The 72,089-nt window shown below is 44.3% G+C and overlaps 1 protein-coding gene and 1 long non-coding RNA gene across 2 annotated transcripts in view; one reads left to right on the forward strand and one right to left on the reverse strand.

Moving 5' to 3' along the window:
• Window positions 1–10,065: 10,065 nt before the first annotated feature.
• LOC129677460 (uncharacterized) lies at window positions 10,066–41,396 on the forward strand. The gene is made up of 3 exons (XR_008720201.1): window positions 10,066–10,217; window positions 36,232–36,604; window positions 41,320–41,396. It is a non-coding gene; the product is annotated as an uncharacterized LOC129677460 (long non-coding RNA).
• Window positions 41,397–49,408: 8,012 nt separating this feature from the next.
• The window catches only part of Ust (uronyl 2-sulfotransferase), a 328,830-nt gene continuing 306,149 nt past the window's right edge, over window positions 49,409–72,089 (reverse strand). The window contains exon 8 of the mRNA XM_055608072.1: window positions 49,409–49,468. Coding sequence (XP_055464047.1) covers window positions 49,422–49,468 — 47 coding nt within the window. The 3' untranslated portion in view covers window positions 49,409–49,421. The remainder of the gene's footprint in view (window positions 49,469–72,089) is intronic.

The following is a 72,089-nucleotide window of genomic DNA, read 5'->3' on the forward strand; positions in this document are numbered from 1 at the left end:
AGCAACAGCAGCAAAATCCGTACAAATTGCCTGAGATGGGACCCACTAGCACTGAGAAAAAGTAGTAATAAAAGGAGTGGGTATTTGGTTTTTAGACCACCCAAGTTTAAAGTAGCCATGGAACCACAAAACTTTTCTAAAAGCTATCTTCTTATCGTGGGCAAAGGACCAGCTCTTTAGCCCCTACTTGGGTAATGTTGTGTGATAGGAAAACAAAACAAAAGCAGCCTTCTGATGTATGATCTTCTCTCCAAGTGACTTATCGCAAGGATTCAGAGAATATAACATCGTTATTTTGAATGGCGTTCTTAATGGGTGTGTGGTGTCAAGTACGTGGTTTTGAAGACCTAAAAGCAACAAAACAACCCAAAAAAACAAACGAACAAAACAAACAAACAAACAAAGAAGAGAGTCATCCAGATTCGTGCTTGTATCTGTTTTAAGTGGCTTTTCTTTCCTACCTCCACAGTAGTAAATGATTTCCTTGGAAGCCCATCTTACCAAAGTTCATGCTGGTGTCTTCCATACACACCTCCTTTGGTGGGAAAAGGAGAAAGCAGGGGATTGCTCCAAGTATTTCCTCAGCCTGGCTTTTTATACTGTGACCTGAGATGGTGCGGTTCACATTCGTCTATTTCCTGGCTGGCTTGTGCAGCCTGTATTGGGTTTGTGGGATAATCCTGCTCCTTTAAACTGCCAAAATTTGCTTGATTTTATTTGAAGTTGTAATCTTTACTTGCGTTGTTTCGCAGCAAAGGCAATAATTGCGTGGCTTCTGCAGTGCCTGCACCTTAAAGCTTGTAATACTTTGCAAATGAGAACTCTTAGCAAACTTGGCCTCAGGAAACCCTTAAACAGAGAACTGGTTCCATCTGCTGAGACCACTTCCGGGCTCCCAGGGTGAGCCGAAGCTCGGCTTCCTGTGTGTTCTTAGAGCTGCCTCCACTTCCACTTCCTGGTTCTAGCTGGAGTGTGGGGCGGCCTCTCAGCTTACTGGAGGGGCGCTGTCTCCTGGCAGCATCCCGAGTCCAGAGTACATGCTGTGCCAGTCATCTGTGCTGCCGTGTGAGGGGTGCTGGGACTCAGCTAGATTCCCTAACTGAACTTAGACTCAGTTTCCCTCCCATATCCCGCATAGCCTTCCTTGACAAGATGTTTGCGGCACCCCACTTAAAGCTTCCTTAATCATTCTCTCAAGAATAGCTTGGAGCCAAAAAAAAAAAAAAAAAAAAAAAAAAAAAAAAGACATAGTTCCTGTGGGAAAAGGCAGGACACTAGCACCCTGTCCCAAATCACATTTTGTTCTTGTCTTTCTCTACTAGACAAATATTTCTTTCCCAGGCCTCCTTTGCAGCTGAGCATGGCCATGGGACCCAGTTTAATGAGACAAAATGAAATCAGGGCTAAGAACTTTCCTAACCCTTATGGTGAGAACATTGTCTACCTCATTATTTTAATGTTTATATGATATTTCACGGTGTGTCCATGTTAGACTTAGCCAGCCATTCCCCCAAATGATGGATTGCTGTCATTTCCTCTCATAATTCAACAATGTCACAATGAACATCCTATTTCAATAAACATTCTCAGCCTTGTGTCCTGATGCTTTTCTTCCAGGCCTGAATTTCAAATGCTGCATAGCTAGTCAAAACATTCATGTGCTTACGTTTCCGAAGGTATTGAAAGATAATTTTTCAAAAAAGTGACTCCCTTTCTAGACAGCTATATGTAAGTGAACTTATCTTCCTGCTTTGCTGATGTGGGGTGCTGTGTCTCTTTTCAAGTTTCCCTAGTCTACTGAGTAAACCAGGTTATTAGGATGTTTGCATTTTCATTCCCTGAGTCTCTTTTTAAAAGCTTTGTTGACTATGAAGACATGTCTGCTTATAGTCATTGTCTCTGTTTCTAATCAATTCATAGGGACTTGTTGGATGTTCTAGATGTCACCTTAGGTATGTGTATACATATGTGCGTGAGCATGTATGTTACATTTTCTATGTATATTCCTCTGGTGTTGGATATATAGCCTGACTCTACACTTTGAAAGCTATTAGTAGCGGTGGTGCAGGATCTGTGCTTGGACACACACAGTCTTTGGCTTATATACTCAGGAGTGGTACGGTTCTGTTTTTAGTATTTTGAGGACGCTCCCTGCTGATTTCCATATCTGTGCCAGATGACATTCCCACGAGCGATGGATAAGAGTTGCTGTTTGCCCACATCCTCATCACGTTTGTTATCATGTGTTTCCTTGATGTTAGATATTTGACTGGGGCAAGGTAGAGTCTCGGAGTAATTTTAATTTTGTGTTCTCCTGATGACCAATGATGTTGAATGTTTTTTCCCAATATTTACTGTTGATTTGTATTTCCTTTTTAAAGCACTATCTATTCAGTTCATTACTCCATTGTTGACTAGGAGATTTTTGCGGGAGGGAATATTTGATTTTTGTTGTTTCTTACATATTCTAGATCTCTCTTCTCCTGACTGAAGTATAGTTAGCAAAGATTTTCTTTCATTCTGTAATAGGTCACTATTCACTTTGCTTTTTAGTCTCATGTTGATTTTTGGGGCTATTTTCTGTACTTCTGAAGTTCTTGAAGGATAACATGAAGTTATTTACTTTTTAACAATTTATATGATCAAATATATCTGTTTTTCCCTGACTTTTGGGATCATTGTGTTAATCCATTTAAGAAACTTATTTTCTGAATTCTATGTAACGGTTTAGAAGCGGATCTCTTTGGGAGGTTCCACCATCAGACATCCACTTTAAAGAAACTGAGCACAGTAAATATTTTTAAAAGGTATAAATGTCAGAAGTAGTGTAGAGAATTGTGTACTATCAAGAGCTCCAGAACTGCAATGCTTCAGATACCATATACTTGAGTCATAAAACACAGCGAATCAAGCTGGTATTGACCAAGCTTTACCCATACTTGCTAGCTACCATAATGCTTGAAGGTGCTGTGTATTAGAGGAGAAAAATAATCATCAGTATTACCCTGCTGGGGACCCTAAGAGCTATAGTAATGACCAGCTTCGTAAGCTATGCTCAGTGCTGCTGTAGTGGCATGGATGCCGTAGGGACAACCAGCCACTTTCTGAATGGCTGGAAGCCAACATCACAACATCAAATCCATACCTGTCACTGGTTGGGGAACAAAAACCTTATGCAGACAGGTCACAGGCCCTAGGAGAGAACCTATTGTTACTGTGTTAAATGACAGGATTAAGCCAACCTCTAATGACTTTTCATTCTATCCATGGATTAGCTTATCCTTCAGCCCTCATCAGAGGACTGTATGATTAACACAGAGCCCACACCTGGTCAAGATGTGGAGAATAAGAGGCCATGGAATGCTCATCCCTACAGGAGACATAGATCATATCCCCTTCCTTCCAGTGTGCAGGATAATTGCAGAAGAGGCAGCAGAAACAGCTAAGAGCTAGAAGCAGTAAGTGACTACAAAGAAACAGAATTTTCGGACACAACAGGGTAGTTGTATATATGAACTCACAGTGTTTGTGACAGTGTTACGAGACCTATGAAGCTCAAATCAGGCCAGATTTCAACGTGGAGAGGGGAGGTGGACACAAAATATTAGCCATAGCCGAGGAGCTATTGGCAACCGACAGCTGCTGGAGAGGAAGAAGCCCTTTTCTTTAATGGTGTGGCCGCTGACGGGGACACCACACTCGGCTGCTACTGACGGCAGCTGGGCAGCGGGGCAGCGGGGGTAGCAACTGAACTTGCTGGATTTTAGAAAATGAGGACACAGGTTGGGTGGATAGAGAGGTGGCATGGATATGGGAGGTGAGGGAGGGCAGGAGAATATGACCAAAAACTGCTCTATGAAATTCTCAAAAGTTAATTTAAAAAATTTAGAGTTGGGTAGTTTGGTGACTACCCATTTCTTAAGTGGGAGTTTTAGGTGAGCAACCAGAGCCTTAGGTAAGATTATGAACCAAATATTTGTGTCTCTGCCAAATTCATATGATGCCAAATGTGACTGTATTTGAACAAAGAGCCATAAGGATCAATCAGCCTGCTATCTTTGGAAACAAGCTAGGAGCTAAGCCACAACTCTGGAAGTATCAGCTCCAATGGCCAAGACTTGATTAATCAGAAACCAGTGGGCACCTGGACCAAAGGATCACTGCACTTCTAAGAAGACAACCACAGCCTCCACAAACAAGAGGCAAAGCTCATGAGCACACAGCAGGAGGGTATCTCACTACAAACTTACAGAAGAGGTTTCAGATTAAAATGGAATTGTCTAGCATTTTAACATCCGTCTTCCAAACTTCAAGGACATTGTTTAAGCCAATGAGCTGCGTTTTGTTATGGCCACTGGAGCACTCTGAGAACTGACATCCCAAATCAGACTCTCAAGTCATGTATGGGTCCGTGAAGGTATTTTGATCTAAATTAAGTTGTTTATTTCTCTATTCCATTCAAACCAACTTTGCTCTAAGACAGTACTTGGAGACTGGGGTGCCCAGGAGTAGGGAAGTGGGCTTAAGAAGACATCTTCTTTCCCTTTCAGAAGGATACTGGGTTCCTCCTGTACCAAGCATAAGAGAACATAGATCTAGAAGTCATGAGGCCAAGCAAACCACATCCTCATGACAGCAAAAAAAGCATAGGAAACCCATATTCGTGAAATCCTGATCATACCAATTTGCATGGAAATTTGCCTTCCTTCATATATGGCTTTTCTTACCTGCAGATCTCCTGTTCCCGGGCACTCAGTAGTGATACACAGCAGCAGGAATTCTGTCATATAGGAAAATAGAGCTCTGACCTACAGCCTGCCCTGGAAGCCAACCCCTTTATCTATAGCAAAACAGCCCAGGAAGCCAGCTCGCTATAGATCAGACTTGCAGGAAGCCAGCCTGCTATATTTCAGACTCACAGGAAAGCCAGCCTGCTATCTCTGGAAACAACCTAGGAACTAAGCCATAACCCTTTAATTATCAGCTCCAAATGGTCAAGGCTTGATTAATAAGAAGCAATTTCCCTGATCTTCATTTCTGCTCCAATTTAAATCCAATTAAAGAAACCAAATATGTACCCCTACCCAATTTCAGATGATATGGCTGTCTAGTTAGGCCAGCTTCAATGCCTGGAGTTAAACAGACCCCAATTAATCAGGCACATCAGAAAACTTCCTGTTTCCCCAGCAAAAATTGCCTATCCAGTTATTATCCTCGAGTCTGTCAAGCTGTAAATGATGGTGGTGGGTTCCCGTGCCCCAAGCTCTGAACACACAGCTTTGCATTTCTTATTTGGCTGGTCTCCATTTGTCTCCACCCTGTCTTCAGGTTGATTTGGGACAGCCTTTTTACCCTTAATTGTGCTCTGAAACATTTTCTGTTATGTTTATAATGAAGACAGTTTTCGTATATGTATAACGTATAAGGGCACCTCACACAGCCTGGAGGGAAATCCATGCTAAACTTGATAGAAATTAATCCTTGGCCTCAAGTACAGAAATGCCCAAGCCTCAGAAACAGAAAAGACTCCCTTCTTCTGACACATATGAACTCTTGAGTACAGCCCACGATCCCAGGTCCCTTGGAGTGATATTTGTATTATCTCTCACCCCATGTCACTTTGCCAGTTTGTGTTGTGACAGCCCTACATTCCCAAGTTCCTGGATATGACCCCCAGTGGCAGCAGCTCCCTGTCCTTAGAGTGCCGTTGAACACGGTGGCCTGGCCTCCAGGCTGCCCCTCTGAGGACTGGGTGCACAGCATAGGTGGTTGTTTTGCTCCAGCTGTAGGAGAAACACAGGGAACACTTCAAAGGAAGCTCTTTCAGGGCTGATCTTGGCAGTCCCGCTGTTTTGAAAGACAACAGAATAGTGGGAAGAAGGGGATTTCATTTCTTTGGAGCCTCTCTGCTCAGCTCTGGAAACAAGAGTATCAAGAGCATGGAAAGAATCATTTGAACCAGTTCTTTATCTGGTTGGGATTGGGAGCAAGGCCTTGTATAAAAACAAAAACATCAACCAAGAAACTTGTGGCTTCATGTTCTTCCCTGGTTTGTTTTTCAATAAGTATTTTTTTTTCTGAAAGCTAAGTGTTGCTGATAGATAAAAGTTCATTTAAATGAACTTAGAAATTGTGATGTTTGCAGTATAACCCTGAAGTCATCTTCATTGACAAAGTGGTTCGATGGAAAATAAAGATCCCAAGCTGCCATTTTTTTTTGTTCAGTAGCTTATTTCCATTCATAGTAGATGGTTTGCCAGGGCTTAACCCGTGTGGATAAAGGCACTCAATAAGACTCAAAAAGACTTGTTTTGATTGGCCAGTCTTGCAGGAGGGTTGGCCAGTGATGAAACGATCCAAAGTAACAGAGTTCAGGAAGAATGGAGTCAACACAGATGGAATCTACCAATCTACTTGTTTCTTGTCTGTAGATATGGATCAGGCAGTTACATGGACTGGAGACTTTGGGTTTAGTTTATCTAGTGTAGATTGGAAATTGCAGTCCCTCATTTTTTGTGTCTCTGACTCAGAAAACTGCTAAGATTGCATAGATATCTGTTATGGACAACTAGCAGACCTTTTAGGGGAAGTGTGTTGGAAGAAGTCAGTAAATGCAATTGATAGGAAAAATTGATGCCTACCAAGTGGACATCTTGTTAGTCAGGCACACACAAAGTAGAGGGAAAAATGGGCAAAGCAGTCCTTTGCTTTGAATTAGAATCACAATCCAATTCTCAGCTCTGGCTCCATCCCAAGCTAGGCACACTCCTAGGTTCTCATTGGTTTGGCCTGGTGATTGGCTTCTCTGGATGTCCATTTGGCTACTCTCATTAACCAGTCACTCTCTGTGAAATTTCCCTTCTATCTCTAACCTCTTTACTGTAATCCTTGTATCCTTAGAGTTTTTCTATGTCTGTCAAGGAACCTGCTTTCCTGGACCAAGAAAGCAGACTTTATTTTTCTAGACTAGGCCTGGACCTAAGTCTGACCTTGGTCAGCTAAGCCCAGTTGTAGTAGAGAATCATTGTTAGTCAGTTTGCAGAGAACCCCCTACGCCTCACTCTCCTCTTATCAAGCCTTGATACCTAACGAATTTCTTTTTGGTAATTTTCCATCCATTCATTCTTCCTGCTTGTTGGCTATAAATGCCTACTTCTCCCAGAGGTGTCTAGAGTGGAGATCAAACTTTCTCCCCCTTCTGCAGCAGTCTTGAATAAATCCTTCCTTGCCATTTGAACACAGGCTGGCATGATTTCTCATTAACACTTCCTAACCACATGGAATTCTTTTTGTCCTTCAGCACCCCCATTCTTTTGTTTGGAGAAATACCCATGTTGAATGCTGAAGACTGAGTTCTCAGGGATAAGAGACACAATTCCTTTTATCTTACATAGTTCTTATGTGGTCTCAGTACCTATTAGTACTTAAATTCTGCCTCAATAGTGTTTTGAATCGGGATCCCCCAAATACACTAGTTGATCTATTGCTCAAGTTTCTGTTAAGCTAGTCCCACTTCCTGAGGCCATTCATGACATTTACTGAAGAAACCAAGTCCTTTGTCCTATAGAATTTATCACTTTCTAGATTCGGCCAGTCCCATAATGGTGATATCATAATGTAGCATTCATTCCTCACATTTCCTAGACATTTGAATAAAGTGCAACCTTTTCAGTGGAAAACTTCATGGGAGGGGCTGCTGCTTAACTAAAGCCCAGATCCAGAAGTTTATAATACCTCTCTTCCTTATGAATTCCCCACAAGAAACCATGCTGATTTTAAATGCAGGTTAATGTAGCTTTCTGCATGTGACAGAAAAGATTTAATTTTGGGGCCTGACAGGCTTATGATTGGTTGGACTGCGGGACCCTATGGGCCAGCATTGCTGTCATAATGTTATTATTTTTGTTTCTTCCTCCTCCTCTTCTTCCACCTCATCCTCTTCCTTGTCCTCATCCTCGTCCTCCTCTTCTGTATGAGATAGGGTCTCCTACATCCCAGGATGGCCTCAAACACACTGTGGGATTGAGAATTACCTTGAACTTCCGGTCCTTCCTCGTGGCCGATCCATCCAACCCTGGGTGCCAGGACTGCAGACGTACATCCCTGGTTTCAGTGCTGTTGTGGACTTAACTCGGGGCTCTGTGCACACTCAGCGTGCACGTTACCAACTCTAAATAATATCGAGCTCTTCTCCTGCGTGCAGTTAAATCGCCTGCCAAGAACGACCTTGTGAATCTTATTTCAACAATTATTAGACAGACCAAGAAAAAGGTGTGGGACTATTTTTGTGCCACCACAAAATGCGACCTTTGATTTTTCTATCCAGTGCCTGTGGATTATACAGACTGTGAATTTGTTTGGTGGCCTCCATGATCCTTGCGGTTGCTTTTTCTCAGAGTAGTTTTCTCATACACAGCTAGGAAGGTTTCTCTACAGCATCCTCAGAGGGGCCCTTCTCAGATCTTTGGACTCCTTTGTAAAGTTCTCTTTTTTCTTAGACTCTCCCCTGTGAACTCAACCTCCTTTGTGCTACCCTCAGTTCATCTTAATTTAAGTCTGCTGGGCACCACTTAGATTGCTTCTTTCTGTGACATCACCTGGAAAGGAGAAACTGCAAAATGAGACAATCATGGGACACTGACTTTATTTTCTGCGTAATAGTCATGAATTAACTCTATTGTTCTGCAAATATTTGGATTTAAAAAAATAACTATGACTTTTATAATTTTTCTTGTTTGTGCTCATTGATAAGGTCCCTATAATGTATACAGTTTTTGTTAACTTATTCTAAAATAAAGGCTTACATGGGATGAATATGTAGAACAAGGAATATTTTGGATTAAAAATGCTTGAAGGGAAGGGGCAAGGGGAAAAGCATATTTAGTGGGAGTGAATTGAGGCAGGGGAGGATGTCCCATGGGCTTCCTTACTATCCTCTGTGTTGTCTTCTTGGAGACGGTGTGGAGATGTTTAAAAGACTCTGGCCACTATCAAATTGAAATTTCATTTGAAGTCTCTTCCCTTTACCCTACGATTTGATTTTTGTCAGCAATTTTTGTGTCCAATACTGTTTCCGTTTTTATATTTCACTATGAATGCTATTTCTACCCCCCTGGACATTTGCCTCTCTGCTAATTTAGTTATTTACCTTGAAGGCCCAAGACATCTGCAAGCATTTCTGCACCCTTAAGACTGGTCTGACATTTACTGTTGTGGCTGTAGAATTTAGATAGGTGCTATGGTACACAGGGCCGTAGCCCTGGTTTGGTAACTGCCACTCTTGTCTTTCTGGCTGGACAGCTTTTCTTCTAAGGAGAGACTGTATTGTAACTGTTATGTCTTGTTTGGGGCTGGAAGAGACAGGCATGCCATGAATATGTTCTGTCATGACCGCTCTGGAAGTATGAAACCCATTTATTGGAGTGATGTGACTGTTATCCAGGATTGTTAAGGTTATTTTTATAAGGCTATGATTGTTTCTTAGTTTTTCTTAACCAGGCTATCACACAAATAATTGAGACTATTTTATATTTGTTTAATAATAAGCATCACACACAAACAAATGAGCAGTTATTACTCTATTTTTAACCCTCTAGGCTAATTTGGCTTGCTCCCAGCTTATACCCCAGAAATACTTGCACTTCATAGCTTTCCTTGCTGAGCCCGCTCTCCTTTCCTCCAGGTCATCTGCCCACCACTGAATTCCCTTTTCTCCTCTAACTCCTCCTCCCCTGGATGGCAGGAAGTCCAGCCCTAGTCTCTTCCCTGCTCATCGATTGGCTGTAAGGCGCTTTAATTGCATACCAGGGGACAATTGGAGAGCAGTGTTTACTCAACATTAAGAGAGGAGGGTCTCAGAAAAAGGATTGCAACCAGATATGGGGAGGAGGGTACAGAAAACAGCATTTGAAGTACACAATAACCTTATGCTTACACAGGACTGCCTTGTGCCCATGATTTAGCATCTTTGCCTTCAGCCCATTTCAGATTTGGAACAAAGAATCTGACTTTGTCTCCACAGCCATGCCGTGGGATGCTGGCTCTCTTTGGAATGAGCAATGCCTGAAAAGCCACTGCCTTGCCCCAGTTGGGTAGACGGCTGTGGTGCAGAACCACACTTGAGTTGCATTAACGTGGCTGTACGAGGCGCCAACTGAGAGTGTGTCCTCTTCCTGATATGCACGCAGCTGTCAGCAACACAACTGGCCTATTGCAAGGTAACACCTGGACTATCTGGTGAGGCTCTCAACATGTAATTGCCAGGATTTAGAATGTGTTGCTCCTGATTCAGCCTGCTTGCTTTTCCCAGAAATAGGTATTTCCAGACATCTTGATCCTAAGGTTTCCGGGCAGTGTGACTTCTTCCTTTATCCCCAGAGAAATTGGAAAAGCTTTACTTTTCTTTTTCTTGGACAACTCAGCCACCCTCTTTCCCGAGCCTTTTGTTTTTGGCTCTTGTAGTTGTCACTGTGACAGCAAGATCTACCCTAGAGAGTTGCCATGAAGACTTGTGTGCATGGATTCCAAGGCCTCTTAATGTACATTATGCATGTTCTTCATGAAAATTTCATGCATGTTCTTCAAGTCCTTCCGTGAGATAACTGAAGTGAGACAAAACTACCAAGGACACACACACACACACACACACACACACACACACACACACACACACACCAACCAGGCTTCTTTCTTTAGAAGACACAGGCTTTGGGAAGTCCAGGTCTAAGTTCTAAGACCACAGAACAAATCTTTGCTCTAGCCTCCAGATCCAGTCTGTGGCCTGACAGACCTGGAGTGGTCTGCCACACTCTGACCTTGCAAGAGTGTAAAGCCTGGATGGCAAAGACCCAAATTTGTGTCCCTCTATCTCAGGCATTTTCATTTCCATTTCCAGGGTACGCTATACATTTTACTACAATTTCTTTTACCAGCTTAAAATTGCTCCTTAAGAAAAATGTTCACCATATCTTCTAAGAGGACTTGACTCTTTGCATTCATGTTCCTTCCTTTAAATCACATGTCCAGCTGCCATTCTGTTACCCTGCATTGGATGCTGGTAAAACTTAAGATCTACCCAGGAATCAGGCACCTGACCAGGGCTGTTTTCAATAACTCAGAATGAACTGTGCCAGGGGGCTGTGCATTTTAACTTCATTAACCTGATGAATCCTGCCCTCTGGTAACGGCTATGGCCACAGATAGTGAGATTACTATGTGTGTCTCCAGGAAGTTTGTAGTTGCACAGTATAGTTTCTCCTAGCTTTGCGAGAAGGTTATTGCTATTACTAAAATTCCCAGGGACTGCGAGTGCGTTATCATCTGAGTTCTGAAATGAAGCCTTTAGGGGAGGAAAGGCTTGAGCCCTGGCGGGCAGCTGGACAGGCCCCGCTCTCTGGCCTCTGGGTGAGGGGATTTGCTGCTTTTAGATAAGATTTGATGTAGTTAGACGTTGTCAGCACGCCCTGGTACAACTGCAATGCCCTCCTCTAACTCTGCCTGGAAAAGCAGCTCTCGTGACCCTTTCCTTCCCAATCACATGGGAAACGATGTGTCCAGAGCATCATTCCTTGTAAAAGGCACTCAGACACTGGTCTTCACAGACACGAGTCGGTGCAGGGCAGGCCTTAGGGTGCCACGTGGCATAAGGTTTAATCACAATGGGCGACATGTTTACAAGTGTATGCTATATTACAAATGTATTTATTCACATGAATGCTATATGGGGACATATTTGCAGGAAATAAGTACTTGTCGTGCATGGGTTAGATTATAATATCAGTTACATTATAATTGTATGATAGTATAGTATAATTAGGTTAGATTATAATAACAATGACTTCCAAACATCTGAATAGAAGGAATGGGTTAAGCAAGCGTCACTCATCCATTTTTCGCTTGGCTTTGTTGTCCTCTTATATAATTATTCGTTTGATCACTCATTCAAGTCTTGAACAGTCATCACACTGGATGAGGAAGACATACTGTGAAAAGCTTTTGGTAGCTAGAAGTTGGGCTGAAAACTGTCATACACATGGGCTTATGTATTATGCATTTCATGGTGTTTTGATTGGCAGAATGCATTAAAATAGTTTATTGAGGCGTAATGTGTATACAGTATAATCTGATGACTTAATAAAAATTAAATATCATATAATGTTTGCTAAAATGAAGGCTAATTCACCTTAAGTGTGTACTGTGATAAGGTAATGCATACAGTCATGTGGTCATTACTAGAGGAAAGAGGAACAATTATATGGTCCTTTCCCCAGATCCTCTCCTCTGGGGGATTCCCATGCCACAGCAACCCTGTGGAAGTCAGGGTAGAGTTTTAGTCCTCTCTCTCTATCACTTGGCTTTTGGGGATCCAACTCAGGTTCATTGGTGGCAAATACCCGCTGAGCCATCTCACAGGCTCCAAAATCTTAATCTTGTGATATTAAATCTTAAGACTTTCCTTTACAGATTCCATTGTCTATGGTGTTCCTATATCTGCAACTCCTTTCCTGTAGGCCACCTTCTCTCCATTCTTTACAAGCTTTGTAAAGCAGAACATCATGAATTTTATGTTGTTGAGCACTGGTTTTATTTCTTCCTTTTATGAATGCTGAGGTTTTTCCAGGCAAACAGTTAAATTACTTGTGATTCATTTTACCTTTTAAATACTTCCTTTGAGCTTATTACAGCAGCCCACAGCCTTTGCTTAGAGCTAATTTAGTGCCACTTCTCTGGCACCATTGTTCTTATTTTTTTGCTTGGAAGGCTTGTTTTCTAAAAATATTGACAGGGAGGAAACATTGTACTCACACAAATTTCTTTCTGGTGCCCTCCCAGCTTCTAACTAAAGAACTATCTTTCTTTCTTTCTCTCTCTCCCTTTCTTTTTTCTTTTCTTTTCTTTCTTTCTCTTTCTTTCTTTCTTTCTTTCTTTCTTTCTTTCTTTCTTTCTTTCTTTCTTTCTTCTATTTGTGACACAGTCTCAAGTGACCCAGCTTACCCTCAAACTGACTCATACCTTCAGATGACCTTGGATTCCAGCTCTTCCACCTCTACCTCCGAAGTACCAGGACTAGAGGTGAAAACCACTGTCTCCATGCCAGGAGGCAGCAACTTCTTTAAGATTTCTCAGTGAGACCACTTTCAGTTTTTGAAAGACATTCCTTCTGGATATAAAACTCCAGAAGGTAGATTTTTCTTGCTGTAGCTCTATTTTCTCGTGGCTTATATTGTTTCTTAGGTGAACATTGCTGTCATTTTGATTCCTGTTCCTCTGCAGGAATTTTTCTTTTGCCAGCTGCTTTGAAGGCGTGCTCCTCATCCTGGCTGGAAACAGTTTGATTATGGAGATGTTGTTGTAATTCCCTGTCGCCTGTACTCAGCACTACACATCTCTGGGATCTGTGGCTCACTCTCCATTAGATTTAGAATTTTTTATTCTTTTTTTTTCTTTAACCGGTTTTTCACCCTGTTTCTATCCTGTTTTTGTTTGTTTGTTTGTTTGTTTGTTTGGACCTGTTTCTGATATATCATCAGATATATCCCTGTTGCTCTGTTCAAGTTTACTGACTCTTTCTTGGCATTGAGTCCTAGCGAGCTTTAATTGTCAACCCAACACACTCTAGAGCACCGGTTCTCAATTGCTTTGGGAGTCAAATGACCCTTTCACACGGGTTGCCCAAGACCATCGGAAAACACAGATATTTATATTACTATTCTTAACAGTAGCATAATTACAGTTGTGAAGTAGCAACAAAAATAATGTAATGGTTGTGGGGGTCACCACAACATGAGGGACTGTATCAAAGCATCATAGATGTAGGAAGGTGGGAACCACTAGTCTAGAGCCATTTGAGAGGAAAGTTTCCATAGAGGAACTGACTGGGTCAGATTGGCCTGGGGTGTGTCTGTGGAGGACTGTCTTGATTGTTGATACAGAAGGGTCCAGCCCACTGTGAGCAGCACCATCTCTAGTCACCTGGACTATATAGTAAAGCCAGCTGCACAGGTGACTTAGAATGAGCAAGCAGTGTTCTTCCACGGTTCCTGCCCTCACTTCCCTGAGTGAGAGTTTATGACCTGAAAGTGTGAGACAAATAAACTTCTTCAAGCTGCTTTTGATCAGAGTGTTTTAGCACAGCAATAGAAAAGAAACTAGAACATACAGTATGGTTTTTTAAATCCTTTTTGTTCTATTTTGTTTTCACTTCTGATAGAACTTTGGGGGTTTCCATTTATTTATTTGTTTTTGTTTTTTCAAATCAGGCTTTCTCTGTGTGTAGCCCTGGCTGTCCTGGAACCCACTCTGTAGACCAGCCTGGCCTTGAACTCACAGAGATCTGCCTGCCTCTCCCTCCCAAGTGCTGGGATTAAAGGCCTGAGCCATCATGTCCAGCCTCCATTTATTTTAAAAATTTATTCACTTTGTATCCTGCCAGAGCCTGCTGACAGAGTTGAACAGTCCTTGAGTGGGGAATGAGGACTGAAAGAAAGAAAAAAACAAAACAAAACCAAAAACCAAACAAGACACTACACATGGGATCTGTTGGAGAGGGCTTCCAGTAGAAACTAGGCTCCCGGTTTATTCCACAGTTCCTTTTTGTAGTCAGAGCAAAGCACCTTGATACAATGGAGTTCATCAAGAAGTCAAACTTGTTTACCTCAAACACCTGTCTGAGTGATCCTTACACAAACAAAAGGAAGTGAACTTGGCAAAACATCCTGCCTATCCCTGACTCCAGGTGAAGGGCAGGGTGAAAACATGTTTTTCGCTGAGAACTCAATAATAAAGCAGCCTGACAGACAAGTGGTTTTCCACAATATCCCAATTGTAGCCCCCTCTCTCTCTCCTTGTCCCACCCTCCCTCCATGCTCCCCCCTATTCCCCACCCCTGGTCCTCAGAAAGTGGGAGCCCTCCTGCCTTTCTATCTGACCCTAGCTTATCAAGTCTCCTCAGGACTGCCTGCATCCTCTTCCTCTGTGGCCTGGGTAGGCTGCCCTGCCAGAAGAAGTGATTGAAGAGTGGGCAACAGAGTCCATGTCAGAGATGACTCCTGCTCCCCATACTAGGAACCCACATGAAGACGGAGATGCTTATCAGTCTGATAGCTACTCTCCATGCACGGTCCATTTATTATTTTTTCATAACATCTTTTCTTCATCTATGCTTTTCTTTCTTGTGACCATAATCAACAGAGATTTTTTTTTAATCAGTAGTTTTGAATTCCTTTACTGCTAATTCCATTTTTGTCATTTTAGTAGCTTCTTATAGGCCAGTTATTTTTACAGATATGATCACACATTTTCCTTCTTATTTGCATTTGTGGTAATTTTTGACCCGATATCAGATGGGTAAGGGTTGGGCTGTTTCATATTTCTTTAATGAGGCTAACACTCTAAAGCTGTGGTGACTATAGTCAGGGTTACATGGGTTTGGAAGGAGCCTGTTGGACTTCCTCCTCAAGCCTCAGAGTTTCTGCCTTAGAGCCCTTGGATTGGTCCACTAAGAGCTGTTTCTGAATGATCATGATGTAGACTCTCCTTGCTAAGAATTGCTAGGGCTAGAAGGAATTTTATAATCAGCAACATCATTCATTCATTGTAGAGTTAATGATTTTGGTTTGGGGTGTACGTAACTGAGTTGCTTTCTGGCTGGAATGGAAGCTATGGTCCTGGTATACTCAGAACCACGATGCATTTTTTTCACAAAATCTGTATACCTAAGGAAGCTAAGCAAGAAGGAGGACCCTGGGTAAGATGATCAATCCTCACTCAGAAAAGCAAATGGGATGGACGTCTAAAGAGGAAGAAAACAGGAAACAGGACAAGAGCCTATCACAGAGGGCTCTGAAAGGAGAAACTTGTTTTTTGAGATGATATGAATTTCAGATTTGTTCAGGGGTGGAGGTCCTTGTTACACTTAAATTCTTTATAAGAATTCCTATAGTTATGAGGTTTCAAAATGTATAGGGAAGCCAACATCACAGGCAAACAGAACTCATCAAAGCTTGAAAGTATTCACTAATGATCTAACCACTTGGGAGAGGAATACTTAGCCAGACAACCACTGGTATATGACTCAGTTCCCTGTGTCACGGCCTTCTGTGGCTTGTCTCCTGCTGATGCCCAGATGTCACTGACCCTCAACAATAAAATACAAGATGGAAGACTCCATGAAACCGAAGAAAATACTGTTGGAGTCACATCGAGGTTTCTGCCTAATGAGAGTCTGGCAAAGTTAACCTGGTGAGTAACTGAAGGAAGAAATTTTAGTATAGGTAAGGTCAGGACATCGTCCCACACCGTAAAAACACAATCAAGGGGAAGTACTGAGAAAACAAATATCATAGAATTGTTTTTCTACTTTCTTTATGACCATGCTGGCACTGTCATATATTTCATATTTGAAAAAGACGACATTTCATGCAAAGTATCTTTTTGAACTTTAAGAAGGCATTATTGTGATTCAGCCTGGGTTTTGTTAAGTATAATATAAATTTACTGTTCATAATTTTTTTATTTACAACAGTTCCTATAAAACTTTTAATATTTAGTGTGAATTTTTGCTGTTAAGGGATTGACTTATTTATTTGTACACATGTATAAATTGTATGCATTTATAGTATACAACGTGGTGGCTTTGGCATTTGGATGCACTGTAGCATGCCCAACTCAAACTACATGAGGCACAGTATCTCACATACGTATGTTTTGGTGGTGAGAACACTGAAAATGAATGCTCTAAGCAACAGTCAAATGTGCTGTATTAAGTACTTTTCTCATCTCTGCCACCTGGCATGAAACAGCTTAACATGGGAAGGGTCTACTGTGACTCCTGGGGCGAGCCTGAGGCAGGTGGCCAGCCACATTGCATCCAGTCAGGAAGCGAAGAGAGATGAATGTTATTTTCTCTCTCTCTCTTTGTTCGGTATAGGCTTTTGGCACCAGTTTAGTGTGGGTCTCCCTTCCTCAGTTAAACCTCTCTGGAAGGGTCCTTACAGACATAGCAAAGTGGGCATCCAATGAAGTTAATAATGAAGAGTAGCTCTCCTGTATGCATTGCTAGTATGCTTTGGTAGCTCAGCCCCTTAGCAAACTGGAGAGGAAAGGACATGCCCTAAGAATGACTGTTCCAGCACGAGGACTGTAAGATGATATCTGCCTATAGACCAGGTACTCGAGGAACCTCTGGTTCTGACCCAACAGCACTTTTAGACCATTTCTATGGTGAGAAAAGAACAGTACTGAAAACCCTAGGATGAAGGTCTTTCCATGGTGGCTCTGGGTTTTACAGCACCTGCCACTCTTTCTTTCTTCCTATGTGCCTCATCTCCTCATGCTGCCTTGCTGCTCTTTGATGGGCTCTCTCCTTCCTGATTCTGAGACCTGCAGTTAGCAGTGACAATAATCTCAGTAGTTATTGCTGTTACTGTCCTTCAGCTTTCTAGCAACCAAGTGTGAATTCTCATGCAACCATCTTGGGGTGCAAATAGAATCACTTGTCTTTTGCTTTGCATCTCCAGGGATTCACTGGAGCTATTTTTTTCTTCTAAAATGATGATTATATTTCTTTTTCTATTTACTCTCTCCTGACTTTTACACTTATGTATCCTGGAGGTCTTCTCAGTACTAAGTACTCGGGACTAATTCTTGACCTGTATGTAGGTCAAGAATTGGAAAATAGAACGAGTCTGTTATGGCAACACTAGTTTTCAGACTATGGCCCCTCCAAAATGAAGCTTCATTGCCCCTGTGACTCGAGTAGGTGAGACTTCTGAGGGTGTCTGCAGTGGGAAGGACTCGCCAAACAGAGCCCTTCACAGTTTACCAGACCAAGACAAATGCATTTCTTTATAGCCTATCGAGTCTGCGATACTGTGTTACAGCATGATTCATTTTACGTCTCTGGGTGGCTTCCTGTTGAAAATGTCCACCTGTGGGCAATGCTTCTAGGGTGTTCTTTTTCATCTAGATATGCCAGGACTGGCTGACACCACGGGTGCAGATTATTTTAAAGTTACACACACATCTTCAACCAACTGCTCTGAGAGCAGCGGCTCTCAGCCTTCCGGATGCTGTGACCCTTTAATACAGTCCCTCACATGGTGATGAGCTCCAACCATAAGCTTTTTTTGTTGTTGCTACTGCATAACTGTAATTTTGCATCTACTATGAATTGTGATGTAAATACCTGTGTTTTCCTATATGGTCTTAGGACATTCCTGTGAAAGGTTTGTTTGCTGCCCCAAAAGGGGTTGTGACCCACAGACTGAGATCCACTCTTCTAGGGTGATCTCTGTGTGAGGAAGCTATGTGTGGAGGGCCTTCAGCCTCTGTTGTACATGCCATCTCTGTCCTGTCCACCTCACCCTCTGTCCACTGAGTGCTGGAGCTGAGCCAGGATCTCCAGCCCTAGCTCACTGTTTAACCTTAATGGTGGCATGATCCTGGGACTTCCCTCATACTAAGAGATTTTAGTTGTATGTGTTCAATAACTTCTCAAGAAAATGAAATCTGGAAGAGGAAAAGGTACTTGGGACACTAATGCAAATTTGCCTTTTGCAGCTCAGAAAAAAATAAACAAATGAAAAAATCCCCCCAAAACCAAAAACTCGATCCAAAACCATTTCTGTAAAAGAAACACACATACACACAGAGAGAGAGACAGAGACAGAGAGAGAGAGAGAGAGAGAGAGAGAGAGAGACTGAGAAAGTTCTTCTTGAATGAGGGCCCCTTCCACTGGCCCAGAATTGAGAGCAGGCTCCTTGAATGACTCCCCTCTTAACTCTGTAATGCTTTTGTAAAGCTCACCCGTTCTGCCTGAGAACTATCACATGCTCTTCCTAGACTGTTAAATATACCTCAAATATACACCGTGACTTTTTTTTTTTTTTTTTAAATCTTTGGATCCCTTTCAGTTCTCTGCACATAATAGGCATTCAGGGAATATTTGTTGAGTTAAAAAATAAAAACAAATGTCCTGACCTGATTGGATGGGGAACTCTACCCAAGGCCAAAGAGAAAACCAGGAGGCGGGGTGGGGTGGGGAGTGGCGACTTCGGCACGCCGCAGGTAAATACGGGTGTTGGGGGTGGTGAATGTTGAGTTCGCAGATGAATTAAGGCATTCGACAGCCTTGTAAATAGACTACTGTGTATTTATATAAATGGCACACTTAGCTTGTAGTTCGAAGGAGCTAAAATAACTGTGAAAAATGAAAGAGCCCATCAGTCAAATGCTTGTTTTGCCTACGTGAAAGTCAAACAACCAACAGGGCCGATTTTTTTTCTTCTTCTCTGAATTGGAGCTTTGTCCATGACTGAGGACTGCAGTACAGGCTCCCGACTTAAGGCACTGTTGACTGTTCCTAGGCTTCAGCCAGCGTTCTGCAGGGTCCTGTGTGAGGAGAGGGTGGAGCACGGAGCAAAGCAGGCTTGCTGAGCTGTGCAGTTTGTTGGCTCAGTAACTAGCTGCGAAAGTGACTGGTTGGAGTTTAGTCAACAGGGCTATTAGGTTAGTGTGTCTTCTTCCAGGACATTAAAGAGAGAGAGGCAAGGAGGGCAAAAAGGGAAAATGGGCACGTGTTATCCCTTCTCCATGGCTTTTTTGAGACAGGAGCGGGGCTTTCATGGAAGCCTGGCTGGCCTCAAATGTGCTATGTAGCTGAGAATGACCATGGTCTCCTGCTCTGTTCTCTCTCCCAGTACTGGGATGCCTGGCAGTGTGCAGCTCCTGGTTTTCACGTTGCTAGCTCTTTAACTCAGAGGCAACTCTACTTCTTTAGTCGCAGAAGAGATAGGCACAGTTACACGTGTACATATGAACTATTCAAACACACCTCAAAATGGAGCGGGGGAGATGGCTCAGCAATGAAAGCCATCGCTTCACTGCTCTTGGCTAGCTGCTCTTTCAGAAGTCATAGGTTCAATTCCCAGCCCACATATGATAACTTAACAACCATCTGTAACTCCACTTTCAGAGGACACAGCACCCTCCTCTGGCCTCTGTGGGCGCCAGTCACACACATGTTTATAGACATACATGAAAGCAAGATATCTATATTAATAAAATAATTTAAAAAAATTTAAAATCCTTGATGGTTAACTAATGCATCCCGAAGATGTGTAGGCAGTAACCCCAGGCATCTGTGAGTGCATGATGGTACATAGAAGTGAGAGTTCTGGTGGCAGATTAAATTCAGGGTTTGAGACAGGAGCTCATCCTGGCTGATCAGGTGCCCCAGTGTGATCCATACAGAGGAGGTAGGGGTAGAAACCAGGGACGCTGAGGGCAGGGTCAGGGGTTCCAGTCAGAATCTGACTTGGAGATGCCATGTTGATGCCTCTGAGACAGACGACAAGGCCACAGGGCACAGATGGTCAGCAGTTTCTAGAAGCCAGAAAAAGCATCTTCCCAGAACCGCTACCAAAAACCCACAACCCCATCAATATGCTGATTTGAAACTCTCTGACCTGAGCAGTGGGATACCTTTGTGCCACCTTGTAGAACTGGTAGAGCAGCAGAAGAGAGCTGCTACCGGGTCCTTCAACCCCTTAGCAGGGCATTCTCTAAATTAGCTGGATGAATATATTGTAGTAGGAATATTGTTTATATTAGCATTAAATAATATTAAAAAGACAAAAAGCAGGAAGCCTTTTTGCTGTGGAGTAGTTCTGTAGTCTAGGAAGAATTTAAATAATACATGGCAGGGGCTCTTTTCCTTTGCTGTTGACTTTCTTCTGCATGAGTCATTGTCCTGAGTTTTGGAAGCCTGCTTTGACAGGGTCTGTTTAATTGAACTTAGGCACTGTAATTTACTGACACACATCACTGAACACAAGGAAAACACAAGTGTCAGTGTGTGCTGTAATTGAGAGCAAGGCCTGTTCTCAAACCTTCGGTCGGACCCTGCTGGAAATGCCCCGCCCTGCTGGACATGCCCCTGCCCTGCAAGGCTGGTAAACACACAGATAGAAAGCTATAAACCCATCCTTTCTGTTATAGAAAAGACACTTTCATAATATAAAATCTCAAAACCAATTCAGAGACATCCAAAAGGTAGACTTATTTCTGAAATATTCTTTCAGAGTGGTCTCAGAGCCTTTCGTGTTGAAAGCTCTTACATGGGAACACATATCAAAACAAATTCAAATCTCTGCCAGAATTTCCATTTCTTCCCAATGTGATAAGGATGAAATTGCAGACAGCAGTGAGATAAAAACTGTTGAAGTGCCTGGAGAGAGCACCACAAAGCAGGGTACATTCCTCTCCACTGAATGGTGGAATGACAAGGCACAAAAATTAACAGGTTGTGCACTTCAGAATAAGGGACTTTGTGGAAGAGATCATCACCTAGGTGACAGGTGCACAGAGCTGGATTAGTCTAGCAAGGCGGGAGCTTGGCAGAAGCGGAGAGATGGAAACAGAGGCTTGGCTGCTTCCAGCAGGCTCTAGGCTACTGTGTTGGCTGTCTCCCACCTGTCTTCAGCTCCGTAGACAAGCCAGGTTTCTCACTTGCCATGGCACAATGTCCGGCTTCAGGGCTCTGTTGGGACTCAGTCTACCTCTTCTCTTATACAGTCTTCCTTAAGAACTCCAGTAGTGACAGTTAGGGTTAGAGCCCCTTCTAGCTGCAAGGATAATACTCATGTGTCTCCTGCTACAAAGCAGTGTTAGGTCAACCTAACCATCTTCTCCAGCTTCCGGTACTGGTACTTGCTTAACAGAAAGAGCCATGTCCTGCTCACCCTGTGTTCTCTGTGTGCCTTAACAAAATACATCACATCAATGCTTATGAAATTTTTACCAACTGAATGGACCATGAGCATTGTTTTGCTATTTTTGGAGCAAAGCCCTTTTCATTCTTTTTTTCTTTGTCCTCCCCCTTTCCCTCTCTTCCTCCTGTTTCTTTGATTACAGTGTGTGTGATGGTTTGATTGAGAAATGCCCCCATAGGCTTACGTGTCTGAATGCTTGGTCCCTGGTTGCTGGTGCTGTTTGGGGAGGCTGTGGAACCTTTAGGAGGTGGGGCCTTTGCAGAGGAAGCACGTGGCTATGGGAGTGTCTTCAGAGCTCATAGCCTGGCCCCACTTCATTTGTTTTCTCCACTTTCTGCCTGTGCTTGCAGATGTGATCACTCAGCTTTCTGCTCTGGCTGCCTGTGCCACACTCCATGCTACCCCTCAGCCATCCACAACCCCTATTACAAACTCTTCCTCTGGAATAGAAGACAAAGTAAGCTTTCTTCCCCAGTTGTTTTACATCATGGTATTTGATCACAACAGCAGAAGTAGCTGAGGCAGTATGTCTACCAGATGGATCCTAGAGGGGCCAGGGCCTTCCATGCCTCAGGGAGAGATGCTGCCCGGGACCGACTCTCCTTTCTCCTCCTGCCCACATCCTCAGCGCCTTCACAAAGTCTTTCACGTAAAGCCCCTGGCACTAGCCCTGCTCTCAGCCTGTTCCCTCTGGCAAAGGCAGGCTTCTTCTGACTGCTCTCTGACAGCACCAAACGTGCCCATGGTCACGCTCTTGTAACATATAACCAAAACCAAGGGCTAAAAACCCAGAAGTTTATCCTTCCAGGCCTGAAGTCAGGTGGTGTCAGTGGGACAATCCTACTCAGAAGGAAGAGAAGCTGTTCTAGGCCTTTTTCTTAGCTTCTGCTCTCTGCTTGCAGCCCTTGATGGTCCTTGGCTTGTGCTTCTTCTCTTCCTGTCTTCCCATGATATTCTTTCTGTTTACCTGTGTCTCCCCTCTTACATAGATGCTAGTAATGCTCTCTCCAGGCTGCCCTCATCCTACCATATTTTAATTATATCTGAAGGCTCTATTTCCAAACAAGGTCACACTCACAGACTCCAAGGCTTAGCCTCACAACATACTGCTTTAAGGATCTCAGTTCAGCCCATATCAGGCCTTTCTCCAGAAAACCACACTCAGCTTGCTTAGCCTAGGGTACATTTGAGGTGTTATCTGGCCCCCGTGACTATTGAGTTAGTCACGAGTAAGGTGAATGCAGGAAGGGAAGTGTGTCAATCGCCTTTCCATCCCCTTGGCAAAATGGCTAAGAGAATTAATTTTCACTGAGTGAAGGCTTGTTTTGGAAGTTTCCATCCACAGTCAGGCCTGTGGTATGGTAGCACATTATAGCAAGGGTATTATAGCATGAAGTGAAATTGCTTACCTTATCACTAATCAAGCAGTGAAAAAAGAAAAAGAGGAAAGGACCAAGGTCCCACAATCGCCTTTGAGGGCAAAGGCCCAAGTCACTGTGAGAAGATCCCACCTATGAAGGTTCCACTGATGTCAAGTAGTGCAGCGAGCTAGGGGCAAAGTATCCACATGTAGACAGGCTGCCAGGAGAGCTCAGTGCAGAGCAGGAAGCTTGCGGCAAGAAAGCACATTCACAACAAGCTGTCAGCATCTGGGGCTGGAAGCCGGGTGAGCCTGGTCCTCACGAGTTGAGGGGAGCGGAACAGAGAGGATCCCTGAGGTCAGAGGATCTCAGTGGGCCACATGCGGACCTCCATGCCCTGCCCGCTGAGGACAGACTTCAGCCTGACTCTGAGCGCAACTTTCTTTCTGCCCCAGAGAAAAAGTGGCTTCCTGTCCCTATTCTTCAATTCCTAGTCCCCTCCGGACCCCACTCCTGGAGTCACTGTCAGCTTGCGTCTGGCTGGACAGGTTCTGCCTTGAGACTTTTCAGGGACTATATATTGACATATTTTGGTCACATTTCTTAGTTTGCATGCTGATTTGGGCTGTGTGTCTGGCTCTCCTCAAAACCCATAAGCCCTCATGTGAAAATAAAAATAATAGGGCCTTTGGGAAATGACTAGGGTTTGCGTGTAGGGGGGTGAGTGTGGTACATTTTAATAGGAGGCTCTCTAACCTAGACCACCTTCTCTGTTCAAACGGGAGCATCGGAAGCTTAGCTTCAGGACTGGGGATGCCCTGAGGCTACCCTCTGCGTTCTGGGCCGTAGCTCCCATCAGACCTGGTAAAACTCAGAGGAGCTCAGCATTCTATGGGCAGCGGCTGCAGCTATAGGGGCCTCAGCCGAGCTGGTGGGCAGGGAGGGTATGCTGTGCCACAAAGGATGGACGCCTTTGTGGAAGGGGAGAGTCTAACGGTGCCGTCAGCTCGTCTCCACTCCAGGGAGCCAGGACATCAGTGGGTTTGTGCATTCTTGTTTACTCACTTTTAAGCTGCTTCCTGGTAAGAAGAGGCAGCCCACACTGGCTCACAGATCTTCGCTGAGTCTGTTCCAACTCAGAGATGTAGCAGGCCCTCCTCAGGCATCAAGGAAACCTCTCTGCTCGTGTAGCTGAGGTTGTAAGTACCACCCAGGGCTGCTCTTAAGTCTGGCAATGGGTCAAAACCCTCTTTTCACCCTTTCACAGAGCGAGTCTCCCTGGTATATTTTAAGTTGGCGCAGTCAGCAGAACCCGCTCACGTTTCTGCATCTGAAATGGCCAGAGGTAATGTGGCATCTTGCTCGCCTCCCTTGGATCACAATTGCTTCTGTAGCTCTTGCTACACAGGAAAGCTTGTTTACAATTGAATCAGACATGGAATTTCAAGTTACATCTCTGAGAGGTAACACAGCTACACCATCTAGATGTAGACATGTTTAAGCTGTTGATGGGGAAGAATTTTTAATCTGTTCATCTTAAAGAAAGCATGGTTCACACCTATTCCCAGCCCCCCCCACCCCTGTGCCTCCAAAAAGAAACCAGAATCAATAATTTCAGATTACTAGGAACGAGTAAAGCATAGGGTACTTAACTTTTAAATTACTTTATTTATTTATTGGTTGATCAAATGATTTATGGGGTGGAGGTATGCGTGTGCGTGCCACAGCAGGCACGTGGAGGTCAGAGGACAGCCTGCGGGAATCAGGGGCCCTAGGGATCAAACTCGGTTGTCAGGCTTGATGGCAAGTGTCCTCACCCACTGAGCCATCTCACCACCCCACGCTCAGAATAATAATGAAAGTAAGGATTGGAAGGGCAACACCAAGATCCGATAGCCATTATATCACTTCCCAGACTGGCTCTGCTCAGCTTTCTGAGAGAAACAGAAAATAGAAACAAAAGTATTTACCTTCTCAGAATTCATTATCTAGTCGGGAGATAAGATCAGGGGAAATTATAGTAGTTCCCCTTTTTATGGGGGCAAAGTAGATTCTAAGATCCCAGTGAAACTGCATGAGATAATACCAAACTCTCTGTATCAGCCACACATTTTGACCTTGTAGCAGATATTTAAGAGAGACAATTAAAGAGAAAGAACTATGTATTTTGGGTCACAGTTTCAGAGGCATCAATACAATGGCTGGCTGGGTTGTTTCTGGCTGATGGTGGCAAGATGTAGCTGAACAAGTCACTTCCCTCAGTGCAGCCAGGAAGCAGACAAGACATGAATGCTCTCCTGGCCATCTGCTTTCTCTAAGTAGCCCCATGGCTGAAGTCTGTCCCGCTTCAGTATGCCATGAAATTTATGCACCAATGCCTGAACTGATCTGTGATGAGGACGGAACTCTGATGGTCCGATTGCATTTCGACATTGCGCATCAAGACTTCCACACACGAGTCTTCTGAATACTTCATATACAAACCATAACATCTCTACAGACTGTAGTTTTCCCCCCTATACATATAGACCAATAAGGTAATTTTAATTCATAAATTAGGCACAACAATAGATTAATAATAGTAACCAATAATAAATGTAAGATCAGTTGTAGCAAAGGTTACATGAAGGAGGCCTCTCGCAGTATCCTGTGGGGCACTCACTTAAATGACAAGAGGAGGAGGTGAATGGCCGAGATTTTGTGATGAACAGTGAGGTACCTACATAAGGGTCACGTGAACATAGGACTGTCATGACTCATTCATTGCTCTGATGACCAAGATGGCTACCAAATAACAGCAATAAGCAGACAGGTTAGGAGCCAAGCAAAGCATATACACATGGCAAAGAGATGACTCATGTCCTGGGCAGGACTAAATGGGGCTATAGAATTTTATTACGCTGCTTAAAATAGCAGGTTATGCAGGTTAAAGCATATTAGTTATTTCTGGGATTTCCCATTTAGTATTTTCAATCTGTAATTGACCATGAATAACTGAAAGGATGGAAAATAAAGTTGAAAAGGAAGGGGGAGCCATAACATGTAGTATTAATAGTATCTATTAACTTATTAATTATTAGTTAATTTTTGAGACCAGCTCTCATTATAGCCAAGATTGATCTTGAGCCTGGCCTTGAACTCCCAAGCCTCCTGATTCTGCCTCCTAACTGCTGGGACCACAGGAGTATACCACCATGCCCAGCTTCTAAGTGAGATTTTAAAGGAGCTCTATTTTGCGGTAATCTTCAACAAGAGTCATTGGTCTGCATTGAAAAGGGGAGGCTGTTGCTTTAGTCCATGATAGTCAGAGAAGTCGGAACTAACCAGGGAAGTGAGTAGTTGGCAGGGGAAGGGAAGGAGGTATTTCCAGGTAGAAGAAAGTAGAGAGAAAAAAATTGATGCACTTGGCATGTATCAGCTAGGAATGTCATATAAAGCTTAGGCACTTATCTGTCATGTTGTACAAATACTCTGAAAAACAGAAAAGAAGGAATAAAAGTTTGCTCTTTGCAGCCTGAGCTTTGTAACAGCTGCTGAAACCTGAGCTCATTTTATAGCAGGAGGATTCAAATACTCACTTTATTGGAGAACTACATGTACAGTATTGCTCACAGCTATACTAAGATAAAAACTATTTTAAAAACCAGATTTTAAAGACTGATTCTTGTGTAATTTTTTCAGTAGGACTTTATATATATAATATATTTAATACATACTAGATATTAATATATTTAATAATAAATATTTTTCTATTTTAATATATATTTAATTTAAAATACTCCTTTTTGCTCAAAGTGGCTTGAGCATCTCACATGAAAGGAGATGAAAAAACAGTTACATAATTATACACCTTTATTCTGGCCTTCCCAGTCCCTGAAACAGAACTTCAGTTAAAAATGGTGGCATTCTGCATCGAAGGCTTTCTGTTTGCTTCTGTGAAGGGTCAGTGGGGATGAAGTATAGATATTCCTTCCTCAGGCGTGTATTACTGGCTTCTAGCAGGCAGATCTCACACAGATCCTCAAGTCCCTGAAGCTTGCTTGGCATCCACGGTCCTCCTTGGTCATCTTGCAAATGGTTCGACATGAATCTTGTAGCAGAACTTAAGAGAGACAATTAAAGAGCTACATAAAGCGAAGCCTGCAAATGGTGCTTCTGAGGGAGTTGTAACTGCCCTTTTGATGTCTCCAGAAACTTCTGCCCATGGTAGGATGGAATAGAGATGACTCAGTAGGGATTTAAAACCCAGAAGGCATTTCGGCACTTTTTCCCAAAAGCTCGGCCTGGTTAGGTTCAGCACTCTGCCCTGACCCTGGCATTTTAGGAGGGCACAAGATCACCGAGTTACCAGCTCGCTGAAATGTGAGCGCAGACCCAGAAGTTCATTCTTCATGGCTCAATACACCCATTGTGCGTCTGTGTATGTCTCTGCTGTTCTCGGGGGTGCTGTAAAAGGCCTGTGTGTATATGCTGGAAGGATTGAATGGGTATGATTGAAAGGATTGCGTGTGGCAGAATTGCCGCTTCTGGGGAAGCAAAGGATCAGGAGGCTAAGTTTCCAGGGCTCAGCCCAAGGAGCCCAAGGCTCAACAGCCCAGCGTGTGTGGGAGAAGTAGGGAGAGACAAGCCACAGAGAAAAGGGGATTGAGGTGTAGAAGCAACAGTGATCACAGGCTCTCAGTAGAGATGGGGTGATGAGGGAAGAGAGATGACTGTCTCTGTGATGGCTTTGCCCATGGACACTCTGTTCCCCTCCCCACCCTCCTCTCCCACCAGGCTAACGTTCTGTGCTTCATGTGGTAATTGTATCTTTCATTGGCTGTGTTCTGCTACTTTGACCTGGCAGTTGCTGGCAGGTCTGCTTCTCCCAGGGCCAGCTAATTCCTAAAGCTAGGAAAGTCCTCTTCTGGGAGCCTGCTTTCCCATTCCAAAGCAACTAGCCCAGAGCCCACATTCCAGCAACCTCTCTTTATCAGGCTGTCAGCTTGGCGTCATTATCCAACTTTTCTAATCACCCAGGTCAAAGGGCTCAGAAAGCCAGGGAGAGGCACTGTAATGACTCAGACTACTCACTCCCTGCTTTGTCAGCTCCTTGCCACAGAAACCACCATGCCAGCTTCTGTTTGCAGTACCTTCCTCTCCATCTACCTCTTGACTGACCCTGGTGCTTCCCTAGGGCATTGGATGCTATACCGCGTGGGAGCCCAGACCTCTTAAGAATGAATTTTCAGATCTCATGATCTGTTGGCCATACCACTCCTAAATAATGGCTGCCCGTGAGCCGGGACCCTACTAGAGGCAGGCAGCCATCATTCTATGTCTCTTACCTCCAGAATCTCCTTGTGCTTTCCACTGAGGACGCCATTCCGCCCATAAATCAGTTAGAGGAAACTAAACTGAAAATGAAGGTGGAGCTAGCGGGCAAAAATGTACGTGACATACATAGCCTCTGGAATGACTTAAGGCTAAAGTGGACCCTGAAAATCTGCTCTCTCAGTCGTCCCATGTTTGGACCGGAAGTACAGACTCTGTGAAATTAGAAAGTAGCTTTGAGATTAGTTGGCCTGTGTCAAGGAGCTTGACCGTGGTCTCACAGCTAGGTGAATGGCAGATGTGGGGTTTGGATCTAGGCCATGTGGTCTTGGAGCTCATGCTTACCCATTGTGGTGTCTGTTACAGTAGAAAGAGCCTGTGGGGGAGCCATGGAAACCCACTCATGAGCTCTGGCTCTGTCAGTATTAGTCATGTGACTTTGGGCTGGGTATATAAGCTAAGCGGGTCTCTGCAAGGAGTGTGATCAATATAGCCACCTCTGATTTAAGTATTTATATTCACTGGATTTGATACACTCTGAGTCAAGTGAGATGATTTGAGGACAGAGAAGACAGTGGTTGTGAGAGCACTGAGCACAGTGCCCAGTAAATAAGCGGGTGGTAGGCGAGCGTTAGTGTCCTTTCTCATTCTTCAGCAAGGCATCGCTAGTCATTGCGCAGCTCTGCCCTGCCTTTTCCGCAGTGGCTCATACAAGGGTAAAGTCAGGAAACTGGAGAATCTGCCGCTAGCAAAGTTTTAACTTCTGAGTAGGACTATAGTCTGAGCTGACATCTAGTCAACTTTGGTCCATTTTGTACTGCTCTAACAGAATACTTGAGACCGGGCACTCCATGAGGAAAAGTGGTTGAGTTAGTTTACAGTTTTAGAGACTGAAAGTTTGAGATTGGGTAGCTGCATATTCTCAGTGTCTGGTGAGGGTCTGCTGGCACCATCCCAACGTGGCAGATGGCTTCTAGTGTGGAACACGTGAAGGGGCAAGTGACAGCCTCAGACGGGAGAGGTAGAGAGCTGGTCACAGGCTTTGCACCAGCTTGCTGTCACAGCTACCAGGCCAGTTCTGGGAGACCTAACCACGGCTTCGTTCTGCGGGATGGCCTGTGTGGTCTAGTTGCTTTCCATCAGCCCAGCCAGGCTCCACCTCTTTCAGTTCCCATCATCTCTCAGTACCGTTCTACTAGAGAGCAAGCTTCCTTTGGGGACTAGCCGTCTCTACATGCCCGCAGCCCATATGCTGTGGTGCACTCAGCAGGGACAACAGGGACACGTGTCCACCCAGGTTGGGAGTGTCTCCCTGACATGGGAAGCATCCTGGTTCCTCAGCAGGACACCTAACCCAGGGCAGGCTTTCAAACCACTGCTGCAAAACTGTGGCTGTTGCCTGCATTGTCCCCTCAGTGCCTGTTCTGTTCCTGTCAAGCGTCCACAAGATGACTGTCGCAGGGCAAAATGACAAGAGGCCCTGTGAAAGGCTCTCAGCTGAGAATGCCAGTCACTGGGTGAGGGTTAGTGAAAGCAGGGTGTACATGCCAGGCTTTCTGACAGCCTATGGAGGAAAGAAAGGGAAGAGAGGGGGAGGAGGAGAGAGGAAGAGAGAGGAAGAGAGGGGGAGACAGAGAAGGGGAGAGAGAGAGGGGGGGAGGGAGAGGAAGGGGGAGAAAAAATTCCCTCATTCTGTCTCTCCTCTCCCCTCGCCTCTCCTTGTGTCTGCTTACCCCCTCCTCTCTCCTCCTGTAGCCTCTTTCCTCCCTTCCCCTCCTTCCTTTTCCTTCTCTCTCCTCTCCTCTGTTCCCCTTCCCTCCTTCCTGTGACCTTCTAAGAGAGAGGATAACATTTCCAAACCTTTAGCAAAACTGAAAATGTCCAAGTTTATGAAAATATTATTCCAAAGTGGATCTGAGAGATAAAAATCACCTTTCTGTGGCTTGAGTCTAACTGCCTGCGGACTCTGAACCATGACTGCCTGCAAAAGCGATAACGGGCTTTTCTTGAAAACACCCTGCTACAAACCACAGCTGTCGTGGGACCACCCAGCTGCCTTCACATTTACTGTCCGCCTGCCGACTATTGGCCTTGGTTTGATCTTTTTGGAAACATGGCTGCAGTTTCCCGAAGCTGAAGGCATCGTAACAGTCATGTCTAAGCTGTCACCATGCAGCACAGTCAGGTTACTTTGGAGTCCTCACCAAGCTTCATCCATTTTGCTGTGGGCCCTTGAGAGCTGACTTCTGAACTTTGGAAGGCTTCGGAAAGAATTTTTTTACGAGCCATTTTTGTCACACTATGTTCAGAGAGAAATACGCACATAAGATCTTTTGTATGTATCAATTGCGCGACTGGGCAAGTCATTCCTCAGGCATAAACGTCAGCTTTCTCACATACCCCGTAGTAGACCTCATGTTACAGGTGGTGAAGGTGAGAATTCGAGGCACTGATTTCCTTACCCAGTGATGAACCGTAAGTGGACGTGATAGTCTGGTCGTAGTCTGCCTTTAGCAGTGTTGTGTGGAAGGGAAGAATCGTGAACACGTCAGCAAGCAGTTCTGAGGGAGTAGAAGTCATTTTCAATGATCTTAACTGTTTCCAAAGGAGGACCGGAGCCTGAAAAGATAGTTCAGCAGTTAAAAGCACTAGCTGCTCTTCCACATAACCAGGGGTTCGATTCCCAGCACCCACAAGGTGCCTGTAAAAGTCCTAGGGGATCTGATGCCCTCTTCTTGCCTCCACGGGCACTGCGTGCGTGTGGCACATTCAGGCTAAACATTTATACATATAAAATAGAAATACATAAAATATTTTGTTACAAAGGTTTTTGTTGAGGCAGTGGTTCTCAACCTTCCTAATGCTGCAGCTTAATAAAACTCATCTCCCAACCATATAATAATTTTTGTTACTACTTTGTAACTGTAATTTTCTACTCTTATGAATGGTGATATTTTCCACCCCAGGGAAAGGCTCATTTGACCCCCTCAGGAGTCACAGCCCACAGGCTGAGAGCCATTGTGTTAAAGGGAAGGGTGATGACCTTTGTGTCCCCAATAGCTTGAAAAGCTTAGAATGAGATGTGCCAAGCTTGTGTGTGATGATTTGCTAGGGAAGGCTCTGTGGTTAGAGCTCTTGTCGCCACGGCAGCATGAAGACTGGAGTCTCAACTCACACAGAGGCCAGGTGTGCCCGGTGGCTCACCAGTCATTCCAGTGTTGGGAAGGCAGGGACACCGGGTTTCCTGAGCACACTGACTAACCGGAGGGGCTGTACCATCCGGCTTCGCGTTTAATTGAGAGCGCATGCTCCATGAATAAGAGTGCTGGGGAAGACTCCAGATATCAGCCTTCCCCCCACACACAAACACATACATACACACCATACACACAACACACACACACACACACACACCATACACATAACACACACATACACCATACACACACAAACACATACACACACACCATACACACAACACACACACATACACACAATACACACAACACACATACACCATACACACACAAACACATACACACACACAACACACACAGCACACACATACACCACACACACACACACACAAATACACACACACACCTTACACACACACAAACACACATAAACACATACACACACATACAGCATACACTCACATACATATACACACACACACATACACCACACACACACACACACACACACACACACACACGGAAAAAAAAACCAAACAGGAAAGGCCTTAGCAACTTGACAGTCTTTCCAAAAGTTTATGTCTCAAGATAGAGGTGGATGTTGGTCATTAAAATGACTTCATCAGCGCTCCAGGGGCAAGCATAGAAGAGTTGTAAATTTGAGGCCATCGCTACATATAGAGATATATGATGTTTCCTGTGATCAAATAAAGTTTAGAATATACGGACGTGGATGGTTAGCCGGGTGTTTGAGGTTGTGTTGTTGGGATTTTTTCAACAGTGTGCTGTAAATGCCAAATAACCAGTTATCTGGAGAAAAACTCTGCTTTGCAGGATCTGCTGATTTCTGCGGTGTAAATACTCCCACCGTGGATGGCTTCTAGCCGGCAGCATGGTGCTGATGGTCACCAGAGGGGCAGATCCCAGCAGCACGCTGTGACCCAGCACATGTGCACGGGGACGACGACGAGGACACTAAATGGAGCTTCAAGAGCAGACGCGAGTTAGCTGCCTGCTGCTGTAACAAAATGCCTGACTCTGTCAACCTAGCCACAGGAAAAGTGTATTTTCGAATCACAGGTTTTTGGAGCTTTTAGTTTGTGGTTGAGGGGTTTCATTGCTTTTGGAGTTTGTCAGGGAGAAAGTTTGTTCACCTCATGGCTAAGAATAACAGAAAGAGGAGGAGGGAGAGGAAGAGGAAAGTAGGCCCTACTGTCCTCTTTGAGGCCGTGTCTTCAGTGACCGCAAACCTCTCTCTAGGCTCTACTTCTTACGGGTTCTATGTCACCCCAGTGGCACTGCGTGAGACTCCAGGCCTTCACCACACAGGCCAGGAACGTCTAACCTTTAGACAATGTCAGCCTCAAAGTTTACACTTGAGAACCGAGAAACCAAGTCACCAAAAGCTACCGCGTGACACCCCATGGTGCTTTAAGTCAGTTTGTGTTTTTCGTTAGGCTGCATTCGCAGCTGTCCTCAGCGGTGTGCACAGGCCTTTGGGGGACACTTCGGATCTGAACTACTGCAGCACACAAGAGCGAAATTTAGTAATTAGCTGTTTTCGATAAGTCTCACATTTGTTTCTAACGGAAGTTAATGTAAGTTTATGTAATTTAATACTTAATAATGAGTGTGGATAGCAGTGAGCTCACAAAATTCTTCAAAATTTTAACAACTGACTTTTGCACGCTAGAACAAGTCTTTCCAGAGCACCAACTGCTTACGATCCCCCACAGAGTTGAGAGGGTAGGAGCACATTAAGTAGTGCTCTACAAAATTACTTGAGCCAGGACCTTTCTTCAGGTAGTATTTTATGGGATCTGTGCTCTGCAGAGAATACTTTAGAAATTGCTGATCTGCCTAACTTGGCCCTTTCTTCTCTCTCATTTTTCTTTGTTTTCCAAGCTCCTGTGTTTTCTTTGACTGTTCACTGGGAGCTCAGCATACCACAGTTCTACTAACTTCGACTCCATAAAGATTTATTGGGCTCCTGTTATATACAAAATGTTACACTAGTACTACAGAGAGTTCTCGATGACTAAGACTCACCACCCTTGAGGGACAGATGCGTATAGAACCACGATGGAGAGCAGCATATGGCTAGGACACAGGAGAAGCAGAAGTATTAACTTTCCAGGTTCAAAAGAAATAAAACAATCACATCAGGTTGCAAAGAGTTATGATGGAGAATCAGGAGCTACTCAGCTATGAAGGGGCCTGGAGGCTGGCTGAGCCTCCTGCGCTAGACTAGAAGAGGAAAGAAGAGCAGTCAATGCGTGTGCCTAGCCACAAGGGCATCTCCACTCCGGGTCTCTTGCTTCATCCAGCAGACCCACTGGGAGGCTCCAAAAAGCTTATCTTTTCAAAAGTTTACACAATTTTATCAATAAGCAGACAGAGCACTTGTTGAGATATGAGTTGGCTATTGGCATTTGCTTTTCTCTGAGTCCTCTGCTCATGGCACTTGTTGGCTCTTCTGTGGATTTTGTTTGTATTTTTACTGGTTTGGAGGGAAGGGATTTGGAGTAGCCTATCTTATATACTGCAGCTAGCTGAAGCTCTTTCTCCTAGACTAGCATCTCTCTTTTAATTTGTCATTGTCGCCTTCCAGAGGCAATGCAGAGTTAATTGCTGAGGCTTTCTCCACTCCTAAACTCCTGGTATGGCCTTGGTCAAGTTAGTTCTCCAATCTGCATCTGGTTCCTTATCTACATATCAGGATTCGATAACTTCTTCATTTTAGTGGTGTTAGGAATGAACATACACTAAAAACTTCTTCTTTCCTGGATGAAAATATGTATTGTTTTCACTACTTAATACTCTATCAATCTATTAGAAACATGTATTAGTTTCATAATAAAAACGTACTACATATGCAATGTAGGTATAATACACATACACACAAATCATAAGGATACCCCAACGCAGAGTACCAAAAGTTTTAGAATCTCTGAAATAACGCAGTACTTCGTTTTCTAAATAATATTGTATTTTAATAAAATAAAATGCATTTTCTGTATTCCTATCCTATGTCATCTGAGTACTTAAATTCACTGCAGCTTTCTTAAATAATTTTATCTAAGATAGAAAGAAGTTAAAATTTCCCAGATCCACCATGAAAATATGGCTCACAGCTCAACTAAGCAGGGCTCACAGGGGCTCACCAAGACCGCAGTGGCAATCGTGGAGCCTGCGAAGGTCTGGCCTAGGTGCTCTGCATAAGTAACATCTTGTGAGGGTTGGCGTTCTTGTGGGACTCCTCATAGTGCAGGCAGAGGCTGGCTTTTACGCTTTAGCCTGCTCTGGGGCCCTTTTCTCCTGCTGAGTTGCCTCATCCATTCTTGATGTGAGAATGTACGTAGTCTTATCGTGGCTTGTTACACTATGTTTGGTTGATATCCCTGAGAGGCCTGCTCTGCTCTGAAGGAAAATGGAGGAGGAGTGAACCCAGCGGAGGGGTGAGGTGGGGGAGGGGCTGGGAGGAGTGGAGGAGGGGAAACTGCTATTGGGATGTAATACATGAGAAAAGAATAAAAAATAGAAAGAAAAAGAAAGACAGAAAGAAGATCAAATAAAATAAATACTCCAGATAAATTCCCATAGTGGGTTAGGGTATCTGCAAATAGAGCCTTGAGCCCAGCCTGACCAGGGTCATCTTTGGGGGTGGGGCGTTCGCTTAAGAGACGTCATGGACGCAGTAGTGAGTCCCATGTCTCAGCCATGACTCTGTTATTTATTCTGTCCCAAGAACAAAACAAAACAAAAAACCCCTCAGAGGTCATGAAGAAGTCCATGTTCACTTTGTAGCCATTCCATTTATTTTTACTTTTGTGGGCTGTCTTAACCAATTTCATGCTGCTATAACAAAATCCTTGACACCGTGTAATTTATAAAAGGCAGAAATTGACTTCTCATAGCTCTGGGGACTGGGAGGTACAAGACCAAACTGTTTATCAGGATGTGTGTCTGGTGAGGCTTGCTCTGCTTCCAAGATGATTGCTGCGTCCTCTGAGGGGAGGGGTGCTGTGGCTCCAGGTTGAAGAAAGGAGCAAGCCTTGGTTTACGTGCTTCCTCACCATCCTTCCCTGTGAGCGGAGGCTCACACACCACCACTACAGGGATTACATTTCCACATGATTGGTTTTTTTTTTTTTTGTTTTTTTTTTGTAGCAGAGACAAACATTAAAACTGTAGAACGTGGCTGGGGAAGTCCAGCGGCATACATAAAGCCCTGGGATCGATCCTTCGCAGTGTATAAGCCAGGCATGATGACACTTGCCCGTTATCCTGGCACTGGGGGGTGAAAGCAGAGCTTTCAAAAGCTTGAGATCACCTTCAGTTGCATAGTAAGTTTGAGTCGTATCATAACACCCTTTCTCAAAAAAAAACAAAACAAAACGCTTCAAAATAGCACAAACACACACACACCACCACCACCAAACAAAAACCCAAAAGCAACCACAGAATGAGCCGCTGTTTGGTCACCTACATGCTTGGTAATTGATGAAAATTGATAATTTTACTGGCCTCCTATTAGAATTGCATAATATTCCATGAAATCATAATTTTGCATTGCATTCTTGAAACAGGCTGCGAAACCACAGCATGAAAGCAACGAGGAGCGTGGGTTTGGAAGAGGCAGACCCGTTGAGGCCATCTTCCTGAGGTCTGGAAGCAAGGAAGGAGTTGGCAGCGGAATTTGAAAGCTCAAGAGAGCTTCGGAACAGCAGCTCCACAGCCCCATTTCCAGATTTGACTTATGTTATGTTCGAATGAAACGTCTTGCTTCCTGAGTGCTGCTTTGCCCTCCCTTCACCACAGTAGCCACTCTTCTTCCAAAGCCATCAGGGAGAATTTGCTTGGTGGTCAAAAAGGCATGAAGGTCTGGCGTTGCGCAACATTCTTCAGCAAGACGGTTGTGTGCAGAAAGCCCTCCGACAACTACCGGAAGGAAGAAACTGAGTGAGTGCGCCAGGGTCAGCAACCGGCTGCTGCTTAGGATTTCCTTGTTTTGTATTTGTATATGCATGTGTGCCTGTGTGAGCTTCTGTGCAGAAGGTTCACGCATGCAGGAGCTCACAGAGCAGAAGAGGGTGTTGGCTATGGAACTGGAGTTTCAGGCGGTTGTAAGTTGCTGATGTGGGTTCTAGAAATCAAACTTTGGTCCTTTGGAAGAGGAGCCAGTGCTCTTAACTAGCGAGCCATCTCTTCAGCCCAAGCTCTGTCTTTGGAGAATAGATCATTATGTGTTAACTCCTCTGTGCTTCCAAAGGGCTTTGTCCATGCTCTTATTAATGTGTGTATCACATCCTGTTTACATTTTTCTATTCATCTTTGCCAATAAACTAGACTTTCTTTCAGGGCTGAGATAAGATTTTTCATCTTCATACTTTCAAGGCCAAACACAATGACTGTGTACAGTAAGCATTACATGTTGGCTGAGGAATAAATGCATAAGCCAGTGCCTGAAGTCTGCTCATGATCTGATCATACAGTTACATGACCTACTGAGGGCTGAGCTTTGTTGGTAGAGTGCTCGCTCAGGACACGTGAAACCCTGTGTTTCATCCCCAGTACACAAATACTAGACATGAAGACACAGATCTGTAATCCCAGCATTTATGAAGTAAAGACAGGAGGATCAGAAGTTCAAAATCATTTGTAGAGTTTGCCCATTGAACTACTGTTGTCTCATGCACAAAATTTATTCCCCAGACAAGGACACTGCTAAGCTTAGATGACTTTCAGCATGCAGACTTGGAGGTGGAGGTGGAGAGATGAGCTTCCAGAATTGATTGTAGGTTGGGACTTGGGGTGTGCATCCTTTCTGTAGTCACAGGAAGACCCCATGCTTTAGGTACCTTGGAGGAATTGCCTGCCACTGAAGGAGTCTGGCCAGAGTGTACGTTTTCATGTGTGGCACAGCCCTGGTTCGTGTTTTCCTATCAGTGTTTGCAGAAGCCACAGGGACTGTAAATGCCCTGCCTGAGCTATTTTGACCTCTTTTCCAGAAGTATGGACCCTGTGTGAGATGCTCACTGCTGCCGCTCCTGCTGTTAGCAAACATACATCGACTGTCACTGCTCTAAGCTTCAGTTCTTATTTTGTAATGAGCACTGGGAGAGGAGCAGGCGACTGCGTGCTCCAGTGCCTAAGGGGTTTTCTGGCCACTTGAATTTTGCTAAATGCCAATGTACTCCCTTGCTGTCCATTCATTCACTCCATTTCCTTTGAGACAAAGTTCCCCTTCATCATAGGCTGGCTCGATACTGGCTGTGTAGCTTAGGCAGCCTCTCATTTCATCCTTCTAGGTTGGGATAAAGACACACAACAACACTAGCCATGACTTAAAACAGAAGCTCTCAACCTGTGGGTCACAGCACCTCTTAACCCTTTCAGTGGGGTTGAATGTTAGATATCCTACATATCTAATAATTACAATATGACTCATAACAGTAGCAAAATTACAGTAACGAAGTAGCAACAAAAATAATTTTATGGTTGGGGTCATCACAATGTGAGGAACTGTATTAAAGGGTGGCAGCATTAAGAAGGCTGATAACCACAGCCTTAAGCCATTCTGATTGCAACTACGCAAATCAACATCCTTCCAATGTAGCATTTTAGGTTACTTCCTGAAACTTGGTCTCTTAGGACTGGTTTTTGCAGCAGGAGCTTTGAAAACATGGTGGCCCCATTTGATGCTTGTTGAAAACCAAATGCTAGGATTATTTTTAAGCTGTGAGATTGTACGGATAAAATGCCTCACCCAGAGATCTTGGGCTGAAATGCTGACTCCTTATTCCCGTGATCATGCCTTGATCCTAATTCCTTTTGGAATTCCCTTATTGGAATTCCTGTCTTAGACTAAGACATGTGGTTTTTGAAGGATTTATTGGTGGCAAACATTAGTTTTCTGAGAGGATCTGCTATTTAGAAAATGCAGAAGGCATCTGGAGCCCAGCCTTGTAAATAAGTTGAGAAATCTTTTTAATCTCATTCATATGTGATCAGAATTGAAGAGATTGATTTTCTGATGTAGTTCACAACTGTATGTGAGAGCAATTCTAAGCCAGGACTCCACAGACCCTCAATAATATGTCTCTAACAATAGAATAAGCATGGGCTCCAGAAGGTCACTGCCACGTTTTGTGTTGTTTAGTTGGTGATGCAGCTCATTTGGTAGGGGCCTACCTAACACTCACAGGAGCCTAGGTTCCAACCCCAGTACCTGCTAAAATGGGCCTGGGTGCCCACACTTGGTAATTGTAACACTTGGGAGGTAGGGACAGTAGGATCAGGAGTTCAAAGCCATCATCATCTACAAAGGGTATTCAAGGCCAGCCAGGGATACCTGAGACCCTGTCTCAAAACAAGTTAAAAGTTTTGTTTCCAAACCCCTTCCATCCAAGTGCTCTTAATGGAGACTTCCTCGGCGTGCCTGTGTGCTGTTTGGAGCCCAGTGTGGCGAGTCGGTCACTTTGGACGCTTGGACCATAGGCCCTGACAAATATGTGAGTCTGAGTTCATCACCATGACCTTTGGTCCTTCGGGACAGGGCAATGTCAGTGCCTTGACTTTTCACTAATTATATTTTTAGTGGACTGAAGTCATGAGCCTCAGCCTTCCTTACTAACTTTCTACACACTAAGATGAGAATAGCTTGAAGCTGAGAAAAAAAAATGCTGATATGCTTAAAAGAAAGAACCCAATAAGCCAGACAAACAAACCTCAGGGAATTTTAACCAGGAAAGGGTGGCCAAGTACGTGTCGCAGCCAGCCAAAATACCAAATATTTTATTTGAAATGGAGCTATATTTTTAGTCTCTGCTTGCTTGCTGACATACTATAATAACAAATTTAACTATTCGTTTAAAAAGGAGAAAAGATAGATCTTTGTCACAAGTTCTTCTGAGCATCGAAGGAGGTAGGAACGGGCATCAAACAAGTGATCATCATGCGTGCTGAGTCAGGTCCATGAGTATCTACTGTTAGGGCCGGGGAGATGGCTCAGTGGGCAAAGGCGTGTTGCCAAGCCTGGATCCCCAGGGCCTACATAATGTGCCGTCTGCCTTTCCAATGTGCTCGATGTCACTACTCCAAACATATATGCATGCATACACATATAAACACACAAGCAGGAAAAACATCTCTAGTCAGATGACAGACAGTTCTAGGGAAACTACTGGCTTCTGTGAGGCCCTTCCTAGAACAACAAAATGGGAACTGAAAAATAAATAAATGTTAGTTTGGGTCATGTTTTGTCATTGTTCGGCCATCTTCTCTCTCTCCTCTCCTCTGTGATCATTGCATTGGACCTATGGCTGTGAGGTGGGAAGCGGAAACTTAACCAGAGAATATCAAGAGGGTTATTAGAAATGTATTTTGAATATATTTTTTAATTAAAACATATAGCAATCTTTGACTACATGGAGAAATTAACTGTTAAAAAGAAAACAAAAATTACCCATATCATCACGATTCAGAAATAAGCACTGTTAAAAGTTTGATATATTTTCTTCCATTGTAATTTAACTGCATTATAGGCAAATACTCTAAGATACAATTGGAATGTGCATGTCGTTTCCTATACTGGCTTTTCCCTTTCTCATGTTGTGTTCGGGCTTGTTGAAAGGTTATTTTTTAGAGGTTGCTTGATCACCGATCATATGCATAGAAGATAAAGTTATCATTGGAGTTTCTACTGTTGAATGTGTAATCTTTTCCTAGTTATGCATGGCTATAGTGAAAGTATTTCTAGGTAATATTTTATGCCCTGTTTTTTTTATAATTTATTTTTGTGCATCCTGACAAGTGGAATTCTTAGGTCAAACTCCATCAACTGAATTACACCCCAGCTCAGAGCTCTCCTTTCTTTTCTCTCCTCCTAGCAGTTCTAATTCTTTCTCACACTCTTCTCTACCCCCACGCCTTCCTGTGCTCTCCTCGCCTTCTCTTTCCTCCTCTCCTCTCATACACTCCCCTCTTCTCCTGTGCTGATAATTTTATGTCAACTCAATACAGGCTAAAGTCATCTGAAAGGAAGGAATATCAGTTAATAAAGGGCCCCCAAAAGATCCAGCTGTAAGCAAGCCTATAAGACATTTTTTTTCTTAATTAAAGATTGATAAGGGAGGGCTCAGCCAATTATAAGTGGTGCCTCCCTGAGCTGGTGGTCCTGGGCGCTATAGAAAAGCAGGCTGAACAAGCCGTAATGAGCAAGCCAGTAAGTAGCAAACCACCATGGCCTCTGCATCGGCTTCTGCCTCCAGGTTCCTGCCCTGCTGGAGTTTCTATCTTGACTTCCTGCAATGATGAGCTGTCATGCACAAACATAAACTGAATAGATCCTTTCCTCCCCGACTTGCTTCTTGTCATGGAGTTTCATCATCCACCCCCCCCCTTCTCTTTCCTCCTCTTTTTCCTGTCTCATGATGTAGTCCTGGCTAGCTTGGAACTCACTAAGCTATAAAACAAACTGGCTTCAGTCCTTTTCCTTCAGCTTCCTGAGCAACTGGCATTGCAGGTGTGATAATGCCTGAACTACCATGACCAGCCATATGATTTAAAGCAATAGCTTTTGGTTTTAAAAAATAAATGATGTTCCTGTTAATGTTTGGAAAAATACTGTACCAATGATCTCTTCCATGCCCTTTTTTTTTTTTTTTTTTTTCCAGAAATAAACACCATCCATTGGAAGCTTTGAATTATTTGCTTCTGTCTGTTGGGAATCGCATATAAAACGAATTGGGATGCACAGGTACGCTTTTGCCTGCCAGAGGGGAGTGGGCAGAATTTGTCAAGAGGTTCAGAAGTACTGAACACACTTGGGGACACCCTCATTCTCCTCGGCACCTTCGAAGGCCTGGCTTCAGAGCAAGGCTGTGTGACAGTTGTGACAGAGAGCTCAAAGACATAAAATTCCACCTGAACTCCTCTATCTAGAGTTTCCTCCCATGGACAGATCACATTGGACAGACTAAATGCTGACAAATACTCAGATAGAAGCCCCAAAAATACAACTCGAGGCCTGGGCCTGTGGCTCGGTGGCAGAGCGCTAACCCAGCATGTACAAGCCCTGGGCTCAGTCCTCAGCACTGGAAAAGAAGAGAGTTGACTTGGGAGGAAAAGAAGTACATATTGGATGGAAGTGTTTTCAGCTAGATGGCTGGACTGCAGCAGCTTTCCTGGGCAGTGCGGACTGAGGAGTGAGCCGACAGCCTGCTACGGAGAAGGAAAGAAAGCCAGAGATAAAGATAGGAATTGAAGGAGGGATGAAAGACTATTGGTATGACCTGGGAAAGGTAAAGAGGGAAGAGGAGTGATCAAGCATTTAGCGGCCACTGAATTTGGATTTCCAATGTGTAAATTTCAAGCTTTGTGAGAGGCTCTCTTCAGTAAGCTCCCTCTCATGCACACGTATTGTATGAGTTTCTCTCTCTCATGAGCAAACTATGCTGCAGGAACAACAGAATGAGTAGTAACTGGTCTCCACACCATGACGAATCTCTAGTTTTTATGGCTGGGAGCTGGTCAATATAGCTTTTCTTTTACGGTTTTCAAACCAGTTATTATGATTACGATGACTATTATTGACGGGGGCAGCTGTGTACACAGGGCACAGCCAGAAGCCAGACGACAACTGAGTGAAGTTGCTTCTCTCCTCCTGCCTCTTCACGGGTCCCGGGGATTAAGGTGAGGTCACCAGGCTTGCCCAGCAAGAGCGCCTTTACCCACTGAATCATCTCAGCAGCCCTCAGTACAATTAAAACAATAAGAGGGAATTAAAGCAAAAGCCTGGGACTGGTGAATGCGCCTCATTTGGAAATGCTATGGAGGTTTTCCCCCCTATGGATAGATCACAGCGGTCAGACCACATGCCGGTTTATGCATCTGTTACCGCCAAATGAGTCAGTTGAGATTTTAAAATGCCCAAAACAAAAACCCCAGATATCTCCTATTGTTCTGGAAGATTCTCAGAAAGGAGCCGAATGGTCTTCTTGGCTTATCTAACAAAAGTAACCAAGCAAACCTGGCTTCCCTGTATTTCAAACAGTAATATTAACCGTTCCCACCCCCCTGGCGGAAAAGGGTGGTGAAAAACTGCGCTGGCGTGGAGTGCTTCCAAGTTGGGTATGAGAGAAAACTACGTATTACATAACCGAGGGTGAAATGATTACAGTTACTCCTCTTTCCCGAGGAGGCCACCATGTGTGCAGAGCATGTCTGTGCTAAGGAAGAGAACGGGAAGTTTTGAAGGACACCAGCCCCGCGCATTGGCACTAAGATCCTGCCTGTGAGGGACTAGGGAAGGAAACTGTGTTGTCACTGTGTTTTACTTTTACAGTCGTCCTCTCTTGACAGTGCTTTCAATGGCTTCTGTTTTAGCTAACCAATATTCCAGAACTAATTCTTAAGTGTTCATGTTTTTCTTTTGTGGGAAGGGGTCGCGTGTAGCCCAAGCTGACCCCTGCTTTGTACCGTACTGAGGACCAAACCCAGTGCTTTGCGTATGCATGCTGCCTATGGAGCTCCATCCCCAGACAATTCTTAAGCTTTAAGGAGCAAAGCCGGCACGGTTAGAAAATCCTGTTCCTTCCTGTCTAGAACATGACATGTCATTTTGTCCATCATATCCACACTGTATATATTACTCACCATTTTTTTCACTCAGTGATTGTCTTGGCGAGCAAACAGAGAGTGATGATATGTAGGGCTTGGCACTCTCCAGTTTCAAGAATTCCTGGAGGTCTTGGCACGTATCCTGTGCGGACGGGGTAGGTAACTACATTTTTAGTGATGTCATCGACAATGCTAGGACGGTGTGATTTATTGGAGAAAAGACCTAAGGGGCAGTTGATGTTGTAGGTGGGAGCTGTTAGTCCTACTTCTTCACACTCTTCCGCAACTGAAACTTCCTGAGTTGGATGACTGGCCAGCGTTATCTGGGATTAACTCCAAGGGAGTGGGTGCCTATCTCACACATCACTTGCTAGTCATCGGGTGGACGGTAACTTGCAGAGACGAGGAAAACCTTGGCAAGGAACGTCCTTTAAATGGGGGCTTCTCCAAGGAAGCCCAATATATCTGAGAGCTGAAGAATTAATGAATGTCTCTGGCCTCGAGGAGGACACAGCCCGAGTATCGAAGTATTTACTGTAGCTATCGCTTGCACTTCTTGAATCTAACATGGGGAGTTCATTCCAACTGAGAAGGGCTTTCTGGAATTCTGCTTGGGCTCAATTCTTTGATAAATGCACAAAGAGCAGGTGATTGGAAAACTATAGCTCCACGCCACCCCCCTACCCCCACAGCTGGCTCTGAGGCGTCAACTTACTCACATTGTCTTTCTTACTGCTGTTTGTAAGTTACTGCCTCCAAAGCTCAAAACTGTCCTGGTATAGGCGACTTCTCTGGAGAGGTGAGCAGACTTCAGTCTTGAGGAGTCTGAGCCCATCACTCCGAGGTTCTCTTCAGGCTGTGGCTGCTGTGTTCATTTACCATCTAAATAGCTGGGCAGGGAAGCATAAAGAAATGCACTGCTATGGCATCTGTATACTGTAATTATTCCTTCATCCTAAATTGTAACATTTGAGTGTTTTGGGTCAGTTCATCCATAGGAGTAAACTTACCATCCAAGATGATGGCCTTTTCCCTGTCTGCTGTTCTCAGGGCATGAGGTTGATATAACTAAATGCCAGCCATGATTTGAAATTTAATGAGTTTCTTTCTGAGATGCCCAGTAGAAACATGATTGCTCTGGAGACCAGGACCCCCAAACCACAGAGCCTTAGAGTTTTAGGGATAGGCTCTTCTGGTTTATGAAGCAGGAGTTCCAGCATCATGCCTGTTTCTACCTCCAGTTCTCGCGTCCTGGAGCTATGGCTGCACCGGCACTCAGCACAGTGCATGAGCTCCAGGCTTGAGAGGCGTAGTGTAGTGGGAGAGTGGCATTCTGTTCTTGCAGGTCTTGGTACCCTTTAACTGCTGTTTCGAGAACTTCATCAGGCTGGAAAGTTCTGGATGATATATAGGACCAGTGAGTCCCACGGCCTTACACCTACTGTTGCATCTCTTTAGCTGTACAGAAAAACCCTCGTCTAATTGAAATCCCACAACAATCAGATGGCCCTGCAGGAGCTTTCAGACGGGTCTGGGGGAGACTTGGCAGGAAAATTACGCTTGGAATGAAGAATCTTCTTTCAGTCAAGATGAGGTTCTCCTTCCTTGGTGGAGATAGTTAGATGTAGTCAACTTGTTAGCAAATCTATATAGTGGACAGGTGCCAAACTTGGAACTCAGTGTTGGCCTTGTTCTAACGGTCTGCCTGAGCCAATAATTGGCAGTTTTACTTGTGAGAGGCCATATTACTTGGAGTGGACCTTCCATGGATGGTCATGAGTACTGGGGAGGATGGCGACAGAGCTGGCTGTTGTCAGAGCTCTGACTGAAATGTCATTTCATCTCTGTTGTTCAGTCAGCTGTAGATGTTCTTGAGTATCCCAGCAAACCAGGTCTCCTACCTTCTGAGTACACTCCCACGTACCTCTTCCTGAGAACCCCTTGTCTCTGACTTTCCACACCTTGTCTCTGTGGTTTGAATAATAATGCCCCCATCGGCTCGTATATACTTGGTACCCAGTTGGTGGAACTGTTTGGGAAAGATTAGGAGGTGTGTCGTGGCGGCAGAAGGCTTTAAGGTTTCAAAAGCCCATTCCATTCCCAGTTAGCTCTCTTTCCTTCTCTCCCTCTCTCCCCCTCTCTCCTTCTCTCCCTCTCTACCCTTGTCCTCTCTCTCTCCCTCTTCCCCTCTCCCTCTCTCCTCTCCCTCTCTACCCTCATCCTCTCTCTCCCTCTCCCCATCTCTTTCTACCTTTTCCACCCTCTCTCTCTCCCCCTCTCCCTTCCCCTCTTCCCCTCTTCCTCTCCCTGCCTCATGTTTCTGGATCAAATATAATCTCCCACCCACTGCTCCAATGCTGTGCCCTCCTGTCTGCTGCCATGCCTCCGACCATGATGGTAATGGGATTTCCCCTCTAGAACTGTGAACCGCAAAATCAAATGTTTTCTTTTATAGTTTGCCTAGGGCATGGTGTTTTTTCCACAGCAATAAAAATGAAGACGCTCATGTCTTCCCTTTCCCTCAGTTATCACACTGTTTAGACACTGTATTGGGACAGGGTATAGGCACTGGCAGAGACATCAGCTTTCTTTCTTTGGAATGTAGTTTTTCTTTCAAATAATTAATGGAAATGTTCTGCCAACCCTCAAGCGTTCCTTTTCAATGGTATACTTTGGGACCCAGGAAATGACCACTAAGTCTAAGGCTCAGCACATGTACTGTGAGCTGCATCTGTGTCAGGATGTCATCTGACCTGGCCTCCATGCCTCTGTGCTAATAAGGACCCAACATAATATTTTGAGCACTGGTAATAAATGTTAACCCCAGAGCCTGTGTAAAACAGTTCTTAAGATGTCTAAATAAGTTAGGTACAATGGTATATTCCTGTGGTAGCAGGTATTTGGGGGGCTGAAATGAGAATTGCTTGAAATGTTCGAGTATTTACTTTTCCCACCATGTAGCAACCTATAAAAGCCCTGGGGAAATTCAATGCAATGTCCTGCCATAGTGACAGAGGACCCTTCTCCCCCAAGACTCTGTCTTGTCTCCAGTCAATGGGTTCATTCTGGACTGGCTCAGGCCTAGGAACTGGATATAGGATCATGTATTTTTATTTGAGTATCTGCCCATTGTTTCCCAATCATCCAGCCACAATAGACTTTGTGGTCCAGCTCAAGCAATGTTCTTATAAACTACTCATCTGTGCTGGAGGCCATAATCCTTGTCCCTTGTAAGACCTCTATGCCAGGCAGGTTCCATGGCTCATTACCACAATCTCTTCCCACTAGGCCTCCTGTTTGTTCTTGCCAAGAGTTGCAGCTACTCCATTCCACCAGCCTCTTTCTCTCCGTTTCACTAAACAGACTGATCTGCCGTGTGTGACCATTTTCACTCTCTTACTTCTGTGAGCCTCTGACTTCCTCACCTTTGCCATGGCAGCTCCAGCTTTTCCCATTCCTGTCATACCACTCATATTTCCAAATGGTCAGGAGCCATCCCGGAAGTGTATTAGCACCGTCTTCCATGACCTTTACAAAGGCGTTGAACTTTGAAAACCAAGAAGTGCTTCCATGTCAATAGATCTTCCTCCCTGTCCAAGTTCATGGTCTTCCCTTGACTCACCACTTGAGGGTCCAGTCACGGGCATACTCTCCCAACTCCTGCCAGCATGGGGAGGCCCGATTCTGTTCCTATAGCGCAGAGACCCTTTCTTGGCCTAGAAGGCTCAGAACTTCCCACTGAGACGTGGAAGACATGATTCTAGCTACTGGTGTGATGCTCAGTAGGACATAAAGAACTCTTTTTTATAAGTTAGAGGAGTTCATAATGTCCTTGAACAAGGAATGAGCAATGTTGGACTTAACAGAAGGCGCCCTCAATGAATAGGCAATTCTGCGTTCCTGGGGTCCAAACGGCCTTTTCTTAAGGTATTGAGTACACCAAGGCATATGTCCCCATTTTGAGTCTCAGAGGATCACAAATGCTCCCATGTTTTCCTAAATAGAACAGTTTTCTCAAATTTCTATACCTTTTTCCCCCTTCTATTCTTTAGTTTCCCTTTTTCAGTTAGAAATAGACCTAGGGTCTTTTCCTGTATCTACAACATAAATTTATGTTAGCTTGTACCATATAAAAAAATCACCACTATTCTAATGTTTTGAGCCTATAAGACAGCAATATTGGTCAATTTAATAAAACCTTTTCTTCCAGCAAAATTCACATTTTAGTCAATAGCTCATCTGTCCAGTTGCCTAGACCAAAATCTATAAAGTCATTTTTTTCTCTTATTTTTTCCCCCTTCTTTCCCATAACCATTTGTCAGCATAGACCCACCCGATCTGTCTTCAGAAACATGTGGAGTCTGTTGTATTTTGTGTCACCATGGTGACTTCTCTGTGCCGTCCTTCACCTGTGTTGCCATCATACCCTCCTAGCTTGTTTCTTCTGCTACTCTGATCTACGTTAACCAAAGATCCTGCAAAATATTAATCTGGTTATAGCTCCCCCTTGATCAAAATCTCTTGGTAGCCTCTGTGATGGCAACAGAAATGGACCAAGAACAGGCTCACATGTCACTTAGCATGAAAACCAAGGTCTTTGCATCAAGCCTTGCATGAATTGGCCTCTCTGACCTATTCATTCTTCTAGTTTACTCTTCTGCCCTTAACTCTCTCTTCTCCCATCCACAGTCTCCTTGGTGTTCGCTGGACACAGTGGGAGGGGTTGGGGATTACCTCAGTGATAGAGTGCTCACCTAGCCAGAGCAAGGCCCTAGGTAGGGTCCCTAGACCTGAGAAAGGAAGGAAAGAAAGAAAAAAAGACGCCTCTAAGGATTCTGCTTCCGAGCTCGCAGTTTACCTCAGTATCCATGCAGTGTCCGCTCCCTCATTGAGTGCTGCCCTCCCTCCCAGTGCTGAGTACCTCCTCAGCTTCTTTTGTTCTTTTTAAAATTTTTTATTACAATTTATTCACTTTGTATCCCAGCTGTAGCCCCCTCCCTTATCCCCTCCTAATCTCTCCCTCATCTTCTCCCATGTCCCTTCCCCTTCCATCTAACGCTAGCCTATCAGGTCTCATCAGAACTGGCTGCATTGTCTTCCTCTGTGGCCTGGTAAGGCTGCTCCTCCCTTAGGAGGACGTGATCTAAGAACCATCCACCGAGTTCATGTCAGAGACAGTTCCTATTCCCATTACTAGGGAACCCACTTGGATCCTGAGTTGTCATGGGCTACATCTGTGCAGGGGGTCTAGGTTATTTCCATGCATGGTCCTTGTTTGGGTATGCTCCTGTCTTGTTCCTTGTCTTCACCTCAGTTTCTTACCGCTCTTCTTTCCAATCTCACCACAGTGCTTTGCCATGTCTAACACTGTTTTCCTCACTGATTTCTTTCTCCCCTGTCTAGGATGTAGACTCAAGGAAAGCAGAGAATTTTTGACAGCTTTGCTTTCTCCTGAAGAAACTGAAATAAAATGTGATGGCAAGGAGTACAAAGAGGGTAGTTTATTAATGACAGAATCATGGTAAACATATTCATTATATAGCCAAGGATAGCTATGAATGTGGCCCAACACAAAATCATAAATTTACTTAAGATGATATAAGATTTGGTGGCAGGAAGAGGGATGGGTAACTTGATTGTGCAGTTGAGTGTGAACATTGTAGACGACAATGTGGTATGATAGTGTCAAAAGGTTGGACAGATGTATCAATGTTGCCTTTAAGGGGACTTAGCAAGCATCACGCTGCTTCTGCATTCCTAGAAAGATTTGTTGACTAAATGTATGACTTCTCAATGGCTTTATTGTCAGTGTAGACCCTGAGCTGGCCATTTCCCGAGGGGCTTGTCACTGCATTTGATCTGTTCCCATTACGAACAGCCTCAGGCATCCCTAGGAAAACAAACATTCTAAAGGTTAATTTTTAAGTCCTAATGAAACTATTTCTCAAAAGGCAAAATCAAGTTGAATAATTTAAGCAACTAGTAAACAACTTCATTGTTTTGGTAATCTCAGGGTTATAAAGTTTATAGTAGCAGAAAAATTAGTGGGAGGAAATCTGCTACCAGAGGCGCTGCAGCTCAGTTCCCTCTCTGCTGGGCACTGGCGGACGGATGCCGTGATCCGGCACATGGAACACGGGGGCAGAAGATCAGGACTTCAAGGCTGTCTTTGGTGATGTGTCAAGTTCAGAGCCAGTCCGAAATCTGTTTTTAAAAAAAATAGAGTGAGTGAACAAGTAAAGTAAGAAATTTTCTTCTCAACATGTGGGCGTGCTGTTTTGAGAAGGCATGTTGAAATACTTAAAGAAGGTAATTTTTAAAAAGGAAAGTTTTATCTTTCTCCCATGTACAGTCCAGCCTCCTGATGGTCCCTTTATTGCTTTGTCATTTAACTCTGACTTCTCTTTAATTCCCTCACCTCCATCCCAAGTAGTCAGCAAGGAGTGTGAATTCCAGCCCTTGTTTTCAAAACTATTTTTTTTTCCTCAAGACCTGCCACAGTTAGGCCGAATCTTGGCCAGAGACCTCAAGAGCTAAGAGAAGTTAAAAGAACCATTTCTCAAATTCTGTATCCTAGAGCAGTGATTTTCAACCTGGCGGTAGCAAGTCCTCTAAGGGCCAAACACCCCTTTCACGGGGGTTGTTTATTAGACACCCTACACATCAGGTGTTTGCATTACCATTCCTAACGGTAACAAATTACAGTTATAAAGTAGCAACAAAGATCATTTTAATAATTTTAATTTAATTGTATTAAATAAATTTACTGCAGTTCCTCAGCATGAGGAGTCCGGCTTCTTCGGCCCCTGTCACAGTTGGCTCCCTAGCGAGCCAGTGCCATAGCTGCATGTGGAAATTTGTTTGTGGACCCCTGTGGGGTATTTGTGGCCCTACAAACTGAACCTTCAGATTCAACTTAGAGAGCTAATGCAACTGGCAGGTTGCAACAATGAGTTCCTGCTTCAGGTTATTGCTGTTACAGGTGACAGCAACTGTGTTCCCAGCTGCCAAGTCTATGTTAGGTAGACAGTAGCAATGGCATTTTACCCATCTTAGGCTGAGGCTAAAGCATGGAAGTGCTTTTTATTTACAAGCCCCAGTTGTCAGAAACAGTTGGGAACTCTCTCCCTCATAGCTTCAAGATGTTTGCAAGCTCTTTTTATTTTCAATACTTCATAGTCAAAGAGTAACTTTTTTCTTTATTATCTCCCAGCCAAGTGCCCAGTACCTTTCTGACTTTATGTTGCACATCATTAATTCACCATCTTGGATGAGCCCTTTGTGCATAGACGATTATAGAAATGATAAAACAGATGAAGCCAATTGTTATGGAGTATGGGATTTCGTGAACCAAAAGACATAAAAGTGTTGCAATCTGGGTGGAGCAGGAATGGGGGGTGTGGGTGTGCAGAAAAAAAATGTTAGTAAAGTACTTCAGTGTTTGATTGGGTAAGCAGACAGAGCCCAGGGTTAACCCAGGACTCTGCTGGCTGGCCCAAGACTCACATAGTTACCAGACGTGGCAGGTTGAACGGCAACCACTCTAAACGGACTCTACCTGGATTGTTGTGGTCAGCCACGACACTCTGCTGATCGTCAGTGGCCGAGTGTGCCAATCTGAGTGTAAAAGTGATTGCAATATCACATTGTTCCATAAGGTGTATATCCGTAAGGCTGGCAAGAGCGCAGTAAGAGCTGACGTTACACTGCATTAGCAAATGCTTTATCCGTCTCTAAGCCACAGTATATTAAAACAATTGATCCTGCTGTACTTTCAAGTCTTACTAGTTGAGTCAACACGAGGGGTGATGACCTTTGTCAGTGCACTGACTATCCCTGGTAGGCCTTTGAGATATTTGACAAGTTCAGTATGTTAAGAGTATAATTGCAGCATAGCTGTCTAAGGAAAACTTACTATTTAGCTGAGAATTTAGTCTTCTATGAGTTAATTTAAGTATTATCACAGAGCATGAAAATGACACCTCTTAACACGTAGATAATTCCTGTATCAAAGGCAAAGAAACAAGCAGAAAGGTTTGCAAAGTTGACTTCCTAGTTTAGAGTGTTCATGACTGGGTACTAATTCCAATCTTTGTGACAGTAATGCCTTTCTAGACACAAAGACTGTCAGGACTTTAAAAGCACAATCATGTTCCCAGAGCACCTTTTGGTCTCAAGGACCTAAAGAAAAACCTTGGGGGAAAGCCTAGTTCTGATATTAACTTTTAAAAATCTTTCTCCACTGTCCAGCTGAACATGCTCTTTCTGCTCTTCCTGTGGAAACATACCTGTGTTCATCTTTGCCCCTTCCCTTTAGAGGATACAGTGGAGGGTAGATTCAACTTTGGATTTACCTCCCCCCATCCCCATCCTGACTTTCTAAAGAGGGTTTTGTGGTAAATATCTTTATTTCTTGGGTGTTTTACCTCTTTTATTTTCATTTGAGACTTTTTTCTCTTTCAGCTGTTCCCAGAAGACAATTCAATTGAACAGAACAACTCACACTTCATAAACAGGCATCCAGAGCTCTGGGAAGATAACTCAAGAGCGAGAAGGAAGACCTGAGTTCAACACCCAGAATCTGCAGAAATCTGGGCACAGTGGCACACAGCTATAATTCCAGCGCTTGTGGTGAGGTGGGAGGCAGATGCAGAATACTAGAAGCTGGAAGGCCAGCTAGCCTGGAGTACACAGCAAGGAAACAAAACAGACCCAGTCCCAAACAAAGTGAGAGGTGGGTACAAACTGCAGAGGTAATCCTATGACCTCCACATGTACAAAACCATGTGCCCAAAAGTCAGGACACGCTCTAGAGGAGGGGAGCGCTATTCTCTGAGGTGTGCTGCTCTTTGCTTCTGTCCGTTTCCTTCCTTGTCTAACTCGCCCTTCGTTTAAAAAAAAAAAAATCTCACTCCCTGAGGACTGCTCAAAAGTGTGTATCAGTGACTTACCATTCTTCAATTTTACTGAGGTTCACCTGTTTCATATCCTAAGCCTCGTGTATGTACTTCATTATAGATGGAGATTCAGGTTGTTTTCAGTCTCTCTGCTGATTATTTTCTGGTTACCTGTGAAAGCAGTTTGCTGCGCAGAATTGATGGGTCAACTTAGCAGCCCATGTCCAAGGGCTTGAAGACCTCGGTTTCGTCAGACTGAAGCAGGCATCCTTATAGGTACTGGACACTGCCAAGAACTGCAGTATCTGCCAGGAGTGTGGCTCTAAAACCATGTGCCACCTTCATTTGCATTTCTCTGATTACAAATGAGTTGAACATCTTTTCATCTTTATTACTATTCAGCTTTCTTCTTTTGTTTTTATTTCATATTTTTTTCATTTTCCTCATTGGGTTATACATTATTTCTAGTAGCACAAAGGAAGCTGTTTATATATGCACATTATTGACTCATAGACATTCTCAATATTTTTATCATCCTAAACTTTTTTATCATCCTAAAGTTTTGCGTGTGGCTGGTACTGTCCCACTTATGGCACATGATTTTTGTTCTTTAGTGAATCTTTGTATGTGTGCAGTGTTGTGTGTTTGTGTGAAATATGTGCATGTTTGTGTAGGGGTGTGTGTGCGTGTGTGTGTGTGTGTGTGTGTGTGTGTGTGTGTGTGTGCGCGCGCGCGGAAGCCAGATGGTGGCTTTACTCAATTCCTCTCTACACTATTTTTTGAGACAGGGTCTCTCTTCACCCAGGAACTCTCTAATTTGGATTAACTGGCTGGCCAGAAAGCCCACAGTTCTTCATCTGTTCCTCCCCAGTGCTAGGATTATCTTAATTGCTGAAGCATCATGTGAAGCATTGTTACAACACAGGGAAAGTCCCTTAACTTCTTTGCCTTTTTCAAGAATGTTGTAACAACTTTGCCCTTTCATATGAGTTTTAGAACCAGTGTACCAATTTCCAAGAAAAATAATCTGTAATAAACTTAATCAATCTATGAATCTGTTACATAGGAACTGATATCCTTGCAGAATTGAGCTTTCTGACCTATGAAGTTGGCATATCCCTCAGTTTATTTAGTTTTTTTTTTTTTTCCTTAGACTCATGTGTGTTTTGGGGGTGTGGATGCCTATGGCAGGACACACATGTGGAGGTCAGGGGACAACCTTGCCTTTCACCTGTGTGAGACAGGGCTTCTTACTGATTTCTCAGGGTAGCGGGTTGGCACTCGCCTGGGACCCCTATATCTCTGTCCACAGGAGTTGTGCCTACAGGTTCATGCCACTGCAGGCAGCTTTCTGTGGCTCTGGGGGTCTGAGCACTGCTTGCTTACTCACGCAGCTCATGCTCTTACCCACTGGGCCATCTCCCCAGCCCTGTTGCTATTTTTTTAATCAATACCTTTCATCAGACTAAGTCCTATTGTAGTGTCTTGAATGTCACTGGATGCTTTTTCTGAATCTGCTAAGATGACCATGCCCTCCCCTTCGTGTGTTATTTCAGATGTGTGAATAGACTTCCTGACTTCTAACTAATTCTAGGATTGCATCCTCATAGGAATCAAATTTTATTATGATATACTGTATCACAGGGGATTATGGGAGATAGGATTCAGTTTATCAACACTTCGGTTTTGCTTCTATTTTTATGCACTTAAAAATTTAGATAAAAACAAGTATAATTTGGTAAAATAAGTTGAGATAACATTTGCTGTTTGCCTGCTTGCTGGAGAGTATGGTTAAGACGGAGGCAATTCTTCCCTCAGTGTGAGGAGAGTGTCCCACAAGGCCACTCAAGCTTATTGTGGGAAGGTTTTAAAATTCGGGTTTATTAACAGTTGGGGTCTGGAGGGGTGGCTCAGTGGTTAAGAGCACTGCTGCTCTTTCAGAGGTCCTGAGTTCAAACCGCAGCAATTACATAATGGGTCACAACCATCTGGAATCTGATTACCGCTTCTGGTGTGCATGAAAATGGAGCACTCATATACATTAAATAAATAAATATTAAAAATACACGTGCATATAATTTATTAACAGTTAACAATTCATTCCTATTTTGCCATTATTGCCTGAAGCATCTTTTGTTCATTTCCTTTTTTTTTTTTTTTCTAAGAAAACTATCATTTCACTTAAAAATCTCAAGAACGGTCCTTTAAATCAGCTCACTTTTAGTATGTATGGACTTCTGCATAAGTGATTGGCTGTTTTAGGTTTGATGTTTGTTATTTCTGCCCTCTGTCCTTTCCTCGGTGTCTTTTGTGTTTTTCATTTATTGGTTTATATAAAGACACAGTTTCGCACACCTTGATCCTCCTTGCGCTGTTTGTTTTAATTAGCTTCAAATTTTCTGCTCTTTTTATTTTCACTTTTTTCCTTTCCTTGGGTTGATTGTGTTGTTTTCCCAGATTAGCCTATGAAACTGGAACTTATAGGCTCCCTTTGTAGTTTTTCAGTGTTCCTCTGGAAACATTAGCATGCATTTTTAACTAGCAAGTCGAATTTAGTCAAATCCTATCTTTTTGAAGAATCCAGTCCAGCTTGTTTGCTTTATGCCCAGTTTCCTCTTGGTCTACCTGCATGCTGTCATTATCCAGCATTTCGTTCTATCTTATTTTAATTTTTAGTTCCCACCACTCTAACCATCAAGTTGTCCCCATGCTGGGAACAGTTCATCTTTTCTAAGTTCCAAGCCTGTCCTCTGACCTGCTGTGGCTCTCTGAGCCCTCCAGAGTGTGGACTTCAGTCTGGCCCTCACTTGGGGGTGTCAAAACCATCCCAACACTCACATTCGAGAAACTCGCACTCTTTCTGAGAACTGTTTGCTTCAGACAAATTTCCCTGCTCTTGAGATGATCAAACAGTGGCCACTCTCTCACCGTTTCCTGTTTTCATACCTAATGTGTACTGTTTTCTCTTTAATGAAACAACTCTAGGGGAATTTTCTAGTGCCCCTGAAAACCTGCTTTTAAAAACAAAGGTCACGAAATATTTCCCCTCTTACTAAATTCCAGGAATTTCTGTAGGTTCCCCTTTCTTGCTCTGGGGGCCAAAGTCTCGGAGCTTAATCAGCAGGTTAACTGCCTTGGGAGTCAGAAGGTTTGTAAAACTTGAAAACAAAGGGCCCTGAACAAAGGAGGAGGCTGGGCTTGGCTCTTCAGAGCGCACCCTGTGCATGTCCTGCTAAAACGCACACGTGTGTGCGTGCGTGCATGCGTGTGTTGCGGGGGTGGCAGTCAGCGTGTTGCGGGTAACACTGGTGAGGATCTTTTAAGACAGGAGACTCTAAACTGCCGATCACAGCATAAAAATGATTGAAGATAAGAGAGAAATAGGATCAGTTATGCAAAAGAAGAGAAAGCCTAAAACAGCCACTAGAAAATGAAAGCAATTGAATTATCACCAAAATGCTCCTGGAAGAAGAGAGCTAGCTGGTTCTGACTTAGGGCCAGGGGAAGGGCTCAGCCTGCAGCAGAGAAACTGTTAAGCCCGAGCCTAGACTCAAAGGAATCTCTCTTCCCATTCTTCCCCAGCACAGTGCAGCAGGCTCTTTGCTTTCAGAATATCTCAAAGCTCATCACAGGCCACATAAAGAGGTGGTGGAAGAAGGCTGGCCTGTGACTGCACGAAGACACAGTGCAAATGCAAATCTTACTAGCAGTGACAGGACAACACAGGACACCCAGCCCCAGTGTTGGGGGCGTCAGAGGGAGCAAGGGCAGGTCTTTCCGCAAAGCTGAACGACTTCTGACTTAGAAGCTGGAAGGGAGGTGGCTCCTGTGAGGACAGGGAAAGTTTGTCGGCAAAATCTGTACTCAAGATGATGGTTTTGGTTTCTCAGAATCAGTGAAATGGGCTTTCCTAAGATCATGTCTTGGTTTGATAGTGGGGAAAGACCTTCCATAAATATACGAAATTAGTGGCCTTCCTTTTCTGCTGGAGTGCTCACTTCCGTTTCACACCCTCACATCTCAACCTCTGGGCAGTTGTGCTGCTGGGAGACATTGCTTTATCTCCACTGTGTCTTTCCGTGTCTATGGACATTTTGCCTGCATCTTTTATAAATATGCACATGTTCGGGGCTCACTGAGGTCAGGGTAGGGCACTGATCCCAGGAATGGGAGGGACAGACAGTTGTGAGCCACTGTGTGCGGGGACTCAAACCTGGCCCCTCTGAAAGAGCACCCAACACTCTTAGCCCCTGAGCCATCCCTCCAACTCAAGTTTCACTTTTCATTCTTCGCATAGGACCTGCTCCACTCACCCTTCTGGAAGAATCTGGCAAAAACTAGCCATGTTTGCAATATTGCTGATATAGAACCTGTCCATAGGCATTTGGGATGGACCCTTTATAAACCTTTTCATACTTTATTCAGATTCAATTCCTGCATCCCTCCATCTCACTGTGTAGCCCAGGATAGCTCTATATTCACTATTTATCCTGTACTGGGTTCAAACTTCCAATCCTCCTGCCTCAGGCTCCCAGGGGCTGGTCTTACAGTTACGAGCCATAATTCTTGGCTGAGATGTCACCTTTTCTTAAGATTGAAGTCTGTTGTGATTTAAAATTTTTGTTTCCAGAAGAATAATAATTCATGTTTAATTTATACCATGCTCATGTAGGTATGACTATAGGTAACATTTGGAGAAAAGATGCTTTCTTTATTATGAACACTTCAAAACTGTTAGTGTTTTGTGAGACCATGTTTTTAAATTTTGTATTTAGATATGCTTACTTAAGTCTTTAAGTTATACTAATATTTTCTCAGTCTACAGGCCAAGTATTATTTTTACATGTTTACTTGGTTCTCACAACAGTCCCACAAAATGCACTGTCAAGGTTTCCATATTATATATGAAGAATCCAGGCACAGGGAGCCTAGGTCATTTCCTCCAATAACACAGGTCAGTATGCTGTTCCCCAATGCAAGGGTGCCCATGCCAGCTGGGTCCACGCTGGCCATGCCCTGCCGAGATGACTGTCCACACAGATGCACTGAGAATTTAGCCTCTTTCCCGAGTTCATTCACATGTAGAGGGTACATCAACTTATACAGACCTTAACGGTGTTGTACAAAATCAAACATGAGACACGAGGACAAGTATGGTACACTTCCACTCTTGTGAGGTACCTTCAGGAAAAATTGCATAAAGGACAGGAAATAGAGCAGTGATGGACAGGAGCTGAGGGAAGAGCACGTGGGGAGTTGCTTAAGGGGCTCTGAGTTTCAAGCTGGGAGGAGAAAGATGCTGCGGATGTCCCAGTCAACACGGCTGCACCCACTGCCACCAAATCGTGCCCCCAAGTGTCCAACTGTATCTTGTGTGCATTTTCTCACAACTTGAAAAGCATGAGGAGTCTCTTCCGTAGGCTAGTAATACAGTGGCCACAGAGCATCCATTTGTCCTTAGGGGTTTCCACGTCCTGGTGACGTGTCCGGCTTCTCCAAACACTTCAAAAGCAATGGGCACTTCAAACCAAAGCAGAAACTGAGTGGAGGAGAGCTGCTTGGGACTGGGAGAGGCTGCACAGATCAGGTTCATTCACACTTCACATGCTGGCTCAAGGCTGTTGGTGGGTATTGGCAGAAAAGAGATGCCCGGGCTGGGACTGGCTGGAAGGCTGGAAGAGCTGCAGATGTCACCTCTGCTCCAGCACAGAGAGAATGCTCCCTCTAAATCCCCCATTAAGGGAGGCCTGCTGCCCTCTCACAGCACCTGGCAGTCTATCCCCTCCTTCCCCTTCATGCTGTTCCTGGATCGGTAGGCTCTGTTTTGGGTACTGGGGATTAAACCCAAGGCCTGTGCTTGCTAGGCAAGTGCTCTACCACTGAGCTACAGCCCCAGCCCTTGTCATCTTCCTCTCCCACCCCACCTTCCTTCATTTTTTAATGTAAATTTATTTTTTAAATAATTTATTCACTTTACATCCCAATTGTAGCCCTTTCCCTTGTCTCCTCCTGGTCCCACCCTCCCTCTCTCTTCCCTGCTTTTCCCCTCCCCTATTTCTCAGAAAGGGGAGCCCTCCTGACCGCTGCTTATCAGGTCTCATCAGGACTGCTTGCATCCTCTTCCTCTGTGGCCTGGTAGTGCCCCCCGGCACACAATGGGAAGCCATCGAAGAGTGGGTAACTGCCCAAGTCACAGACAGCCCCCGCTCCCCTTACTAGGGCACTCACTTGGAGACTGAGCTGCCATGGGCTACCTCTGAGCAGGAACCTTAAGTTTGTTCTCCTGCCTCTGTCTCTCCAGGCACGGACTGCCACATGTGCTTTGTAGCTTCCCTAGTAGAGAATGTGTGCCACCTCTGCCATCCTCTTCTTACAAATGACTCCAACAGGCAGCAGCAGAGTGCTCCCTGCACCGGGCACTGAGCAAACACAGATGGCATGAAGAGGAGTTACAAACTCACCCAAGGGCACACTGCTAATGAGTGACAGGCTGAAGAGCGGGATCTAACAAAATCCTGTCGTAGATCTCCTCTTCCTTGTTTCACAATTTTAAATGGTATATGAATGCATGCATACACACACACACACACACACACACACACACACACACACACACCTTATAAACATGGGGGCAAGAATTTTCCTGGGAGAAAGGAAGCTGGGAAGCTCTGTCTTCCACGATGGACAGATGGCAGAGAGGACCAACAGAGGCTGGGTGCCAGGGTGACAGTAAAGACCTCCAGAGTGGCAGGTTCCAAACTTCCCACTGCCTCCATGAAGCTCAGTTCCCCTTCTACTCCACCCAGCCCATCTCGGTGTTAAACTATTTCCCAGCCACACACTGTCATGTGAATACTCAGGACACACACTCAGACACCCATCATAGAGACCTATAAGTGCACAAACATACTAGCCAACTTACAAATGTGCATACACACAGAACCGTGCTCTTTGATATTTGATATCCACAGGGACCACATCTTAATACACACACACACACACACACACACACACACACACACACACACACACATAGAGACACACCCTTGGGCTCCTACACTCACACCTAGGTCCATACACATTGTACAGGCACGTGTGAATCTGATAGGGTTTTTCAAAGGCTCTTTCTTAGCTATTCTTGAAATTAAGTTCAAACTCGCTGACTTGGTGCTTTGGTGCCCTCTTCATGGGACCTGCCATGTTTTTCCAGTCTTTCCTATTCCACAAGTCTTTATGCATAACTTGTAGTTAGAAGCCGTGGGGTTGCCAGCTAGATCATCATCAGAACATTGTTCAGGAGCCCTTCTTCCTTCCCCTGCAATCCTGACCTTCCATCCCGTACACCCTAAGACATTCTGGGACAAGCCTCCTGCCACTGGCTTCCCGCATTTACCCCAGCTCTTTACTCTTCTCTAGCCCATGCTAACATATCCACTGAGGCCTTAATCAAAATACAGAGGTCTCCCTCTATCTATTTCCCCCACAGTTAAACTCTTCCAAACCTCAGGCTTCTGGATGTCACCCAGATGCCACATACCAGCCATGCATTCAAATTACTGAACGAACTTTTTTTTAATTAAGCCTTCAGCCTTGGAGACAAGATAGCAAAGAAGGGAATTTGGGTAGCTTCAGACAGCTTGGCAGGGTATCTTGCACAGACCAGTGTGAAGCAGCTGAAATCTTTTCTTTCTCTATGATTAAAGAAAGGGCTACTGGATATTATTGGTTAGTAGGGGTTTCCAGAGTTGTTTTGGCTCAGCAGATAATGTTGTTTGTTACAGTATATCCAAGGCAATCATTTCAGTGTCAGCACTGGGGCTGGCAAGATGGCTCAGTGGGGTAAGATGCTTATCTTTAAGCTTGAAGACCCAAGCTCTGTCTGAAGAAACTACCTGGTAGGTAGAGATGGAGAACAGACTCCCATAGTCAGCTCTGACCTCCACACACACACCACGGCGTGTGCCCTACCTAGCCATGTACACACTTGAATGAATGTAAATAGTAAAACAACAACAAAACTCCACAAGAGTGGGCAATATAAAGACAGAATGCCAAGCCAAGGACTTCTGTTCCAGGCTGGTTGACACAAATGACCCTTGCCTGGGCTGGTCTTCGAGGGACAAGAGATTCTGGGGAGACTAGATGTAACGAGGCTGTCAGAGGTGGGCTAGCTTATAAGACTGTTTTTAATGGGAAGACAGAACAGTTAAGTTACCAGAAAAAAAGAAGTGCATTCTAGAAAAAGGAATGCAAGAGGGAAGGAAGAAAACACATCAATAAAAACTTAAAAGACACATGTCTCTTAGCTTAAAGTTTGTCTTTAGCTTGATTTGTGTATTAAGATAAAGGGCTCAGACTGATTTTAAAAGTTTATGCAAGCTAGGGAAAGTGGTGTAGCCTGTAATCTCAGGAGAGGGAGAAGGAGTTTTGGTTTTTGTGTGTGTGGTTTTTGTTTTGTTTGTTTGTTTGTTTGTTTGTTTTTAAGTGTAAATGTAGCCCAACCACGTTCTCCATGGGTTTATTGAATCCTGACTGTTCTCACTAGGATAGTCAACTGATCTTTTGTTTTGTTTCCATTCTTTGGAGAATGAAGCTGCTCTGTGAATGCCTGCCACTTCCTATATGTTACCATGAGTTATGAGTTCCTAGGGGGAAATGCCCACCAACGTGAAAAGAAATTATTATTGCTACTTTATTACTTTTGGGTGCTGCAGAACCTTTGTGTGGAGAAGCTGTACACTCATTGCTTTGATCTCTTTATTATTTATTTCCATATCAGTGTGTTTCTGCCCCAGGGCTGCTTGGGCAGGCTATGCCTTTGCCTTTCCTTGTCAGCATGCTGATTTACCTCTGAAGGCAGAGAAACTATCCCGGTGGGGGGTGGAGAGGACGGGGAGAAAAGGGTTACTTTCCTCCTCCTACCTCCTAGTCCAATTACCTAATAAAGATTTATCATGCCTTTTGTCCGAGGAGTCCCATGACCTAAGTTTGCTCCTTGCCTCCATTCAGATATCACAACCTATTTTAATGCATTCAGCTTTTCCCTAATGAAACCCACATGTCTTAAATCAATAAAGCCATTGTTTCGTTTTCTTCTCTTTTTCCACAGTACCTTTTGCCTACTGTGTTTTGTTTGCACACTTGTTTATAGGAAATACGGCTCTTTATCTAGAATCTTCCCTTAACTCCCTCTTCTCTCTGAGGCATTTTTCTTATCATTTAATGATCATCAGTTTGTCAGTATGGAGCTATTAAGCGCTCTTTAGTGGACTGGCCTAAAGGGATTTCATTTATACAGCTTTCTTTTTCTGTTAATGTTTTGTTTTAGATAGGTTACGAAACTAAGAATGGGAAATTCAATGTCTTTGTTCAATCTTTGTATATACACAGGCCATGAAAAGCACCCTGTGTAAACTTCAGAGATTTGGCCTTTTTTTTGAGCATCTCCAGGCTCCCTGCTCTACCACACCATTAAGCAAGACCCTCTTTGGTGGTTTTCTGCTTTGGATGAACCAAAAACCCTCTGAAGGTTGCCTGTAGCATAGGCAGGCCATCCTTGCAAGGAATGTTTACTTATCTCAAAATCCAGGACTTCAAAATAGAAACCTACCCAAGGGTCAGAAATGGTACAAGGGGATTTTATGTCCTTGAGAGGGTCTTTCTAGATCTTAAAAATTTTAAGTCTGACTTTCTAGTAGATGTGGGTGCCAGCTGGCACCACAGTGCCTCTGATTCTGTCAGAAATCCCTGCTTTTCTAATTTATCATGGGAGAGTGAGTGGACTCTGTTAGGCCATGATGATCGTGAGACGCTGGGCTCTATTTAAGTGCTAAAATGTTAGTATCTGATCATCTCAGTCACCAAATTCTCCTCCACCAAATGGGACCTAAAGAAGGAGAAGCAAATGAAAAGCTTGTCTTCATGCTTAGCTGCTCTTCTGACCTCACTATCCACCTTCCATCCTCATCCTTGTTGACTTTCCTGTAGGCTCTTTGCTTTTTCTCAGTTCAAGCATCTCGCCAGAGTCCCTGCCACGGCTCTCTTCCCACTCATCTTTTCTTCCTGAGCTCTTCTTAAAACCGTGTCCCAATTGTTAAAAACAAAACAAAAAACTTTCTGCCGAGAAAGCTCTTTTGTTACCATTCTGGAATTCACGTGTGAAGGAGTGCTGGAATCCAGTCACCTGCAGCAGCATGGAGAGGTCACCAGACAATTTGCAGGATATCAAAAGTCCACCTCAGTCTGACCACATAGCCAGACACCCACAGGGAAGCAGTGAAGCCCAGGAATGAACACATACCCTGCTTCTCCTACCTGAGAAGCTGTATCATCCACAACAGCCCACTCGGGTTCCTGGAGGACACACAGCCCTGCTCTGTCCTCCGGGTCATGCGGACATTTTCCTGCCTCCCTTACTATTCCTTTGGACTCTTGTCTCAGGAAACATTTCCTCTTCTGTGTCTAGCATTACTTCTCCCTCCCTTTTGTAAGCTTCTGCAAGTCATTTCGCATCCTGGCTGGCCTCTCTGGGCTCTCCAGTTCTTGCTTTCTTTGCGTTGCGGAAGTGAGAAGAGAGTGGATGCAGCTGGGAGGCAGAGTGCAGTTCCATGGTGCCAAGTGTCTCATGAGAGGGAAACTCTCTGCTTGAAAGTTGAGAGGGTTTCCTGGAGGAGGGTTCCAGACAGTCGCCTGTGGCTGGGGACAAAGTCTCCAGGCTGCTTTGGGAACTGGAGTCAGACTTGGAAAGCTTTCCCAGATGGCCCATAGACTCCACCTCAGACAGAGACTAGCAGTAGATATTACTTGAAGCCAAGACTTCTCTTCTAAAATGAAGATATTACTTGAAGTTGAATACTTCAGTTGAAACATTAACTGAGATTATAGGAGAATGTGGTCCATATTTTAGTTTGCAAGGCCCTTTCATTCTCCAATAGTATTTCAGAAAACCAGGAGCTGGAGTGGAGGTCATTGATGATTCAAGCAGAGCCATCTCCTCCTCCTCGTTCTTCTCCTGTCTGTCTGTTTCTCTCTCTCTCTGTCTCTGTGTGTGTGTGTGTGTGCGCGCTCATACATATAAGCATGCATGTGGACGCCAAAGGTTGATATTGTCTTTCTCCATCACTTGCTGGGTTGAACTCACCAAATCAGCAAGTCTTGCTGGCCAGAAAGCCCCAGGGTTTACCAACTGAGCCAGTTCCCCAGCTCCTTAGGCCAAGGCATCCTCCCTCTGTCCTTCGTTCTAGCAGATTCTTGACAAACCTCTACCACTGACTGAGTCAGACAAGGAAGGGGGTGCTTTGAGGATCCTCAGAGCAGAGCTGGGGTGATACATCATTGTCACCGTGAGATTACCTGACTGGGCAGTCCCACTGTGATGGCTTGTTACTCCTGAGGTAGAAACAGGTCTTGTCCACCTTCACAGAAAGAAGGTTATATGGGAAAGAATGAAGGACGGGGTGGAGGTGGGGAGACAATTTTCTTTAGTGAAAAACAAAAATGCTTCATCTTAGTGACTTATCCCCACTACCAGAAAGGATGCCAAACCTTTTAGCTTCTCCAGACTACACTGTCATCTACAAAGGCTGTGATGCAGAGCCTGCAAATCAAGCTCAAAACAAGCCAACAAACTTCATGGTGCTGTAAGTATTTTTATGCTGTGGTCTTCAGCTGCATTCATAGCTGTCCTGGGCCGCGTGTAGACCACAGCTTGGACACCCCTAGACGAGCACTAGGACACTGCGTTAGCAAAGATGCTGAGAACTTATGACACGCCAGAAGAGGGTGGTGGTCATGGGACAGAAGAGTGGCTGCAAGACTTGAGGGCCTCTGGGCCTTGCAACTTCTAGAACAAGAAAAAGGATTAGTAGTCCCTTCTCTGTGTGCCTGAGGGCACAGGTGTAAATCGACCTGGACCACCAGTCTTTCCTGGGCTCTTTTGGCCCTCCTAGTCCTGATTACCCTGTCTTCCCTTGTAAACTCACTAGAAAAGAAGAGATGACCCAGGGAAATGCTCAAGAAAGAAGGGATCAAATTACTTGTAGCTCACAGGAAGAGAGTAAGTGTCCTCAGACTCTCTCCCACTGATTTTGAAAGAGTGCTTGCCTCCTGTGACAGCCCCTCTCAGCTTGGCTGAGAACAGCCTATGTATGGATTAAATGTGGTAACACAGACAAAAAGACTTGTAATATTGTCCTAGCTTCTTCCCCGTCAGCTATTGTCAGGTCTCTGTGTGCAGCACAGTCCATTTCCCTCCAGGAAGCGCTTCTCCTGGGGTGGTTCCTGAGGTTCCGTGCTGTCCCTAAGCGTGTCAGAACTCCCCTTTGGGATTAAGATAGGATGTGTGACTAGTCAGATTATAGCTGCATCACAAGATCTGAGCACAGTAAATCTAGAAGGACTCTTGTAGTGTCTGCACTGAGTCCAGACCTCAGAGCCAAGCGCAGATGAGTGAGGAAAGGCAGAGTTCGGCGGGGGTGGTGAGGGTTGACTGCATAGGCAGCACACTCTGGCTTGTCAGCCACCAGTCACAATCACACTCGCGGAATCAGCTCAGGGGCCGTCAACAGATGAGTTAAGGGGAATGTGTGGTAGACACAAAAGGATACTAGTTCAGCCAGAAAGAACAAAATTGTGTCACTTGCAGGAATATTGTAAAATTGGAGATTACCCTGTTAAGCAAAATAGGCCAGTCAAAGATAAGTCTCATATGTAAAAGAGAGGGGAAAGACAAAAAAGGGGATGAAATTTTCATTTCCAGTTTAATTAAAAAAAAAAAAGACTTTTAGAGATTAGGAAGGGGAGAAGGGAGAGAGAGCAGGAGGAAAAGAGCAATAAAGAGGTAATATAATCAAAACTCATTATATGCATGGTGGGGATGTTATAATGAACTCATTTTACTTTGCATAATTAATAAAACAATATGACAGAAAGAAAAGGAAAGATGATGAATGCTGTGTAGACCCTCCTGTTCTGTCTTCATGCTTTCTGACCTGCCCACCTGCCTTTCCTTCTGGTCTCAGCCAACTTGGGTTGTACCCAGAAAGAATCCAGGCCTCATTCTCTGAACTCATGAGCCCCTCCTTCCCAGAAAGAAGCTCTGGTCGGGCTATAAGAGGTTATCTGATTCTGGCGATGGAATCTGGCAGTAACTCCTGGTGTATGGGACCACTTGGCGGTGTTTACATTTTAACAGGAAAAAAACATTAACTGAGATTATGGGAGAATGTGGTCCATATTTTAGTTTGCAAGGCCCTTTCATTCTCCAACAGTATTTCAGAAAACCAGGAGCTGGAGTGGAGGTCATTGATGATTCAAGCAGAGCCATCTCCTCCTCCTCATTCTTCCCCTCTTCCTCCTCCCCGGCCTCCTCGTGTGTTAGGATTTTAAGCCAGACAGCCAGAGATGGCTATTTCACTTTCCCCACAGAGCTGGACCCCTGACTGTTGAATAATCACCATGGTCTTTCTCATATCTAAGCTAAATGCTGTGTGTGCTGTTCCTCAGTGAAAACAGGCTCCGCTGACCGCAGCTCCTCACACACAGTGAAAAACTCTCAGGGAGTGTAGCTCTGAGGAGCAGCCACAGCAGCCCTGCTCCGGGACCCCCTGCTGGGTTTGGTCGGGGTCTTGCATTTCAGAGAAGCTAGGGTGCCAAGATGGCACCTGTGCTGTTCACTGCTGCATGTGTGACAAACCCTGTGTTTAGCTTGGGTGAGAAGGTTCTTGAGGTACCACATTTCAACTGAGCCTGCTCAGAAGGTCCACACGTAAACCCACGCCACTTCACAGCCATGTGGACACAACACGCCTGGGTCAGAAAGTGCCGTCTAGCCGTGTCCTAACCTGGGCACGGTTACTGTCACAGACAGGGTGAATATCCAGTACTTCTGGGCCCAAGGTGAACAGCCTCATTGTATGGCTCAGTGTTTTCTAGAGCACGAAACTGTCCCAGCTTGGCAAAAACACAAAGACGGGTTCAGTTTCAGAGTGAATTCTGGAATATCTTTTCACAGTGTGCACAATAGACATATAATCTATGAAGTTCTTGTCAAAATATAGATATATATCATGAAACCTCTAAATGCACCGTCTTCTTGTAGGGATGATTTTTCAGTTTTGTTTTGTATTTAAATCTCTGTGTTACCCATTCTTTTTAAGTGAGACTGATGGGGTATGGAACTCAGAGAGGAAGTCATTCTATTCAAAACCGACATTTTGTGAGTGTTTATACCAAGGGTTTGATGGGAGTTAACTCCACAGGTGCCCTGAAGTAGCTGTGGCTGCTAGCTCCACTGTTTAAGGCAGGAAACAGAGGTGCAGAAAGACCAAGAGCTTCAGCAGGGGCAGCGTGGACCCAGGAGGTTTGTTTTGGGGGCTCAGAACCTTCAGCCACAGCAGATACCACATTTTAGCTCAAAGACGTGAGTTGGGTTGGGTCAGCTCTGGAAAGCCGGAATGCTTGGTCGTAGTGACACACATGGCGTTGTGTGTTTGTATGAAACAACAATAAGTACACTGTGGAGTCTTTCACAGACAGGCAGCTTCAAAGGAGTCTTCAGTGTACAGAGGATTGCTACAGCCTGCCTCCCAAGGTCCCTGGGATTTTTTTCCTTCCTCTCCTCTAAAGTTTAACATGATAGCACTCTTTGGGAAACTATCACGAACGAAGTTCAGCTTAGGGGGCTGGAGGGATGGCTCAGTGGTTAAGAGCACCTGATGCTCTTGCAGAGACCCAGTTTCAATTTCTGGAGTCTGTTTGGTAGGAACAACATCTGTAACCAGTCCCAGGGGATCCAATGCCCTTTTCCCTTGTGTTGTTTTGTTGGTTCTCTTAGACCTCTGCTCTGCCTAGTATTCTCTCATTGTACGTTGTCGCCAACATTCCAGAAGCCAGCTCGGGTTCTGTTACTGGTCAATAACTCCAAACCTCCTGCTCTTCCCGGGGTTTTGATGCCCACCCTAGAAAAACTGCCCTTCATGTTCCTAGTCCTCTGAGCTGGAAGAAATGAAGCTATCCTGAGAATACCTGCTAATGGGCTTTCTCAGGCTGCTGGTGAAACCAGAAGCAGGGTAAAGATGTAAAGACGGACTCCTTCCGTCACTCACAGAAGAAAAACGCCCTGTGTTAGATTCCAGGAGGCTTTCCCCATCTCAACATGAGTCCCGGTCACCCCTCCTGCCTGCTTGATAAATATTAAAAAGATGTTGGTATGTTGTAATTCAAAGGAAAGGTACTGAAACAAGCTAACCTTTAGAGTTATTAGCATTACACATTGGCAGCATGATGCGGTCCCAAAGGGAGAGAGGAATCCTCCAATCCTAGGGAACAAAGTGAATTTCTTGCTCTCGGAAATTTTTTGTTGTTGGTGTTTTTTTGTTTTGTTTTGTTTTGTTTTGTTTTGTTTTGTCTTGTCTTTGTTTCGGCAGGAGCATTCCAGCCATATGTCCTAGTCTGTGTGTCAGGAGTCAGGGAGACTGGCTAGGGTGTGGTCCTTTTCCTTTGCCCAAGGACACCTGGTTGTTCTTGTTGACAGCTGTTTCACTGGACAGAGTAGTAGTTCACTATCGTCAATCCAGCGTGGCAGGTTTGTGTGTCACTGCCCCTGATTTCTCTGCCCTCCTCACTGACGGCTGCCGATATGGTGGCCCTGGTTACTGTTCCATAACGCTAATTGTTTCATAAGGAACCTATCCTCAAGGAGTGTGCTTAGATGATAGAGTACTTACTTGCATACATGACAGGTTGGGGTTTGATCCCCAACACTGCATTAATGTCCGTGGTGGTGCACCCAGTGACCCCAGGAGGAGGCAGGAGGATCAGAAATTCAGTCATCCTCACCTACATAAGAAACATATAATTTTACTTATTTCATTATTAGTCTCAAAATCAGATTGTGAATCTACCCACTTTATTTAGTTTTTTAAATTTTATTTTATGCATGTGTTTTGCCTGTATGTGTGTATGCATGCATGTATGTGCACCAACGAGCGCTTGGTGCCTGCAGAGGTCAGAGGGTCCACGGGAACTGGAGTTACCAGTGGTTGTGAGCACTGTGGGTACTGGGAACAGAACGTGGCTCCTCAGGAAGAGTATCAAAGTGCTCCTAACCACCAAATCATCTCTCCAGCTCCCTCCTGTCCATATTTTAGGCTATTCTAGTCCCTTCCTCTTCACACAGGTTTCAGAAAAATATTTTGTCTACATCTAGAAACCTTTCTCCTGGATGTTAGAAACTGCATCAAGCCTATTTATCAATTCAGACAGGGTTAGTCTGTCTTCAAGTCTTCCAAACTAGAATATTCGTTTTCTTCCAAGTTTAGATCCTTTATTTCTCTTCTCACGATGGCGCTGCTCTCAGCAGAGTCTGTGCCTGCTGCGCCAGACTCAGGTCTAAGTGCTTCATTTCTGTCACTGCAAGTAGCATATTTGTGTCTATCGTCTATCTATCATCTGTCTATATATCCTCCTTTTTCATTGCACCGCCATCAATATTAGTTATTTTGCTGTCTCTGATAATTGCCATTCAAACAAGTGTGAACTGCTACCTCACAGTGGTTTTATTTGTATTAACTCTTTAATTTTAGTTAATATATGTTCATTGATGACACATAAAGATATAATTGGCTAAATTATGTAAGCCTATGCTTGTGACCTTGTTGAACTCACTTGTCAGCTCTAAGAGGTTTTTTTTTTATTTTTTAAAAATGTATTATAATTTATTCATTTTATATCCCAGCTGTAGCCCCTCCCTCATCCCCTTCCAATCCCGTCCTCCCTCCCTCTTCTCCTCCCGTGCCCCTCCCCTAGTCCACTGATAGGGGAGGTCCTTCTACTATTCCCTCTGACCCTAGTCTATCAGGTTTCATCAGGACTGGCTGCATTGTCTTCCTCTGTGGCCTGGTAAGGCTGCTCCCCCCTCAGGGAGAGGTGATTAAAGAGCCAGCCACTGAGTTCATGTCAGAAACAGCCCCTGTTCCCCTTACTAGGGAACTGATTTGAACACTGAGCTGCTATGGGCTACATCTGTGCAGGGGTTCTAGGTTATCTCCATGAATGGTCCTTGGTTGGAGTATCAGTCTCAGAAAAGACCCGTGTGCCCAGATATTGTGGTTCTGTTGCTCTCCTGTGGAGCTCCTGTCTGGCAGGGTATTAAAGCAGATGCTGAGACTCATAGCCAAACTTTGGGCAGCTCTAAGAGTTCTCAGGACATTCTTTGTGGAATCTAATGTGGGTACTTGTGCCATCTGCAGAGATGACTTTGTTTCTTCCTTTTCAATCATTGTTTTGTTCATCCTTTTTCTTTTCTCTTCTCTTCTCCTTTCTTGTCTTATTGCATTGCTTATGGGGTAGTATCCGTTGAATTTGAATAGTTGTTTGGGCATTGTTCTCTTGTTCCTATTATTGGATGAAAATCTTTCAATACCTTTATATGGTCTAAATGTACCAATTAAAATACCAAAGTGAAAGAATGAGTTTAAAAATATGAGTTAACCATATGCCTTGTACAGAAAACACATTTCACTATAAAGATATAGGTGGTTTAGAAATAAAAAGAACAATACTATCATGAAAATTATAATCAAAGGAACATATTAGTATCTGGATGATTGTCAAATAAAATAGACTCAAAGAAGAAAATGCCAGAGACAGATTAAAAATTATAATATGATATAATTATCAAGTGTCTTGAGATTTTCTTCTTATCTGTATTATTGATTTCTAGTTTGCTTCCACTGTGGTCAGAGAAAATTCTCTGTTTGGTTTGAGTTCTTTTAGGTTCATCAAATTTTGTTTTTGTTTTGGGGTGTGTGTGTGTCCTAGGAGACAATCTATCTTGCTCTACGTTCTGTAGGGACTTGTAAAGAATGTGCACGCTGTTGCTGTCCCATGGACTACCATAGCCCAGGAAGTCCAGCTCCTGCTTAGTTCTGCCTGCCATTGCCTGGGTGTGGGGTGGGGGTGGGGGTGGGAAGAGAGAGAGGCTGGGTGTTGTAATCAGGGAAGGTGGGAATCTTTTCTGGTAGGTGGGGCTGTGGTGTTTGACTAGAATAGAAGAATTACTGTGTGGAACAATCGGTTTTGCTAGACTGCTCTTTTCTTGGCCTCCGAGGCTACTGACAGAAGGATTTTTTAATAGAAATTACCTGTGCCTGTGCATTTCCATGGCTTGTTTCTTTAGTTCTGCATCAAAGGTCCAGTGCAACCCCCACTGCCATTGCTTGTGTCTCTGCCCGATTTGCTCTGCCCTCTACCTCTTTGGGTGGTCTTAACAGACATGTTGATGTGCAATGACACTTGCTGATCCAATTGCCCACTTCTTTCTTCCTTTTTTTTTTACAAGTCCCTAAATTAGTCAGAACAGTAACACCCTTTGGAGGAAAAGGTGAAGCTGTAATATTACTTGCAATACTGTGGATCTGTTAAACTGGGCCTCTCCACCCTTCCTATTTTCCACTTTCAGAAAGCAGGCCTTTCTTGGGCTTCCCATGTTTATCTGGTGTGGTTTGCTTTGGGAGTGTGGCCTGAGTCCAGAACGTCAAATACCTTTGGGAACTGTGGGGTGGACACAGACTAAGTTCAGGGTACCTAGGAAGAGCAGGCATAGATGTCAAGAATCAAGAGTTGGATTATGATGGCTTCAACCAGAAGAGCCTACATTCGTTGCTGGGGCTATCATCACGCAGTGCCGCAGACGGACTCTTGAGCGACGAGAAGTCATTTCCCATAGTTGTGGAGACCGTAAGTCACAGAATAACATGTTGGCAAATGTGAAGACTGTCAAACTGTTTCTACTGAAGCCTCTCTCCTTGGCTTAGAGATGGCCATCTCCTTCCATTGTCTTCACATGGTCTGCCATAGGTCTCCGGTTGACATACAAGTTTCAGGGTGGCACAATTTGGCCTGTAATACTCCTCAAATGGGTACAATAAAAGGTAAAGGAACAAAGGGAGACTGAGCCTTTGTGGAGACTTCAGGATGAGCCAGGCTGGGAGAGGGTGTTCCATGAGTTCTCTGTAGTTTTTCCACATTATCCTGGTGGAATGTGTGATCCCTGCTGCTTTCCCTGGGGATCCTGACCTTGCCCAATTCACCTGCTCTGTTTTTGTGTTTGGTTTTGTTTCTCTCTTAGGGAGACTTTCCTAGGCACCATGCATATGTTGGATATTCTCTTACACCGAGATATACTATGAAGTGCAAAAACCCATCTAAAGAGTGCTCACTTTTGAACATGAGCTTCTAAAATATTTTTATTTTAATTTTTATTAATTACACTTTATTCACTTTGTATCCCCCCTGTACCTCCCCCACTCCTCCCCTCCCAATCCCACCTTTCCTTCCCCCTTCTTCACACATACCCCTCCCCAAGTCCACTGATAGGGGAGGTCCTCCTTCTCTTCCATCTGACCCTAGTCTATCAGGTCTCATCAGGACTGGCTGCATTGTCTTCCTCTGTGGCCTGGTAAGGCTGCTTCCCCCTCAGGGGGAAGTGATCAAAGAGCAGGTCAATCAGTTAATGTCAGAGGCAGTCCCTGTTCCCCTTACTAGGGAACTGACTTGAACACTGAGCTGCCATGGGCTACATCTGTGCAGGGGTTCTAGGTTATCTCCATGAATGGTACTTGGTTGGAGTATCAGTCTCAGAAAAGACCCCTGTGCCCAGAGTTTTTGGTTCTGTTGCTGTCCTTGTGGAGCTTCTGTCCTCTCCAGGTCTTACTATTTCCCACTTCTTTCATAAGATTCCTTGCAATCTGCCCAAAAGTTGGCCATAAGTCTGAGCATCTGCTTTGATACCCTGCAGGGTAGAGCCTCCCAGAGGCTCTGTAGTAGGCTCCTGTCCTGTTTTCTGTTTTCTCCTCCTTCTTCCATCCTCTTTGCCTTTCTGAATGGGGACTGAGCATCTTACCCAGGGTCCTCCTTCTTGATTAGTT

The sequence above is a fragment of the Psammomys obesus genome, unplaced genomic scaffold (genome assembly GCF_907164565.1).
Source record: "Psammomys obesus unplaced genomic scaffold, mPsaObe1.curated_primary_1811, whole genome shotgun sequence".
NCBI lineage: Eukaryota > Metazoa > Chordata > Mammalia > Rodentia > Muridae > Psammomys > Psammomys obesus.